This window comes from Metopolophium dirhodum, chromosome 4 (assembly GCF_019925205.1).
Source record: "Metopolophium dirhodum isolate CAU chromosome 4, ASM1992520v1, whole genome shotgun sequence".
In the NCBI taxonomy this organism is placed as follows: Eukaryota; Metazoa; Arthropoda; class Insecta; order Hemiptera; family Aphididae; genus Metopolophium; species Metopolophium dirhodum.
In genome coordinates this window covers 16,293,501-16,365,589 of record NC_083563.1, presented here as the reverse complement: position 1 = coordinate 16,365,589, position 72,089 = coordinate 16,293,501, and the positions used below count along the sequence as shown (strand labels likewise).

At 27.7% G+C, this 72,089-nt stretch overlaps 4 protein-coding genes across 14 annotated transcripts in view; 2 read left to right on the top strand and 2 right to left on the bottom strand.

The window, feature by feature from the left end:
• The window catches only part of LOC132942451 (epidermal growth factor receptor substrate 15-like 1), a 15,489-nt gene extending 5,663 nt beyond the window's left edge, over nt 1-9,826 (top strand). The window contains exons 10-20 of one of the 2 annotated variants that reach the window (XM_061010847.1): nt 2,101-2,259; nt 2,722-2,811; nt 3,057-3,119; nt 4,492-4,689; nt 4,749-4,919; nt 5,001-5,091; nt 5,158-5,201; nt 5,267-5,318; nt 5,418-5,470; nt 5,567-5,812; nt 7,759-9,826. In XM_061010847.1, coding sequence (XP_060866830.1) covers nt 2,101-2,259; nt 2,722-2,811; nt 3,057-3,119; nt 4,492-4,689; nt 4,749-4,919; nt 5,001-5,091; nt 5,158-5,201; nt 5,267-5,318; nt 5,418-5,470; nt 5,567-5,812; nt 7,759-8,100 — 1,509 coding nt within the window. In that variant the 3' untranslated portion in view covers nt 8,101-9,826. The remainder of the gene's footprint in view (nt 1-2,100; nt 2,260-2,721; nt 2,812-3,056; nt 3,120-4,491; nt 4,690-4,748; nt 4,920-5,000; nt 5,092-5,157; nt 5,202-5,266; nt 5,319-5,417; nt 5,471-5,566; nt 5,813-7,758) is intronic. The other variant, XM_061010848.1, reaches the window with a different exon arrangement.
• A 3,987-nt stretch (nt 9,827-13,813) lies between these two features.
• On the top strand, nt 13,814-44,191 carry LOC132942464 (voltage-dependent calcium channel subunit alpha-2/delta-3). 7 transcript variants are annotated; one of them, XM_061010865.1, is made up of 31 exons: nt 13,814-14,025; nt 14,184-14,363; nt 16,108-16,189; nt 19,435-19,542; nt 19,696-19,909; nt 20,078-20,209; nt 22,302-22,570; nt 22,921-23,034; nt 23,128-23,332; nt 23,464-23,600; nt 23,661-23,801; nt 23,861-23,953; nt 25,914-25,970; nt 26,716-26,796; nt 26,864-26,938; nt 28,832-28,936; nt 33,810-33,881; nt 34,351-34,492; nt 34,559-34,613; nt 34,946-35,097; nt 35,292-35,339; nt 37,492-37,585; nt 38,042-38,074; nt 38,142-38,273; nt 38,349-38,461; nt 38,813-38,958; nt 39,038-39,304; nt 39,995-40,109; nt 40,187-40,382; nt 43,084-43,294; nt 43,845-44,191. In XM_061010865.1, the coding sequence occupies exons 2-31, from the start codon at nt 14,263-14,265 to the stop codon at nt 43,935-43,937; spliced, it is 3,783 nt and encodes a 1,260-aa protein (XP_060866848.1). In that variant the 5' UTR covers nt 13,814-14,025; nt 14,184-14,262; the 3' UTR covers nt 43,938-44,191. The 7 variants fall into 7 exon arrangements, with proteins under 7 accessions (XP_060866848.1, XP_060866847.1, XP_060866850.1 ...); XM_061010864.1 differs by having other exon boundaries at nt 13,814-14,363; XM_061010867.1 differs by lacking the exon at nt 35,292-35,339 and having other exon boundaries at nt 13,814-14,363.
• Nucleotides 28,609-33,576, bottom strand: LOC132942467 (uncharacterized). 2 transcript variants are annotated; one of them, XM_061010875.1, is made up of 2 exons: nt 33,503-33,576; nt 28,609-29,506 (listed from the first exon to the last, which is right to left on the bottom strand). In XM_061010875.1, exons 1-2 carry the CDS (start codon nt 33,515-33,517, stop codon nt 29,039-29,041), a joined length of 483 nt encoding a protein of 160 aa, XP_060866858.1. In that variant the 5' UTR covers nt 33,518-33,576; the 3' UTR covers nt 28,609-29,038. The 2 variants fall into 2 exon arrangements, with proteins under 2 accessions (XP_060866858.1, XP_060866860.1); XM_061010877.1 differs by lacking the exon at nt 33,503-33,576 and adding an exon at nt 31,256-32,010.
• Nucleotides 44,192-45,041: 850 nt separating the features above from the next.
• LOC132942466 (peptide chain release factor 1-like, mitochondrial) lies at nt 45,042-48,353 on the bottom strand. 3 transcript variants are annotated; one of them, XM_061010874.1, is made up of 8 exons: nt 48,214-48,341; nt 47,876-48,135; nt 47,696-47,781; nt 47,431-47,614; nt 46,014-46,177; nt 45,689-45,806; nt 45,471-45,607; nt 45,042-45,362 (listed from the first exon to the last, which is right to left on the bottom strand). In XM_061010874.1, exons 2-8 carry the CDS (start codon nt 47,958-47,960, stop codon nt 45,153-45,155), a joined length of 984 nt encoding a protein of 327 aa, XP_060866857.1. In that variant the 5' UTR covers nt 47,961-48,135; nt 48,214-48,341; the 3' UTR covers nt 45,042-45,152. The 3 variants fall into 3 exon arrangements, with proteins under 3 accessions (XP_060866857.1, XP_060866856.1, XP_060866855.1); XM_061010873.1 differs by having other exon boundaries at nt 45,424-45,607; nt 47,876-48,353; XM_061010872.1 differs by having other exon boundaries at nt 47,876-48,353.
• Nucleotides 48,354-72,089: the final 23,736 nt, after the last annotated feature.

Here is a 72,089-nt window from a genome sequence, read left to right as displayed (position 1 = left end):
ATCACATTTGCTACATAATGACCATTGAGTCCATTGATTCCAAATTTTCAAATTTACATCCTCTATACTTGTGTTTCCACTTGTTGTATAATTAAAAAAGTTAGTATTGTTCAACTAAAATTATTTTATACATTTATATTTATTTTATTTAATAATGAATTTATTTTTTATCTACTTACATCAATTATTAGCTCTTTATCATCATTAATAAGTTCAATAAAATAAGGCCCCGCTTCACTATTAGATATTTTACATTGATAGAAACCACTTTTAGATTCATCCATATTTATTATAGTTAAAGACAAGTCTAATGGTGAAACTTGAAAATAATCATTTTCTTTTATTAAGCTTAAATTATTTGAATTTCCTATCCATGAGTAATACCATACATTTTTGTGATATACATCATTAGGCGAAATACATAGTTCACATTCTAAGCTATTAATAGTAAGGAAATTATTTGCAATTATATATATTATGCATATTATGTTAGTTAAAATCTGACAAACCTCACTACCTCAGAATTTCCTGTCAAAACACGAACTGTGGTACTTGCAAAATGTCATATTTTGACTTCTGCCCGAGAAAACCTAGTTATGACCAACATAATTTTGAGAAAAACCGTAGCAATTAAACGTTTGAATATTTCACAGTAGGTACAATGTTTTTTTTTAAATTACATATAAATAATCATAACATAAATACTATAATTTATATTATACCATAGTATTGGTAGTATTGTAGTGTTAATTTTAAAAATAAAAATAAATAATTAAAGAATTCACAATTTAAAAATGATTATAATATAATATATTAGATTTACAATAATAGTACATTAAAATAATATAATTTAGGACTCCTCCTGCTGTAGTATGATTCCAATTAGATCAAGTGTGTACTGTGTACACCAATAGTATAAAGATAAGATTAATCGTTGTTCAATTGATTTTACAACACAATCAATATGATAAAAAATAGTTTTTTATAATTGTAATAAAATCCAATTATTATCATAATAATTGTTTCTCACAACGGTTTTTCCATTGCCAAACTATGTTGAATACAATTACCTGTTATTGTCTAGGCTAAAGAAAAAATATGACTGCTCAAGTAATGTGGGTAGTTAGTGTTTTGTCTGGGTGTTTCTGAGGTTAACTCGCTTTTGTAACATATATATATTATTATACTATGTGTTGTAACATTTATTAAGAATTAAATTACAATTAAATGTATTACCTTAAAGATGAGCTTCTAAATGTAGTTATTACTTTTGCTTGGAAAATATTATTTTTGTTAATACTTTTAAGAAGCTCTTCTAAGCACTTATAATACAAATCCCACAATTGTTTATTTTTATTGATTTTTATAATATCGTTTCCTGGATAGTCAAGATAAGAACCTGGTTTTGGTCCTACCTGTGAAATTCCACGCGTTTTATTCCAACTTTCTTCTAGAATATTTTTTGTTTTTTTCCGTAAATTCTTCCATTTTGATTTTAAATCAATAGATATTATATTTTCTGAAAATATTAAAATAAGTATTGCTGTAGAAATTATCTGTAAATATATCATTTTAAGTTAATATCTTTCTTGATTTATTGTGTTATGATGTTTAATCAAAATAATTTAATTTGTTTAATTAAACAATTTTAAAATTAATTCTAGTAACCAAAGCTAGTAAATAATATTGTTTATTTCTTACTGATGGCTGTTAGGAAAAGATACAACACTCAACACCATTTACAGTTTTTTCCACAGAGCAGTGTAGTATTCTTCATATGAGATAAATCAGTGGTCCTTAATTCTCAACCTTGCTTTCCTAATTGGACTCGCGGAGGTTTTTATAATAAGCCGTAAATGCATAATTCACTTGATATTATTATTTCGGCATGATTTATATGAATATTTTAAATAATTGTATACCTGTGTATATAATTTAAAATGTTGTTCATATTTTTTATTATTTTAAGGGTTGCGAAAAGTTAAATTTAAAATTTTAGTTTTGGTACAATGAGGTACAGTATAGTGGATTTTTAAAATATAAATTATATTGTGCAAATAAAATTGGTTGTATTTTGAATAATGATTATATTTTCTTAAGATTCTAGAAAAGCCTCCTCCAATGTATTCAAATCCGGAGTTGGATATGATTCAAAAAGATATTGATGAACTAGTCAAAGAAAGACTTATTCTGGAAACAGAAATTGCTCAAAAAGAAGCTGATTTGAAAATACGTTCTGGCGAAGTCAAAAGTTTACAGGTAAATGATTTTCTTTTTTCGCATTTGTTCATTTAAATTACCTTATTGGTCTCTGTCAATGGCTTTTCACTTGGGAGGGATAGAGTATGTCTAGCACACTAGTCCCCTTCTCTAAGAAGACAATTTTCACGTCACTTCAGTGTGGCATGGTAGAGCAATCAGGTTCGAATCAATGACTGCACGCATCATGGCCAGCTGTATGAAAATGATTTCTGATTTAAAAATTTGAAAGTAATACTGTTAAAGAGTATTTTTAATACTGAGTAGATAATTGAGAAAATATGAAAAACATTATAAAATCAATACACTCATAAGTATGTTATTAAAATATTATACATTTTTATTTAGTTGTAAATAAAGTTATGTATATTTTTCATTTGTAATCTTTATGCTTATCATCTTATATAATATATAGTTTTGTTTTAATTTGTATTGTATTAATTAATACAAATGTATTTTTAGGGAGAACTAGACACCTTGTCTGCTACTCTAAAACAATTAGAAAATCAAAAAGGCGAAGCTCAAAAACGACTGAATGATCTTAGAAACCAGGTAACTTAGATTTATACATGAAACCAAAATATAACAATTGAAAACTAAATAACTGATTAGCATTATATATTATTTTTTATTATTTGATTAACACAAAGAATGCGTATTTACTAATTCATAGTCTTAACATTTTGAATTTGTTTTGCATTCTAGTCATGTACACTGATTTTACTGATTGTCTGCTTATTAATTTATTATTTTTATTCCTCCTTTTAACTTGCATGTGCATATGTTCACAATTTTAGACTCTGTTGGTAGAATATGAAATAATCAACATCAATCAGAAAATTAAGGCTGAACAAGTACAGGTATTTTATCCTAAGCCTTAGCTTTTTTCATCCATCTTATTTTTATACTTAACTGCATGTTTTTTAATACACTTAAAGTTAAAATTTAACAAGATTACTTAGAAGTTCTATGATACAAGATAAAATTAATTATAGGGTAAATTGTGGTTTCCTGTTTTTTCTATTATTAATACTGAAAAATAAAACCATGGTGGCCAACACTGTTTTCATTTTTAATTATTATTAATTTATATAATTAGGTTCAACTTGTATGGTAAAATTTAACCTATTTACAATAACTATTATAAATAAAAAGAAATATAAAATTATGTTGCAACTATTGACCTGATCATCAATTTTTGGTTGTTTCATAGTTCTCATAATATTTAAATCAGATTAGTACGTGCTTATTAGTTGTTAATTTCTTCTTATTTTTTTTTATTAAACATTAGATGGACAATCTAGTTATAATTTATGTTATGATATATTTTTAGTTTTTTAAGGACTTATTTGTATGATAGAAAACTACCAACAATAATATCTTATGGCATATGGGTATTCCTACCATTATATCTGTTATGTGGCAATTAATTTTTTAGTGAATCAACACTAGGGTTAGACTGTACCAGTCTCGAATATAGCGTCCTGTTGTTCCGATAAAGTATTTCGGGACGGCTAATTGTCCCAGAATCAAACTTCAATAATTTATTTTAACATATTGCCCCTTACTAAACATTTCTACTAGAAAAACAATAATGTATTAATAAAAGATAAAAGTTAATTATTTGATTGTTTGACAAAATCTATTTAAAAATTATTTTCTGGCTTCTTGACGACAATTATTGATGATTATAAGTATTTGTTGTTTTTATGTTCTCTCACGACATTTTTTGTTATTACTTATCACTAATTGATAATTTTGTTAGTTACTCATTCCAATTTGTAACGTTGAGCTAGTTTTTGCCTTATAAACGTATGACATAGAGTGCTGACCATTGTCTGTGGTATTCTAGTAAAAAAAAAGTAATGAAAATGTTGGTTGACCGTGGAGAAGTGTAGGTATGATTTTCCAATACAAATTCAAAATAAATGTTTGCCCTGGTTAAGTAAAATAAAATATAGCAACCCAAATCAAAACTAAATTCTATGCTGTGAAGATTTCAGTATGACATCTGTAATCTCAGTAAAACGCATATGAACTGGAATAAAACCACTCTTTGAATCTCTTGTTCTGTAGTCCAATTAAATAAGCTCAACCTAAGCTATTGCCTATTACTAATTGTATTTTCATTTGGTCTGAATTCATTTTTAGGAGTTGGGAGCCACTTTTTATCCTTATTAACTATTATTTATAGTAAATTAATAAAATATATTATTACATTTTATTCAATAGGTAGACAATCTTCGCAGACAAGCTGATGAACAAGAACTTACCTTAAAAGTGCAAGAAGCAGATCTTTCTTCTAAAAAACAAGAACTTGAAGAGCTTAAGACTCTAGAACATAAACTTGAAAAAGACCAGGCTGAAATGGGCAAAAGATTAGATGAGCTGAATAACATGTTGCAAAATTCACAACTACAAATAAGTCAGGTAATATTAATTATAGTAAAAATGTTTAGTACATTTTTTAATGTCATAAGTTTTATTAGTTTAAGAACAAAGTTAATCAATTGGAGGAGAATAAGCGTCAAATGGAAGATACAATTGAGTCAACAGAAAAAGCGTTGGCTGAAGGAAATGTTTATGCCATCCCAGATTCTTTATTAACATTTAATTTAGAATTCCGGGATCTTGAATGTAGTAGACTTCTAGGCAAAATTGTAAGTTACTTTTAGTAAAGAACATTGTCTTAATGTTAGTATTTATTTTTAGTATTATCTTATTCCTTACCTATTTTATAGGTTGATAATAAAAATTCTTTTGAAAATGTAAATGGTTTTACTCCAACAAACGGAACAAGTGGATCACGTGACGAAAACTCATTTAAAACAGGTAATTAACACAATTAAGTTTTTTTTGTATCTTAGAGTTATTTAATTGCTTAAAATTTGTTCATAGATTTCTTCACAAATAATGATGCGTTTTCCACAAACAATAAAGCGGTACATACAATTATATAATTATAATATTATGATACAATTCTTGACCTATTTTTATTATGCTATAGGGGACTTTTTCAAATGATCCATTCACTTCATTTGATGATTCTAGAACTAGAAGTAAGTTTAGTATTTTTACAAAATATATCACTGAATTATAATGTACAATATAGTATTAATTTATTGTCATATTATTTATCACAATACATTTATTTTTAGGTCAAAGTACAGATCCATTTGGGGGTGAGACAAATGTATCCAAATTGTCTGATGTAAGTTACTTATTCTTTATATAATCTAACAAATTAATTAATTCAATAAATAACTATATTGATCACATTAAATTAATACTTGTTTTAAATTTAAAGAGACATGAAGATAAAGATGAGTTTGGTTGTGATCCTTTTGCAATACTACATGCCCCAACAAGACCAAGTTCAGCACCACCTCCACAACGGCCTGAAAGCCCCACTCCAGCACTTCCACCTAAGAAAGGAAAACAACCACCACCAAGACCTGCTCCACCAAGGCCCGCACCATATCATGCACCAACATCTCACAACAGTTCTTCAACAAGTTCAGAGTTTGCCGATTTTGCAAATTTTAGCAGCAAGGTAATTTATTATAGCAATTTACACCTGGTACACATATTTTCAATTCCTTTCTTAATTTCTTAGGTACTGGTTTGTTATTGCTTCACACAAATGTGTGAACATTTTATTGTTCAGCCACTCAATAATATTCAATATATTGTGTTAATAATCTAATCATTTTATGGTTTTCAAGATAAACATACTATTATTATAGGTATTATAGGCAGGGCCGGCTCAAGTGAAAATAGTGAACTAGACAAAACAAATTTTACCGCCCCCAACAATATAATTTTATTTAGTATTTTGAAAATGCCGCCCTCTTACTAAAGTGCTGCTTAAGTGCCGCCCTAGACGTGGGCCTATGTTGCCTACCCTTTGAGCCGGGCCTAATTGTAGCCAGTGGTGGCATGATGCAGAATTTTTGGATAAACTGTCCCATCTATAAACTGGTGGGTGATATATCACCCAAATCACACCCCGTAAATACGCCACTGCCTAGAGGTGTTTTGGGGCACAGCTTCAAATGTTTTTTTCTAATAAAAATGTGTGGGTGGATATCAAACAAACACGTTGCTAACCCATTTATAAAAATAATTCACACCGCCACTGATTGAAGGTATATTTTATAACATGGGTTGATTAAAAACCAATAATCAATCCGACACATCAAACACTAAACACTTTAACAATAACCCACTTTGGATAACCATCCTTAATTTTAATTTTGTTAATATAATAATTATACCTACTTTTATAAAAGTATATTATTATTATTATTATTATATTTATAATTTTTGGAAGTATTTGATACATAGACGGCCACGTTTCTACCAAGTTAGTCAAGATAGGTGGTATTTTTCAGTTACTTAGTTACTTTGATACAGTACTAAATATATGTATATATATTTATACTAAACGGTAATCAATGTATTTGGTATAGGATGGGCCGGTCTATGGGAAAGTTCTTTTTTTCCCCCATGGTAGCATTGACGCTGCCGGAATTGCTTGTACATTGCTTTGACAGCACCACCATCATTTATAAATCAAAAAAAATTAATACATAACAATTTAACAATTTATATAATATTACAATATTCCTAGGAAGCCGGAGACTACTTTCCTTAGCGATTGCTAGCCTGTATATGTAGGCTCCGGGTTGAGTAATAGGTCTATGCTTACATACTATTAGTTATTATTATGGATGGCGGGGCGATAACAAACAAGTATCATTTCTTATTATAACTGTCCAAAGTTACTTTAAAACTTCCTTCATTGTGTTGATTGAATGTTCTTTTAGATTATGTGGTAATATGTATATTTTATACACTTTGAGTTTCTTTGAGGATTATAAAATTATTTTATCAGAATAAACAAAATCATTAGGGGAAAGTCAAATATTAAATCTTTTTTAAAATATTACCAACCCGGTTTTTCAAAATAATATGATTGGCATTGTTAAATTATTATACAATGGTAAATAATATATTCAATAGGTATAATGTAAAAGTGATTATTGTTACATTAGTAGCTAGTAAATGTGGCAATTAATTGATAAAGATATTGAATTTGGTTGTCTTCTTATAGATTATTTAAAAATTAATACATTTTAACTTAAATAATGATCAATATTATTCTATGTTAGAATTTTTCCCCTATTTTAAAAATCTGATACATATAATAACTAGAGCTCTGAAAACCAAATGGGTTAATGTTTTGTTACACATTAGAATATTTTAAATATTTAAAGAATTTACTCCATCCTAATTAATATTATATACATATTGATGATGTATAGTGATTATAAGAAAGTTACTAATACAAATGTTTTTATTTTTTCTATTTTTTTTTCTATTTTTTTTATTATTTTTAGAAATAGATATGATTTTATTTATTTTTATTTAGGTTTTTATTTTTTTTATTTTTATTTTTTTATTTTTATTATTTCTTTTTTTTCGTTCCATTCTTAGTTTTCACAGAGTATCAAGACAGAGCCTAAATCAGTTTCACAATCACATAGTTTTGAATTCACTGAAGATCCATTCAAAGACTACAGATATGAAGATCCATTTAAAATTGATCCTTTCTCGGATACAGGATTTGAAACAGATCCTTTTGGTGACGGTGCATTTTCTTCAGACGAATCCCAAAAAGTTAATGTTAGTGATGAACAACTCGCATGGGAAGCCCAAAACAAATTTAGAATGGAAGAAGAAAAAGCGCGTTTAGAGCAAGAAAAAGCAGATTTTGAACTGGCCCTAAGGCTTAGTAAAGCCACTCCTTCTGATAATAGGTCTAAAATTTTACTATAACAATAGAAGTGTGTAAAATGCAACTACCAAAAATTAAACTTTGTATTAAAATAATATATTAATTTATTAGTTATCTGAAACTGTAATAGGTACAATAATGTACCAATTTTATTTTTATTTATTATTTAAAACTGAAAATCTAACACCATTCTACTCAGCAAATTGTAGTATTATATTTTGTTACATACATTTTTAACAAATTTTAATTATTTTAACCTCATAGAAGTCATACATTTTTTTCAAGGTGATGTACAAATGATAATTTATTAGATAAATCTGCAGTTCTGTATCACTTTCTAACCTTAAAAACAAGCATTATGATATGTTAAATTTTAATTTCATATGGTTTTTTTCCTAAGCTTTCAAATGAAAGTTGGAACAAATACCTTGAAGTTAACTATGTCTAAAATTAAAAAAATTATAAAAATTATTATAGTATTTATATGCTAGCACAATATGGAAGTTAAGTTGTTAACATTTAGACTAATATTAGATTAATAATGAGTCCACATTTAAAGTACTTAATGTTGAGCACACTGCATATGAATACATAATCTAGAGTATTTCTAATGCTATTTATAAAATTATGTTGTTACCATTAACAAATGTAATTATTTATGGTTCTAGACGGTATATTAAATCTAATTAAAAAAAATCTTCTAAAAAGTAAGTTTAAAACTATAAATGATTAACGATTATAATAAATATTTACAGAATTGTAGTTCAAACACCACTGCCCCATATCCTTAATACATAATATTATGATGTTACTATAATAAGTAACAGTATAATATTATAATTTATAATAATTACTGTTAAATATTTACCTATTAATAATTATCATTATCCTATTATTTATTTGTATCTATGATATTTTACCTATATGGAAATTGTAGCCTATATTGTTACCATGTTAATTGATATTTTTATCTCTCTTAATTTGTTATGTATGCTGTAATGATATTATTACATCACAGAATTCTTAACATTTTTCTTAAAAACTATAATCATAATAAATAATAATGTAATTTGTCACAAAAAAACGAGTTTTAATCACAAGTATAATATTTACTTGCATAATAATTATTATGAATCAACGGCCATCAATTTTATGTTTTGTTATATTTTATACACTGTTGTTATTTTTAATTGTTGTTATGGAACATTTTTAGGGGCAAATTATGTAAAAGAATAATTTGTTTATTCTAAATACGAGCTTTTGAATGTATTTGTACATTTTTTTTTATATCTAGTAGGGAAGAGTATAAAAAAATTATATAATATATCAAACGTCTTCTATATCCTCCTAATAATTCTTTATTTAATATAAAAGTGAATAATAAATCATGATATTATAATCAATAACAAATGAAGTTAAAACGGCCATGCTTACCTCACATTTTCACATCTATATAAAATCCCAAGTAAAATTATTTTGTTTTATTTTCTTCTGTTGTCCTTTAATTTATATAGAATCGTATTATGTGACAATTATACAATAATGTTTAGCTGCTGTTTCGATACATTTTTTTATTTTCCTTGTCCTAAATAATATAAACTTTTATTTTTAAGATTTAGCTGGTAATTAATCGTTATTGGCTATAGTAGGATATTTTTTAGCATCATGACAATATGTTAATTGTTGGAAACTAATACTACTTTTCTGCATTCCATTCGTTGATAAATGTGTATAAAATCTAACAATAAAATGATTGATATTATTAATAATATTTGTTTTTTGTTATTGTGATAATAACCCGTTTCTAGGATTATCTATTTTTTATTTGTTAAAAGCTAATACATATTAGATTTTATTTACAGAATTAGTAAATGCGTCAACAATGTTTTGTATTAAAACTTTGAAACTATGAAATAAGATTTTGAAATGGGAGGGGGGAGCAAAGTAAAAAAACTGCAACCGTTCTATTACTTGATAAACGCAAAAAATAAGAATAAACAACATTAATATTGTCAATGTGAAACCAATTAAAAAGAACACCTATATGGCAATTTTTCAACAGTTGTATACCTACTGATTATTAGTGAAAATTAACGCCAAAACACGTTCAAAAATATATTTTTACATTGAAATTAGAGAATGATTGGGAACACAAGTAACACGTTTAGGACTTTAGGTACACATTTTTTCAGACACCATAAATGAATGCGTACTTCCTGTGGCGTATTTAATATTTTTTGTAGGGGGTGGATGACAAGAATTTTAGCTTACAGATTACGATGTAATAATTATAATATAATAATAGACATGTATTTAAAGAGCCAAGAATGATTTGTTCTCATATCCGCCCCCGTAAATACGCCCCTGGGTACATCATATTTTTTAAATAATACCATATATTTGAGCACCAATACGTTTAGGTATACCGTACACCTTCACATTATTTTCTTTTTTATTTTATAGATTCTATTAGCGTTACCCAGGAGACACCACAGGGAGGTTGGCTCATAATCGTTTCCCCAATTTTTTTTTTTTTTTAACGAATTTAAAAATATTTTTTGTTTTACATAATACTATATTAAATCGTTGGGTCATTACAAAAATACTACATTTACTTAACTCAAAAATCATATTTAATTTTATTTACTGATATCTTATTTATTATAAAATTTTATTTTTTTCCGATATAACGTGGACCGCGATGTCATAAATATTTCCTAATATTATTGTCAAGTTTAAATTCATTATTTTTTATTTAAATGTATTCATGTTATGTTACAATTACGTTTCGTTGGCACAACAAAAAAATGTTACTCTCGTATTTGTTTATTTTAAATTCACTACATTTAAAATTACCAATTTTAATGCACTTTTTACCATGACGGGTTTCAAAAACTTCAGTAATATTCAGTATTTCAGTTTATGTATTATGTTTACTCAAACGTTCTCTGAGTAGACTGATTTACCAGGTAAAATTATAAAATACCTTTAATTCTATGTTTTCAAACTGTGTCTATTTGTACCCAAACGTATTGGCTTTTAGGTCCATGTGCGATGTACCTAAACGACAATCACTCTAAATAATACGGCCAATGGGGGTGGAAGGGCATGCCCCCCCCTTGGCTACGCCACTGCATTAGAAGTTAAACAAAATAGCAAAATAGTGATTGAAATACTTTTATATTTTTATAAAATTAAAAGTATAAATATTATTATAAATAAAATGAAATTTATTTATATAATTCTATTGAAATAGGTAAATATAAATATATAATTGGAGCGATGCAAAAAATTGTTTGGTGATTTAATTGGTAAATGGTGGGTGGCCTGGATAAATTTGGGTACCTATGGCCGAATTGCACTTATTTTAGTCGAACTGCACTTAGGTTTAAAAATGGTAATGGTCGAACTGCACTTGGGTAAAAAGTAGGTAGTGATCGAACAGCACTTGGGCTCAAAAAAGGTATTCCGACAAAAATATCATGCATTTGAAGGGGTTAAACGTTTATAATACACTAATTTCCCTTCCCACTTACAAGTTACAGGCTTAGGACTGACAATGATTTTAATTATTGGTGTAGTTAAAAATGATTGTTTTATACATACCTACTAAAGCCCTGCAAGGGCCGGGCCAACCCGACCCAGTCCTTAAAAAGCCCGGCCCGTAGTGACATTGGACCTGGCCGGGCCTTTGAAATAAAATAAAGGGTTGGTCCGTGCTTTTTTAAGTCTTGAAATTTTATTCCGGGCCGGGCCTGGGTTTTTTTTTGTACAATTTTTCGGGCCGGGCTAGACTTCGAATAAGTCAAGGGTTGGACCGGGCTTTTTAAGGATTTTTCTTCGACAATAAATAATCACTATTTAAAATAATAAATATTAATGATAAAATCGACTTTGGTACAGATAGATACATATAGAGTATTAGAGTATATACTCTATGAATAGATACTAGATAATAGATACAATCACAATGAATATAATAATATATTGATTGGTGGGTATAATAAAGCTATTATATGCCATAATAATATATTTTTTTTCACAATATTTTTTGGACCAGGCCGGGCCGGGCTCGAGGATAAAATGTATGGACCGGACCGGGCTTTTTACGAGCTTAGCATTATTTTCGAACAGGGCCAGGGCCCGAAGATAAAATTGATGGACCAGACCGTGCCGAAAATTTACGGCCCTTGCAGGTCTATAATACCTACCATTGTTCATTATGTTATTATAATATTAATCATATTAAATCATCAAATATTATTATTGTCTTTATTATTACTTTTTTTTTTTTAACTAATTTTGATAATTTTTGTAGTAATAATATACATATAATTTTTTGTTGTTTTTTTATATCGTCAAATATTCATTTTTTTTAGTAATTCTTTTTTTAAATCGTCAAATATTAATATAATAATAAGAGTGCACGTTCATAGTGACCTGAAATTTAAACTCCTTTTTTTAATTGTTGGTTAAGGAATTATAATACAATATAGGTACAACATACCTAATATGCTCATTGCTGATAATATTATTATTATTATAAAGTATAAACTTATAGTTCAACTATGCACTTATTGTAGTATTGTACCAACCGGCAACAAATAGTAGTGGTTTTTAAACTGTTTCATATCTTAAAAATAAATTGAAATACTTTTATTAGTAATATCATTAAATGTTCAGAGATGCTCCAGCGCACAGTTGTCTGAAACGCTGTTTTAGCGGCTCAAAAGTCCCATTTCAAAAAAAATGTCAAACCTCTGTTAGCATTAGTTAAGTCAAATATAAAATTTCATAATCATACGTTTATTTTTAACTTACCTATTAAGCATTCCGTATTAACGTCAACTTATTTTAAACAATAGCAAGTGTATCGTTAATTATAATAATAATATGCCTTATAATATTAACCTACCGTATTATTTTTAATTCAAAGTTCCTACTATGGGAGGATTTATCGTATTTTCTTCTTTTTTTCACGCTTATGTATATATCATACAATCATCAGAACATTGCAACTTTTTATTTAATATTTATATTGAAGCATAATGAAAAAATTTAATTCAAAATTTAAAAATAAATTGACGTAGGTATTATATTTCTGAGTCTTTACACTAGCTGCATACAGTTTTATTCTTCTATTGAATAAAATAAAATAAATCATATGTGGTAGATTAGTCCCTACGTATATTTTTAGTATGCCTACACAGGTAACTAACCTATACTATAGTAACCTGCCAGCTGTAGACCGTATAGTCATTGTCTGTACTTACCATATGTTTATGAAATTGGTGTGTATAAATTTGATACATTTTCAACCTTTTTACCGTGGCCACTGGCCAATACATTTTTTTTAGGCAAATTTTGTTCTTTGGATTTGGATAATAATATTAATAATAAAGTGTACATATAACGAGACACTTTATCAGTCGATGATGCGTATAGAAAAATGAACACCTCTATATATACCTAATGGCTAATTGATGTTATTATTATCGACTACCTACCTATATTATATTATTATAACGTACCCACTTGGATTTCGTCACTGCGATCGTAAAACAATGACATATTATAATAGGTACACATGTCAAAAAAATAACAAAACGCAATCGATCGTCATTCACCGTACACGGACAGACGTCATGGCGTAAGCGACGCCGTCCGAAATCGGAGTCGTATGCGACGCGGCGGCCGTGCGTGCGCTGTACCCATGCGCCCCGCATTTTAGTCACCTCGGGGTCTCCGTATCGATCGGTTCCCGCGGCTGGCCGGCCAACAGTGCAATGCATAGTGTCATTAGTGTTCCAGCGACGGCGGAGAGAGACGGATATCGCGGATTACTAGGCCGAGGCTAATAAAAACAAACCCGATAACATAATTGTATTCAATAATATCATATTATTAAATTGTCGTTTATGTTAAATTCATGTACAGTCGCGCTCGTCCGGCTTAACAATATATCGGTTATTATTTACTTTAAATCTTCGGGCCCCTCTACAATTGTATAATAATATAATATTTTTATCACTGTTATTATCTTTAAACCCACGATTTATAAAAGTTTATTATATTAAATTAAATTATATTATAATATAATTATTGTATGTATAACATTGTTCAGATTGTCGTACGCGTAGGTGTGGCCAGTATATTATATTATAGTACCTACCAACCTATCCGTATTACAGAGAGGCGATAACATGAAATCCGCCAAAGTCTTGGTCGCCCTGTTCCTATACGGGTGTTGCATGGTCCGAGAATGCCTTCAACACGACAATCCTGAACCCGTCAAAACGGCCCTGTAAGTACCTTACTTAGGTAATAAATAATAATATTATAAAGGTACCCCAGCATGCCATAGATAATATAAATATATAATATGATGTACCCACCACCAGTGGCGTAGGGAGAGTATGGGCCATGCCCCCCCCCTATTAGCCGTACGGTGGCGGATATGAGGGAGGTGAAGGTGCGTTCGACCCCCCCTCGGGCTGTATTTTTAACATTATTTGTATTATAATATTTGGCTAAACAAAAAGACAAGGAATTTAATTTTTAAAAATTCGCCTTCCCCCTTGGGTGATTTCTGGATCCGCCACTGTAACCGTATCAAAACATTGAAACAACATTTTTTTTAAATATTTTTTTTCGACATAAAAATCTATACAAATTAGCACAATAAGTTTATATGATAAGAGTAGTTTTGAAATGAAAGGTATAATTAAAATAGCCACCCATTAGTGACTTTTGGTTAGTTGATTTGAAACAACATAAAAATAAATTATTATTGTTAATTGTTGAGTATTTTTTTTATACTTAGCTTTGTCCCCCCCCTCCTTATTTTTAAATCCTGCCTACCACTCACGTACTTACGACATATTGTAGTCGATAAAAGTAAGTTTTGAAATTATTCTCATAATTTGAAGCCATTATTGAATATGTGATGATATTTAATTGTAAAGGGTTTGTTTAGTCATAACTTCTAAGAACTATCTGAAAAAATAGAGGGTGACGTGTTAATAATATTTTATGCGGTATATACTATAGTCTATAATACCTAACTTTACCTACATTTGCAGTATTAGTTATTTACTTACTTAGTTATTGAAGTAGTAGGTACCTACAACCTACAAGATAATATTTTGTTAGCTTCCTAGTATAGTTGTATAATATTTTAAATAAAATTTTTTTTTTTTTTATGTACAAAGTCTCACAATACATAATAAAATATACAAATCCAGGTCTAAAATCAATATAATATAATTATAACACGTCCGTGGGGATCCGGGCGCATATCATGTATTTATGTATTTTTATTACATCGTGAAACATTGATAATAATTATAATATTATAGGTACTTTTCATTTCCCAAGCATAAAAAATCCAAAATTGGTTTCTCTTTTGATAAAAATAACGAGTCTATGTTATATATTATGTGTGCTTTAAGTCCAGTGCTGACAAAACTTTTAATAGGGAGGGGGGAGAATTTAGTAGTTTTGGCACAAAAACATGTTTTCATCCTATGGCCTATAACTTTGTCCAAGAGTACTAAGTACTAACGTTTTATTCTTGTTATATATTAAAACTTCTATAATATTTACATATAAAAAGGAATTAATCAAGTCCCGATGAGGGAGGGACGATCGCCCTTCTCACTTCTCAGACCATTAGTGCTAAATAAGTTTCCACTGAGGAAAACATTTTTAAATAAGTATTTAATTATATTGATATATATTTTTTTCGTATTTTGATTTAACTAGACAAAAACTCAATTCGAAAAAATTTTATAAATAGAGGTCTTATACAGTTATGGTCATAAATTAAAATAACATCATAATATTTTTTTAAATAATAAAATCTACCCTGATGGATTTAGAAAACCATAAGTTGATGCTAGATCTTTTAGTCTTATTACTTATTAGCGTCAAAAATAAAAATTATGATGTCAATACATGTATATTTTATAACAGGTATATAATATGTAATATGTATCTCTAATTGTGTTCATAACTCATGATTTCGTTTAAATACGATTTATCCACAGGCTGCAAACGTGGGCTGAAAAGTTATACTTTGAATTATGGAACTGCGGAGAATACATAACTAATCGAAAATCACTGCAAAGTGTAAGTATATTCATATATGTATAACTGCAACAGTGGCGTATTTACGGGGGGGGGGGGATCAAGGGGATCAATCTCTCCATAAAGGCTGTATATAATATGCAAAAGTTTTCGGAGTCCTAACTTAAGGCCTCTAATTTTAAATGCAGGGCTATTAAATATAAAATCATACCCCCGCACCCCCCCAAAAAAAAAGACAAAAACCTAAATACGCCACTGTATAACTATGATACACAATACACATATATGCCCATGATAGATATATATTTATAATTCAGGACATAATAATTATGATATAATAAAACTTGTATTTGATAGGAAGATGTAGGTAGGTACATAAATCGTTATTTATAGCTAGGTGTACTATTGGTAAATATTTTACAAGTTTTTAATTAAATGCAAAATATGTGTAATCATGCTAAATGTGAAATATATAGAGTTAAGTATAAGGCACATACGTAAATATTATTATTTTGCTATTTAAAATTTTTTTTTTAAATAAAGACATAGGTATAGGTATAGAGTATTAGATAATATTATAATAATATGTAACATATAATATATTTTTATTTTGTATCTTCAAATGGTTTGGAATTACGGTAAATTAAAAACATGATAAGGATTATGTAAAGTAGCTATAACTAGGTACCATAGACAAAAATTAAGTTTTCGATAACATATTTAGTTCTTATTGTCATTTTACAATAATAAATATTTAAATATAATTATATTTTATGCTTCGAAATGTTCTATTCTATTCAAATAAAAATCTTTGTTGGTATTCCTTGTAAAATTGTAATTAGTAAATATGTCCTTATATTATAAAATTACCAATAATACGATTTTACAATATACTTACTATAGTAAAATCTCGATAGCTCGAATCGGTCGGGACCAAAAAAAAAATTGAGTCATAAAAAATTCGAGTTATAGAAAAAATTGTATATATATATTGAAATTTTGGGGTCAAGTCATCAAAAATTCGACTTAAAGACGTTCGAGTTATAGAAGTTCCACTGTATACATTTAAAATTTCAGTTTTATCATTGCCATGTATCAAAAAGTTTTGAATAGTATAAATATTTCATTGTTTAAATTAACAATAAATTAAGTAATTAAAAACACGATGTCATAATATAGGGTATAAACAAATATTGTACCTATTTAATTCATGTCAACCATATCATTATTGTGTAACAACGTAACAATATTTTAATATTATAAAATGGTTATTTGAATAATTGAACGTAACTCAAAACCTTAAAATGTAAAATATTTTAATGTACCTACAGAAAAGTCACTCAACCGCACATACAAGGATTATTATAGATAAAATACATAATTGTACTCCATTCATATTATATCATTCAAACTAAACACTCCGTAAAGTATCTAAAGCATGTAGCTGTGATTAAAATATTAAATTAATCACTACGCACCATTGGCGGATATTTGGTTGAATGTATGGGGGACTTGAAATTTGTTTACGCATTATCAAAATTAAACAGATTCCAACCTTCAACTTACTATTTAAATGTTGACCTCAAACATGAACCTACCTATATTGTATTGGTATATAAATGTAAATAAATTCGGTAGGTATAATTATATGTTAAATAGACAGTAAATCTATCATTATTATTATTAAGTGTTGTAGATGGAATAAACCTTCTGAGGGCGGCTTGATAATATCCCGGAGGAATTAAGCCCCCCAAATTCTTCCTACCAATGTTAAACTATGCCACGAACATAAGTCACTCAACTAATCCCTTTAAATGAACCAACATATTATATCGCTCAAAAAAAACAATGACAAATTTAAATTAGGTAAAATTGTTCGTATTCTTGTAGTCAAAGCTCCTCGTTAAACACGTCTTTTACTATAGTAGGTATGTAAAATGAATACAAAAGGGATTATAAATGTTTTTTAGAGACTGATACAATGCGGCACTTTGCACCAGAATTTTTTATTCATTTTACAAGTTTTGAGTGCTTGGTGCATTTTGTCGTACAAACACTGGAATACAAATTTAAACAAACATTTGGCTGCTAATAACAGTAAAATTATCATTTGGGTTAATATGGGTTAGATATTAAATTACTATGTATCGAGCATCCTAGCATAGAGGAATAATAGGAATAATAGTGTCAAGTAGTTCAGGAAAAACTTAATAGGTAGGTATTTAATTTATAGAATATTATTTCAAATCATGAAATATTATAGTAATGATTTAACTTTAACTATATGATTATAAGTTATAGATATACCTATATGGTTGGTCTTTTACCTAATAGTTGGCTACACCAAAAACAGTTTTTTTTTAATTTTACAGTTAAAACACATTCTAAGTATGTTAATAATAATTATTATTATAATTTTTAACTACACAATCGAATCCACCACAAAAAAATCACATTTTGAATAAAATTCATTAGGATTATAATATGGGTTTTGGCCGATTCAGGTGTTTTAGGATTTTAAGGATTTTTAATAATATTACGGCACTAGTTGATTCAGGCGCAACGCCTTGATTGAATCAGGAAAGATAAACGCCGTGACACAAGACAGATACAGTTTTTACATTCAAATTATTACTTAAATTATTTATTTGTACAATTTTGATACCTTTTAAATATTCTTAAACTATTCGTTATACTTTCTATACTTTCAGTATGTGAAATACATATTAAAAGCATAATATGCAATAGTTTACTTAAATCTAATCAACAAACCCATTACAAACTGGTCCACAGGTGGCCAAGTGCCGCAGAGTTTTTTTTTACTCCTGATTCATTAAGAAATGATCAGTGTAATTGGTTAAAATTGATAAACTATAATATATTACTTAATAATAAAGTGGTACATACTTATATATACTTAACACGAATTGTAGAACTTAAATAACATGCTTTGAAATAATAGGTTGGTACCTATACCATTTTATTTAAATACTGTTTCGTAAACATAGATTAAATCAGATAATAGATTATCATCCAATATAGGTACCTAATTTATATCTAAATAGACTATTAACTAAATTGTAGATACTCATTAGGTTAGGAGTTTAGGTTAGATAATACAAAAATCGAAATAACACATTTTAAAAAAATGATATTTTTCCCCAACATGACAAAAAAACATTTCATAACATTTATTCAATGCGATAAACGTGTACCTATATACTATTTTATTATAAAAAAATATTTGAATATCTAGTTGATTAATTTTGATTTATTACTATTCATAGAAATACAACAAAGAAGCCAAATTAGAAGGAAGGAATGGACAAGTTTTGGTAGCAAACATTTCGAGTGTCATTAAATCAATGATGGATAAAAAACAACAATCTTTAAAAGTTAGTAACAGTATTTATTTTTGATAATCAAGTTATGTAAATTAATTTTACATGATGTAATATAGGTATACAATATACATACACAATATTTAATAAACAATATTAACTATTTCTCATATTATAATTTATATTATAATATTACCTATTTTGTAGAGAATTTTAGAAAGCGTTGAACAAGTTGCAGTTTCAGCCCACGACGATGCACCACCGGGTGATGAATATAAGGTCCGAAATGCAAAACCAAATAAAGCTACTCCACATACAAACATATTATTAAATGATCTAAAAGAAAATTCTCATTTTTACCATACTCCTGTAAACGCCACATATAGTTCTGTACACATACCAACTTATGTTTATGACCGGGGTAAGTCAAACACTGAACTACAATTAGGTATATAGTATTTATATTCCTACACTGCAGTACCTATATACGTATAATAATGTTCCAGAATAAATAAATATTAATATAATTTAAATATCTTTTTATGTAATCATTATTAATAATTTTCAAATATTTATTACATTAATTTAGCATCTGATGTAATTAAGGCTCTCAAATGGTCAGAAAACTTGGATGTAGCATTTAGAAAAAACTACGAAATAGATCCTAGATTGTCATGGCAGTATTTTGGAAGTACAACTGGTTTCATGAGACAATTTCCAGGTACCTATATTCTACCAATATATTTTCATCGTAATACCCATTCGGTAAATAATTAATTCATATCGGTCATTATTATAACTGACAATTTATACCAACTTTGGAAATGCTTTCGATTGATCACTAAAAAAATAACCCGAATTGAAATAAAAACCTAAAAAATGGCACAAAAACCCCCAAATATTTTGAAAATTATGTGGCTAATATTATGACTAAATAAATATGAATATTCGGTAAAAATGTCAAGCTTCTACGGACATTTTTTTTTTCATTACAACAAAAAAATAAAATCAATTTTGGTTTTGCGTAAAAATTATCGTTATCCTAATTTGTTTGTTTGTTTGATTACTTAACTTATTTTAATAATTCTTAGAATTAAATTTTTGTTTTCTTTAAAAGTACCATCTATTTCCAATTTGGTATCAGAAACAATTCTCAAAATTGATGATCAAAGTATTTTTTTACTATAAACCGTGCACATTAAAATGAAAAAAAATCAAGAAAAAAACATACACATCATTCCGTTTAGAATCTAAAATAGTATTATTGAAGAAATATTTTATTCTGGAAAAATACTATTAGAGAAATATTATATTTGGAAAAAGGGCTCAAGGATAAACCCCCTTGGTATTTTTTTTACTATATGTGTAAGATATAGATGTATACAAATTAATAAAATTAAAAAAACATTTTGATATATATTTGTATATTAAAGTTATGTTATAAATTGGTTGTTCAATCGGTCATTTTAAAATAAATACATTCCTAGTGCGTTCTCTTTAAAATTTAAATATATATAAAATTACATTCTCTCTTTGAAAAATTCCGAATACACCAAATTGCTTGGTATATAGACATATAGTAGGTATATAAGAATATATATACTAAGAAATAAAATATCTAATCCAGATACCGATATTTTTCCTGAACATTTAATTAAATTTATTTAAAAAGACAACGTAGTATTCCTTTTATTTTAAGAGGACTCGCTGTGTTGTCTCCGTCTTACAAGTGCATAACCATAGCAAACTTTACGCTCAGCAGATCACGTTTAGCTCCGTCAGTTTAAAAATTAGAGTGAATCGAACTATTATACAATTTAAAGGTAAAATTATTAACTAGGCAATCTCATAGGTGTTATTATTATATTTTAATTTTAAAACGTCTTATGTGTATTTTAAAATTATAAATTGTTTGTACATCTTAAAATACTCATAACTCGTTTTAAAATAAACATATAAAAAGCCCAGGTTGTCTAGGTAATAATCTTACCTTTAAATGCTATAGGAGGTCAATTCGCTCTAATTTTTAAACTAACGGAGCTAAACGTGATCTGCTGAATATAAAATTCGCTATGTCACGTGCATGTAAGACGGATACAACACATGCGGGATATATATACAGTGTGATTCCTTTTAAAGGTAACACTAAATAATTCTGTCCAGTGACATCGGATTAATATGCGGTTTTCGGGAGGGGATAGGGAATACATAAATACACATTTCTTGATGATTTTTACATTTTTAGATCTTTCCGTGTGCTACGAAAACAAAAAAAATACTTAAAATTTTATAATAATTCAAAAAATTCTAGTATGATTGTTGAAAAATTCAATAATTTTAATCGAAACTTTGACTGGTTGCCATTTGGTCAATTTTGATTTTAGAGGTATGGTAAAAAGGACCAAATTGACTTAAAAAAATTCGGTCTATCCGAATTTGGTATTCAAAACACCTGTTGCTATTTAAAAAAATGCAAGTTGTATTGCGCATGCGCACACGGAAAGATCTAAAAATGTAAAAATCATCAAGAAATGTGTATTTATGTATTCCCTATCCCCTCCCGAAAACCGCATATTAATCCGTCACTGGACAGAATTATTTAGTGTTACCTTTAAAAGGAATCACACTGTATAATATAATAGGGCTTGTAAGAAATTTGAAATTAACATACCCATCCGTATTAAATAAATACTCGACTTACAAATGTTTTGGACTACTTGAAATACTCTCAAATGTCTCAATTTATTTTTAATTTATTAATTTAACTAAATAATTATTGATAATTACTATAACTCGTCTAATTTTATTTGTAGCAATGGAATGGCCAGATAAACCAGATAGTACAGAAGATTTGTACGACTGTCGAATGCGTCCTTGGTACGTAGAAGCAGCTGCAAGTCCTAAAGATATTCTTATATTAGTCGATAATTCTGGGTCAATGATGGGACAAAGTAAAATTATTGCCAGGCATGTGATAAATACATTATTGGATACATTATCAGTGAACGACTACGTGAATGTACTTGTATTTAGTAATGTAACGAATGAAGTTGTCCCGTGCTTCAAAAATTTACTCGTACAAGTATGCATTAATTATTTAACATTGAAAATTAAAAATATATATATTTATGTGGATTTTATTTACAATTGTAAGTCAAAATTATTTATTAAATATTAAATTTATATAACAATGAATTAATTATACTGATTTCATCATTTGATAATACACTATAGATAGGTGTATACTTAGGTAAACATTACAAAAAAAAACAATTTTATCTTGAGATATTGTAGTATTATAAAGATAATCAAGTATAATTACATATTATTAACTAACTTATCATGTGATAATTTATTAATATCCGATAAAAATATTCTTTTACACTATTTTAATTAAGAAACCTTAATAAGGATATTTTATTTCTTATTCAGGCTACACTTTCAAACATCCGAGAGCTAAAATTAGGTGTGGAAAATATTGCCGATCCAAATAATATTTCAGATTTTAGTATAGCCTTAACTATGGCGTTCGAGACACTTGAAATGGTACTTAATATTTACAATAAATCAATACTTTTATTTATTATTATTTTGGTAAACATACATTTGATAAAATTAAAAATACAATTTAATTTTTAGTACCGTGAACGAAATATGGGTGCTATGTGTAACCAGGCCATCATGTTGGTCACTGATGGTGTACCAGAAAACTTCTATGAACTATTTAAATCACATAATTGGAAGAATGGTACAATGGGTATGCCAGTAAGAGTATTTACGTATCTAATTGGTCGAGAATTGCCTGAAATAAGAGACATGAAATGGATGGCTTGTGCAAATCATGGTAAATATATTACATTTCAATTATCGAAAATTTTGAATTGAATTGATAAAAAATTGTATTATGTAAGTAGGTATTTAATTTAAAACTATAAACAAATAGATAATGCGAACGACAAATTTTTTTTAATTTAGGGTATTTTGTTCATTTAAGTACGGTAGAAGAAGTTCGAGAACAAGTGGTACACTATTTACCGGTAATGGCTAGGCCCTTGGTATTGCACCAATCCCATCATCCGGTTATTTGGACGCCGTTATACGCTGATGTCACTGTAATCATAATTTACTGTTTTTTACTAGTTCAAATATAAATTTATGGTATTTTTTTTTAGGATCCAAAAATGACTGATTATCTATGGGAAAAAGAAGAATGTCAACAACAGTTGCATGATACGATTAGTTATAAAGAAACAAAAGACAAATTTTTCTATCCTAAGAATAGAGCAAAACGAGAACGAGATCGAAGAAAAAAAGTACATATTTATATATTTTTTTAACTAAATACTATATATATTATCTTATAATGTTTTAGGAGTTGAATCAAAATTTAAACGTGAATAGACAAAAAAAACACAATTTAATAACGTCTCTTGCGATGCCGGCATTTGACAAAAAAACTGAAATGGTAAGTTTATAATAAATAGTTTTTGAAGTCACATCAACATTCAATAATCATCTATTGCAATCATCAGTTCATTTAATTTCGTTTATAAATTCATTTTAGAAGGATAAAAATTGTACCTACATTATTTTGGAACACTTTCAAAATATTAATATTTTGTATTCCAAAGCAACATTGGATTATTGATCTTACACAATTAAAATTATTTGAACACATACCACATTAAAATATTATAATTTATATTTATACATAAATATATGCATAGTCAGTTGTAGTTACAGTGCCGTAGTAAGACGGAGCGCGTGTTTTTCCATCTCTTACTGAACTTTTTTTATAGGTAATTGTATACATAGCCAAAGTATTCAATTAAATTATTTGAATTATAATGGATTATTATTTATTATTGAGACAAATTATCGGTAAAAATAATTCATCATTATTAACTAACTACTAATTTATTTTTAAATAAAAATCCGGTTTACCCTGTCAATTAAATGATCTAAATCAACTTTATCGAAACTTCTGTTTTCTTTTCTAATGCTGTGCATACTATAGGAAGATAACAATTGTGGAGTCGTTTCGATGAGTTGTTAGGAACGTGTTTGGTAATTTCGAATAGTTTTTTCCTAATTTATATGGTATTTGGAATGAAGTTGGAACGGTTTTGACGAGGTAATCTTTAAATGTTTAAGTCTAAAAATGCAATTATTAAAAATGATTTATATAATTTGTTATTTGTTAATAACTTAATAAGTAAGTACGGTAAAAAAATATTGATTTTGGTGAAATACAGTTACCCTTAAAAAAAGTTCTGGCTACGGCACATCATAAAGTGTCATACTGTCATAGTGAACTGCATCTTAAGTAACTTACTAGATTAAAGAATATAACTAGTTTTTATGATACTGTTGAATACTGTAAAACACGATGTTCTTAGATACCTACTATAAAATCACTATAAACAATAAGCACTAAGAAAAATAATTTGTCTACATACCTACCACATTTTGTCATTACACATAGATAAAATATCAACACCAAAAATACTTGACTAGGGTGTATATCTTATGTTTTCTAAAAATTTTAGGAATGGATCCAATGTGTGATCTTGACTATTTTTACTATTTTATATTATTTTGTATCCATGAAATGTTCACTATGATTTACAGATTTGAGTGACGAGAGTATTTTATTCCTCACCACTGATCACTGTGGATATTTTTACCTCCATATCTATAATTTATAAGAGTGTTTGTCGACGACTCTTTTCGACTATGAAAAATTGACGTTGTTATTAAATTATTAAAGTATTATAAAATTTAAAACGATTAAACAAATCAAAAAACAATTATTTTTAATTATCGGTTGTCATGTTTTACCTGCAACGGCTGCATCCCAGTTTTATCGTAGATCGCCGTTTTTCGGTAAATCACACATTGGTCTGGACTATAGATTTTTAATTATTGTTGATTCAAAAGTGAGTGCGTGTCAGGCTTTTGATTTAACCATAACATTATAGATAAATAAATATTATATAAGTAATAAATAAAATACAACTTTTAGGTTTTTACTATTATAAATTATTTATTTACCAGTAAGTTAATTAATCTCAATATCTAAATTATAGGTACCTACATATTACTTTAGTTGTAATACGTATACCTAATATATCTTATACAATAATAGTTTCATTAAAAATTACATTGAATTGAATTAAAACCAGTAAAATTTATAGGTTTTAAACTTTATATTAGGTAGTAATAATTATATTCTTATGTGTATAGGTTTTAGGTTCTGTAACACCTACTCACCAAAAAGTAAAAACATATTAAATATATTATCGTATGCAGTATGCGTATTTGTACAAATAATTTAATACCTGCAGATTGTTAAAAAGATATTTTATATATTTTATAAAAAAAAGAACTCATACTAAACATGTTTAATAATTATTTCCCAACAGAATATCACAGTAAGAAGGCTAATAAATGATAACTACTGGGTTTGGGAAACAAGAGAGGTATTTAAAAATTCAACAGGTAGTCTGCCATAATTTTTTTGGTCATCCTTAGAAAATTCTTAATATTTTTATAGTAATCATATTTTATTATAATAGTACGTACATTTCTTTATATTGTGAAACTTATTCTTCTATGAGACAAATCTGTATCTATTATCAACTATATTATACATTGTATTATTAGTAATTAAAATTAAGTGTCGTCAAATATTGGTACCTACCTATCGCATTGGATAGATAAAATGTAAAAATTTAGAACGCCTAGAGTTCTAAGCTTAGCATTAATATTTTCTTAGATAGAATTTCTAAATAATGGTGATGGTATAGGGATCTAATACGTTTTAATTATATTTATTTAGGTACCTACCTAGTTAGAAATAATAGTTAGAACTAATATTTGGTTTCAAATAGATATTTGGCCTGATTGAAACCCAATTCAAATTTGAAAAGGCGTTTTATATATTTTAATCAGAGACTAGCGCGTAGAGATTCAATAGTAATTTGAATTTTAAGTACATTGTAGATATAAACATGAACCTTAAATTGATTTAATTTAAGCATAATAGAGTAGACCAATTTAATGTTATGTTGTTAGTTTTATTTAATTTTTTTGTTGAAAAATATAACTAGCTGGTGTGCGGTTTTTAAAAGAGTTACTTACTTTAATTGTCGCACATTTATTATTAATAAATTATTTTTGTCAACATATTATAAGTACCTACCTAAACAAGTTTAATGTTTGCAGACAAAAGTGGCCCATTTACTTGGCGTTGTCGGAACTGATGTTCCCGAAGCAGACTTACGAGAAGCCATGTCACCTCACATAGTTAGTGAAATGTGTCTTTATAATATTAATAATATTTATACTATACCTATTTATTTGTGTTTTTCAGTTGGGTGTGAATAACTATGCATTTATTGTTACTAACAACGGTTTCATTGTCACACATCCAGATCTCAGACCAGTAGTAAGTAAATTAAAATTTAGATGAATTATTGAATATAAATTACAACACATATTATTATTATTATGTGGTTATTGCAAGTTTAAATTTGTGTTAAAAAATTAAAAGGATAGAATAAAAGATAAAATAATTTAAAGACTCCATTCTTTTGTTCCTCTTTTATTTTTTTGATTAAAAAAAGAATGAACGCTCGCTATTCATGACAACATGATAACGAAAATTCAGACATTTTTTGACACTATTTCTCCAACATTTTTCAAGCACTTCTCAACATTACTATACATATATTATCATCAAATCGTGTAGAAAAATATTATCAGTTATATTACCCACGCGTTATACGAAGATGAAGATCTGAATTGTATAAATTCGTTCCCATTAAAAGAATGTCATGGCTACTGGTGACAGTGATTGTCACGGCCGGAGTTGTTTAGGGGCTTATATCGATTCCGTCGATTTTTTTTATTGACTGACCGCTAATGTTCACTATAACTACCTATCGATTTCTCCGAGACTTAAATTTAATATATAATATATATCTTTCCACTTTTTAAATATATGGATTTTACTAAATATTTCCAATATCTTAAAACTTACTTATTTAGGTATCTATTTATAGTTCATGAAAGATCTGTACTAAATGTATCACATGTCACGTGTGTATTAATTTCAATATTTTTTATAATGTTTTGTGAATGAAATAAAGACTTCAAATTGTGACGTAAATGGCTTTTAATTGATAGTGTATAAATAGAAAGTGTAGTAAAAATTAAAGTAGGTACCTACATATAATTTTAATCACATTATATAATAATTATATTTATATATATATAATATATATGTACATAAATTGTTAAATTTAATATTATGATTTGTGTTATAAATGTATTACTTGAATAAGCAATTTAGTACATTTTTAATACTTAATAGTTTAGGTTGGATCCTACATTTTTTTATAAATTTAAGATCGGTGAAATTGATATATAAATAAAATTATGTATGAACAGTAGTCAGGATCTGGCGGAATCAATATTCAATAAACATAATATACCATTTTTAAAAACACGATGATATTATATTATCCCTTGCGGCCACTACCGAAAAAAAAGCAATCAACTATTTTTGATTAAATGCTAAATTTCGATTATCACATTTCCCTGCGTAGTAGACATTTTCAATTATAATCTGAATACCAAAATCCAATAAATATTTTAGCGATCCTACATCCTAATTATCATTTTTCTCGAACATTTGAGAAAAACTTATTCTAAATCATATAACCAAGGTTTATTATAAAAGAAATAATTGATTGCCTCATAATCAGTTTGGTTTTCGGGAACGACAATTGACTATTCATCAAATTCATCGACTTATTGACTTAAGATCACTTAGTTTGGAGAAAAACTTGCACAACAGTTTTTTATACGTTTCTCAAGTATTTGATCATGTCACTGTGTCAGATATATTGCAAACCTTGCAACACCTTTCCACCATCAAATATATTTTAATTTTTAAACCTCTACTATCGGGTTTTCTCCACTTTTCAACGAACTCGACTTTCATACGTCTGTATTGATAAATAAAAATAAACACATATTAAACTTACTGTCTAAAATGAATGTATATCGATTGTATATTTCTAAAAAAATATATATATAATATTATCACACAAGTCTTATGAAATCCTCATCATTTTTATAACACAATTTTTTATTTATTTTATATCTGATATATGAGTTATTGATTTTGATGTAAACATTTGTAGTTTTTTGTTTAATGCTTATAAAACATAAATAATCTGATAATTAATACGTTAATATATTTCAAAATAAAATGTATTTATTAGATTAGATATACCTAAGTGAAATTCGCTTTTACAAAAATGAATATTTTTAGTTTGGAGATATTTTGAAGCCAAATTACAATAGCATCGATGTGACTGAAGTGGAACTTGTCGATTCCGACAACATCGCAAGAGTGTTTGATCGAAGTATACTCACGGTTAGTACAAGAATAAACTCTACATGATAGGTGTTTATAGTAAAGTTATTAATTTTATTTTTAAATATAATAGTATACCGTTGTTTTTATAATCATTAATCACTATCCAAAGAATGGATATCCCTGGTATCCTGGGTACGTATACGGAAAGTATCTGGGATAGTATGTGTTCATCATAGGAAACGGATACACCATTAAAGGACTTTGGTAGTATGATTGGTCGGCATTCATGTCGTCCACCATGGTGGAACCAGACGTCTCTAGAACGTCTACCGGCACTTGACGGGTCTTAGGTTTCCGATCAGTTCTTAAATGATCGTGTTCGACAACAGCTGATTCATTTTTCTGGACGGTGGAGGACGTGACGTTTTTTTGGAATTCCATTGTCTTATTCTGTGGTGTAATAACTTTGCCATCATTGGTAATCGCTGGATTGTCAGTCTCGAGAACATGTGTTGTTTCGTTTTGTGACGAAAGGATGTTTTCGATGACATTATCCTGACCCTCGGATTTATGAATAACGGTTTTGCAATCGAAACGAGAAAAAGTAGCTACAGCTATACAAATCACCTATTAATATACGAAGAAAAATAATTAACATAGGTACCTAGAGTATTAAAGTTATTATAAATAAATAATAATGGCAGTCGATTATGTTTTAACTCAAATTAGTTGTTGAAAATAACTATTTTGACCCAATTTGTAATTTTGAATGTACCTATAAGATAAGTTAAATTAACTTAAATAACCTTCAAAATTAAAATCATAATAATTAAATGTTACTATTTATTAAATAATACGACGAAGATAGAAATATCAACAACATTTAAAAAGGTGGGGAAATGTGGGAACTGATATTTTAGAACGCACTAATCAGGTTATGGACTTGGAATTCATATTATATACCCCGTCATTATCGTTCGGTGCCCACATTGATTAAATATCAAGCAAAGCTCTGCGAATACTTAGCTTTGTGAGGCGGGATGCAGGGTCAGTTATGTCTGGTAAATGTATTTTAGGCTTATATTACTCGTATTATTTCTATCTGTATAATGGAATATGGATCGATAGCGTGGTCCCCAGAAACAGCCCAGCCACAGGATAAATTACGTATTGAACGTGTCCAGATCGCTGCCTTGGAATGATTACTTGATATATGAATATAAAAAAATGGCCGCGTGGCTACCAACCCTTCCTGTCCGCACTTAGAATTTTAACATTAGAAATTCGTAGGGATGATGCTGGTGTTAAGTTTTTAAATAATATAGTTTCTGGATCCATTGAGGCTCCAACGCTACTAGCTAGAATTGGATTTCGAGTACCGGTAGTGGGTTACAAGAATCCGGTAGAGGTATCATGTATCTATGGTCAGAACTAACTACTAGACTCTAGAGTCTAGAAGATGATCCTCTAGAGGAAAGCAATGTTATTTAAACTTTACAATTATTTTATATTGCCTATGATAAATATGGTAGGTACCTAAATATCATTAGCTGTATGCCTGTATTTGTTTTAAGGAAACGATTTATGTCGATATATTGGTAAGATTATTATACATAATTTTAATGAATATGCACCTGAACTAAAGTATAGATTATAGAGACAGTGAATTGAAGAATAAAAATCCCCGATCCTAGGAAAAATAAACCCCAGACTACAATGTAACTGACAACTAAGTACATGAAATTGATTGATCAATTATTTTTTAAAAGCTAATTAGTGTAATTATCACATTATTAATATTTAATTACCATCATATTATACTTACTAGTAGACAGTATATACCTACTTTCCATTAAAAAAATTAAAATATAATAAATAATTTTTAAAAATGAACAATAATGTTATTCGGTTTTATATCACGATTTTAAAGTCTTTTTAAAAGATTAGGCACCTACTGACTACTACCTACATTCATTGATAATTTATTTTATAATCTTTTAAATTTTGTAGGAAACTTTTAAAATCGACTTCTAATAATAATAATAATTATTATTATAATTATTTACATTTTGGCTATCGTCAAAATATTATTAGGAAATGTAATATTTTATTTTGGGGATATAATATAAAAAAAAATATTATTGTTATAATGTCTGAAAATTATAATATAAATATTTAGAAATAAGTTAAAGTTTAACTGTTGTTCTCTATGGTTCTCAATCTTTTTTGTACCTCGATCCAAATTTCCCCCGAAAAATCTTTCACTGCCCACGTGGTTTAACTTTTCAAAAAGTAGTTATAAAAACAAAATTTGGTTATTACTTTTATTAGGTATTTATCTAATATATAAAATTCTCGTGTCACAATGTTAGTAACCATACTCCTCTGAAACGGCTTGACCGACTTTTATGAAATTTTATATGCATATTCAGTAGGTCTGAGAATCAGCTACTATCTATTTTTCATACCCCTAAGTGATAAGGGTTGTCTAGAAAAAAATAAAAATAAAAATAATAATAGTGTATTATATATTGGTTGCTATTAGTTAATAGGGTATGTTTGTTGATTTGTATTGTTATTTTTTGTCAAAATATATACATAAAAAAGAATGTTTGTGTGTAGATTAGACCTCTGGGAAGAAGATAGGCTAATTTAAAAAGGATTAAATTTGGTTTTTTTTTATTCATCGGATTTTAGTACGGTTAGGTTAGGTTAGGATTTTGTATTAATTGATTATATTAATCCACCGTAGGTAGAATTAAGTAAAAACGAAAAACTTGGTATAACTTTGATACATTATAGTTAAATCATACACTTATGTACAAACAGCACGGGGTCCGCGATCTACCGCAGGTAGATTGCCTACCTGATAATATACTGCTGCGAATCAGAATTTTTATTCCGGGTAACAGAAAAGTTAGGATAAATCTAGAACATCATACACCGAATATTAAATAACGCATTGAACAAAGTTTGAGTCATATACAGTTTGTACATTTAACGGGTATAACGAAGTGCACGGGATCAGCTAGTTATTTTATAGGTTTATAATCAATATATTTTTACAAAATAATGTACTTTTAATAATGAGGCGTAACCCGTCGTAATAAATAAATATACGACAAATTATTATTTACTACCCACGTAATTTTTGGTACTATATTACTATAATAATATAAGTATATTTAATATTAATTTAACATAAATTTCTCGGAATCTATATAATTCAAAAAAAATTTCACGACCCACAGTTTGAGAAATGTAACTGTTAAACTGTATTCAATATAGGTATAACCTACCTACCTATATATTTAAACTTTGAACACATTTAATTTTTCTTTAATCTCTACTTGATTTTTAATTTTTTCAATGATATATAATATGTATAGTGTATACCTATACTATAAGTATATATTTGTAATTAAATATTAATAATGTGATATTTACACTAATTATAGCGTTTAAAAAATATTTACTCAATAATTTTTATGAGTTTGTGAGTAATATAAACTAATATTGTAGTCCGGGGATTTTTATTTTGATTACCACAGGCATAGTATACTATTATTGTGAAAAATGAAATTTGAGTAAATAAATATATATATTTTTTATTTTTATGTAAATATATATGGGGGTGTGGAGGCATTGTCCCCACGGGTTACTTTTCATAAAATATCAGGTGGGGGCTACATCCCCCCCTCAACATTTTATCCCTAGTTGAGCCACTGGTGTAGGTACTTAAATTTTAAAAGTTTAAGTAGGTACTATACAATATTACAGCGTTTCTTAAACTGTGTTCCGCGGAACCCCAGGGTTCCGCAAAACTCTCATTAAAATTAAAACTTAAAAGTCCTGTTTGTCTGTTATTTAAAATCATTTTGAATTAAATACAGTATATTATTGCACATTATTATTATTTTTATTTTTATTTAACATTATTTTGGATTAAATAAAGTATACACATTATTAATATATTAAATTATCATAATTTGTATTACAAATAATCTTTATACATAAAATGACGCTAGGAATGAATATTGAAACAAAGTAGGGGTTGTAATTGTCGAGCTGTAATAACTTATTGTTGAAAGTTAAATAAAAATATATAAAAATATAAAAAAAAAAGTAGGGTTTTCACGATAAAAGTGGACATAAAAAAGGGTTCCACGGATAGAAAGTTTAAGAAACACTGCAATAGTATATAATATAATATGTATTATAGATTTTAAATAAGGCATATAGAGCTTCCATATTATAATTTGATAATTATTAAAATAAAATACAATATTGGTAAATTTGTAAAAAAAAAATTATTTTCTGTATGAACTGTATGCTATTTAATTTTTGAGTTTATAACAAACACTACTACAAACACTACATAACAAACCCTACAAAACAAATAGTTTTATTTTATAAAAATATTGTTTTATACCCTTTAACGGAAATATCTTTAAATAAAAATGTATGAGAGTATAATTGCAGTTATGATTGCGATACGCCGTTCGTTATATGAAGTTCAACAATTCGATTTGTTTATACAATATAGTTTATTTCATAGTTAAATCTATACCTACACGATCTATTGTTTAAAAAAATATATATTTATGAATACCATTTACTTACAAAGCTTCGAATCATTGTTCAATTCTAGATGGTTATTTCGAATAGGTACGTAAATTATAGTTGACGAAACAAACATAAATGGCGTCTTCTGAAATTATTATATTGTCTTATATAATATTGTGATCTCGGAAATATTTCCAGTTCATAAAAATCATGGTCACTGGGTATAATCGAATGTCAATTGAACTATAGCTTAACCAATCAATTCGATATTTTCCGCTAAATTTAATGTTTTATTTTAAACCATATTAATCGCATTGTGTTCACGCATCCAAAACTAAATGTTTGTCTTTTGTACATTTTACAGCTTCGTGATTATATCATCAATCAAACAACTGGTGATCGAGAAATTACCGTGAAGTATCATTACGACAATATGGTAAATCATTTATATTTATTAAAAAATAAAATAATTAATCAAATGTTTATGTGGGTACTTATAATAATTTTATATTAGGAAAATAAATTTTATTTTTTTGTTCACAATTTGGTTTTTCTATGGGATGCATCTACATATTTAATTAGTTATCCGGAGTATTATTAAAAATTGTATCTAGATTAAATTCAAAATATAGTTTTATATATAATTATTAATGTATAATACTGATATCCAATTAAACTTGAATACTAATTAAATCATTAAATAATAAATAATAATGAATATATTTTTTTTCATTGTAAATTGTATTTATTTTTCTTAATAATTTGACAATCAATTGTTATCATAACAACTTAATTATGAATTATGAAAAAGTTAATACATATAATAAAAAGCAAATATGATGTAATCTGTAGAATTAAAAAAATGCTAATTAAAACGAATAATATGTATTATTTATGTTTAAAAGAGACGTGCGACAACAGCAGAGAGACATTATTATTATTCAATTGTTGAAGGAACGCCGTTTACAGTTGTGGTTGCTTTACAAGAAAAGCACTTCGGATACAGAGTCAAAATACCAGACAGATTTCAAAATCTTAATACAACAAGTAATTCTTGATAAAAATAAACTGATCGGTAAAATTTAATTTAATAATGTAATATATTCTACATAGGATCATCCCTTTTGGACTATTTCAAAGACGACGAATGGAGAATTCATCCTGATTGGTAAATTATATTTCATTATCACTCTACAAAATCAACAGACTAATAATATGAACACATTTAATAGATTTTAATAAATAGGTACCATTTAATTTCAATATCAACGTATTTAAACTAATTTTATTTTTACTAAAAAATTTTAGTATTCTATTATTAAATTTTTTTCACCATACCATATGGTACACATTATTAGTTTATACTTTTTTACTTGGAAATTTCAAATTATTAGGCTAAAAATATTTATATACCTATAGCAAATCGTATTGATGATGATAATACTATTAATACTATATTAATTCAAAGTGTGGTGCATATTTTCTATTATTTTTTTTCAGGCTTTATTGTCGATATGCTTACGATGATGGAGATGATACGTCATTTAAAACCCCTGAAGATGAACTTCGGCATTTTTTAAAGCGAATCGCCAAAACCGATAATACTTGGAATAAATGGCCTCCTCCAAGATTTTACAGTGAATCATACGACTGTAAGTATACCTACCTCCTGATTCAAATAACCTGCTACCTATAGCTATACCTACCTTACTTCTTTAAAAATTAACATTAAACATGTGCACACACTAATAACAACACCTTAAAATATATTATGTATTAGCTTTATAAATAATGATATAATATATTCTTAACGAGCTATAGGATTAGTAATTATTTGTTTTCGCAGCAAAAGGGGCAACATTGCCCGAAGAAAAATTCGATGGCAAATGTTATTGTGAGTTGAGTGTTAATATTTTTGCATGATCAAGCTTGATCGCAGTGTTTTGTGCAAGTTTAAAATTGTGAAGTATAACATTTATTTTATTTTTTTAATCGGTACCTATGTTTGATTTTTATAATTCTGGACACGCAAACTCAAACATTTTTTTACCACTGAGAGGGCGCCTCGTAAATGCATTTATGGAGTTCTATAAATTAGGAAATTCTATGATAAATTTAAATAAAATAATAACAAATATTTCAATACATGTTCAACATATATGACGAGTAGAGTTGTAGTTGATATAATTTATTTTATCCGTAATATTAACAAATATTGAAATGTTCTCATGAGAATATTAAAAACCATGTTTTAATTTTAGATTTTGATCGAAGCGATGAATGTATTGGTTTTGCGGTGATTTGTGTTTTTTTAAACCAATTTTTTTTATGTCTGTCGTCATGTTTTGCAATGAAACTGCTTTAACTTTCAACTTTGTGGGTGGTTTCTGGTAGCTATTTGGATATTGATGGTATTTTTTTTTTGTGTAGTTGGAAGGTTTAAAGTAAATACCAAGTACTTTTAAATATAAATGGAAAAAACAAATTATATACATATAGTAATATTAGATAAGTAATAACTAATAACTAATAGTCTCATATAATATTATGTATTATATGATGAATATTATAAGTTGTAGTTAAAAAATATCAATAATCATTATAATATTATAAATCAAAAGAGAATAATAATAAAAAAAAAGTTCTAAATAGTTAGGTAATACCATTGATTATAAATAATTAGAATTTATAATCAATGGTAATACTATTAACTACATTTTCAAATATTTAGCTTAGGTATTCATACCAAAATAGATAAACTATTAATTATTGGTACTATCAGTAGATCATCTCATCAATAATAAAAAAAAATCATTAGATCATAATTTTTATATTTCATTATAATATCTGTTTTATTAATTTTTTATTTAATATTGAACATATTAATGTAAAATTGTATGTATTTTTAATGGTTACAGTGTATGTATTGATTTATTATATATTTTATTTTCATTTAAATATGAAGTTATGTGAGTTGATGATTTTAAAAGTAGACCTAACCTTTATAATACCTACTTGTGTTTGAGAATTCCTAAATTTACGGAAAAATATAATTCTCATTTCTCACAATAAAATATAAATAACAGGTTAGGTTAGGTAAACAAATAATAACCGTAAGATTTATAAATTACAATATCGTGTTTGGGAAGTAATATTTATCATAACCTATTTCATTTTTAATTATCGTGCATACATTTTTTTTATTTTTTATTTTATTGAGCTTAAGCCCGGCAACTATGGTCAATGGTCATTAGCCGTTTTTTTTGTTTGTAGGGGGAGGAACGGTTGGTTGAAACACATTTGTATGTGTGGCAAGTTTGTATGTGTAGCTATAAATCCCGGGCGGTCACCCATCTGGGACCTATCAACACCGGCCGATACGTACACTCAGTGCATTTCCGCAGTTGAGTGTACGGACCGCGCAACACCAAGCCACTGTGCATAAATTATATTATTTCTTGATTAAATTTTGTCCATGAACAATATAATGTACTTTTTTTTTGGTACCCATAAGTTATTTACCTATATTTATATATAATAAAAATTAAAAGTACACTCCGACAACCTTCTTCTAAATGTTTTTTTTTTTCCTAAAAATTCTATATTATGCCATCTGTTTCAATTAGAACAATAAGCTTAAGTTATATAAAAACAATAAATAATGACATAGAAAAAGATAGATAGAGAAGAGGCCTCCCAGCGGAGGTACTGCAACGTTATCAAATGTTAATAAATTTGAATTTTTTTCTGTGATTTATATAAATTATACAAACGTGTTACATGTTAGTTATAAAAAAATGCACTTTGATTTTAAAAATGTACACGATTTTTTTTTTGTGTTCTATTATAATTTGGCTTTGATATTATTCGCTTGCAATATTTAACGAACATAAAGCAAATATAAAGATTTAAAAATTGTAAATCAAATATAGAAATTAAAGAATTTCAAAATTAAAATTATCCAAACAGCATGGCTTACAATAAATAACAACGAATTATGATGCATGCATTTTTAGTAACAAGTACTTAAAGTTTATTGTTTTCAGGTGATAAAGATCTTATGCTTAGTTTGATATACGACGCCAATATGACTAAAGGTATTTTCACAGAAGCTAAAAATGATACAGAAAAGAAAAAAAAGTAAGTTATTTTATTGGCTTGATTAATTTTAGCTTGATGTTGAAATTCACGAATCAAACTGCACAATATATAATATATAGTTAATAAAAATAAAAATTATAAAAAAATATTTGTGCAATAACGTTTTATTGGAATCCCTTAATTCAGCATAAGCTACTACAGTTTGTCCTTACGCTTGTTTTGATATTTATGACTTGATGTATATATTATATATACGCATACAATTTATTAAACATTTCTATCCTATATTTTCATTGATTTGATTTTATCAAAATTTATGAAATCAATAAACTTATTAGTACGTAACCAAAAGAACGTTATAATATTATGAGCTTATTTATTAGTTTTGAGCAAAATTAAAAACCACATTATATGCACTACTCACGCGCTTTTATATATTATACTCACATTGATATTTTTCACGTTAACACATCGCACTATTTTGTCTTAATGAAGTCCAGCAGCGGTCTTGATGAGTTTATTACCAAGGTAAAGTAATTGTATAGGTCAGTTGAACAAATTTGATTAAGATCTATTGCTATTTATGTGTTTTTAGAACTGAATTTGAAAAGAGATTTGGAGTGACATTGGCTTTTGTTGCTACCCATAGTGGTCTTACCCGATGGATGGATTATGAAGACAAAACCAAGACGCCACTTGATTCTGATAACCATGAAAATCAACAACCGTAAAATTAAATATTCAATAATCTAACATTCATTAAAAGTGATCATATATTACATACATTTTACTCAATTTATAGACATTTCATTGACGAGAACGTTTACTCTATCGAAGAAGTATGGTATAGAAGGGCGGTTGAGTATAACATGGTAAACGATGAAAGCTATGTATATTCTGTACCATTTGATAATGGTAAGCAATCGTTACACTTCAAGAGTTATATTTAATAAACTTGTAGTGTACTGTGTACAATTATAACAACCATCATTAAATAAAGTAGGAATCCATGTTTGTGACTGTCTTTAATATAACTTGACGTTTTTACATTACCACAATAAGGTACATAAACCATTGCAGTAAAAAAATTGTTGATTGTTTTCGAGTATTTTGCTTTCATCAAATTCAAATTACTTAATATAGTTACGTCTTGCGTTTATTTACTACCGAAATAAATTTAATTTACTACCAAAATAAATTTAATTTAATTTTAAAAAAAATTTAATATTTTAGACTATTTTTACCAGTTTTTTTAAAAATATTTAGAAAATATTAAATCAACATTGGTAACAGCAAGTCAAGCGGTTTTCGTTACGAGTAAAGAAAATAAAAAGAAAGGTGCTGCTGCAGTTGTCGGTTATCAATTCAGACACTCGGCTCTTCAAGAATTGTTTTCAAACATTACAAAACAGGTAGATTTTGATGATGATATTATTTAACTATTGAAGATGGTTTGAATAAAAGCTAATATTTTTATAACAATAATTATAGTGTTACTCAGAAACTGGTTGTACTCCGGCAAAGGACACTTGTCAATCCGCAGACCGAGATTGTTACATACTTGACAACAATGGTTATATTATTGCATCGGAAAATGCAATGGATACTGGACTGTTCTTCGGTAACGTCAAAGGACCAATTATGAATATGATGGTAAAAGAAAAGATATACAACAACATAACAATATTTGACTATCAAGGAGTATGTTTTAAGCGAGAAAATGAAGACGATTCGAATAGTGCATCGTTTTTGTATACTGTAAGTATTTTATTATATTAGGTAATTTTTATAATTTTTAAAGTACACTTTTCCCAGATTTCTCTTTGCCGAATTTGTTTTTACTTATATTTTCTTTTTAACTGAACTTCTTCTTGAAGTAAAAAAAAACGAGTTTCCACTTTCCGACCGCTCTTCTTTGAAATATACCTTAGGATACCTTAGTCATCATAAACTTTAAAGTTATAACAATAACTTCTCAATTTAAATTGTCTACTGTAATTTTTCTCTAATTTTACTGATTTATATTTTCTGTATACGCCTGTGTAATTAATGAGCCACAATCATTAAAGTGAATATAAAGCTAATCAGTAATTAATTAATCTTCATTAAAAATAGGTATATTTTTAATCACACGGCGTTATAGATATGCTATTTAGCTACACAAATGTACTGTGTCCATTTTTCAGGAGTATTTGGCCAATAAACACGTTAAAAAATATATATATTTAAACATTTTTATTGTGGTTTAGATTTTTTGGGATGCTAGATGCTAATTTTGAACTCTAGTATGCTTCTACTAGTGTAAACTTACTAATAATATTCCACTTCCTAGTTCCATTAAAACTGAATGTTATCTAATAAAAGCTGTCAGTAAACAATGAAAGAATAATTATTCATATATTATATTCGATTTCTTCGATTTTCTATTAATACAATTTTTTTTGATAGCCGATACATCATTTAAAGCAATTAATTGGATGGCTAATAGGGCGTGTGTTATGGTTGGCTGCTCATTCCAATTTCCAATGGATGGTATCTCAGGCTCAAGCTATATTCGAAGATGGTTAGTATAGTTATTTTTACGGTTTAATCATTATGATTCTTACTTTCATTTGATGGTATTGTGATTGTGGTTTTCAGTTCCAGACTACCAAGAAGATGAAGAAAGTATCTATTCTGCCGATACTTTAGCCAATTTTAAGATTGAAGGTGAAAAAGCATTAAAATACGTTAGAATAAATCGAACTCGACCGAAATCTTGCGATCGTGTCGTCAATTTGTACACACTAACTTCGAAGATTCCAGAAAAGGTTGAACATAAATCTATGTGTGCCAGGTAATATATCAAATACATTTTTATCTAAAATTGGAAATATTTGTTGTGAGGTTTTGATATCAAAGCATTCAAAGCTCCTCCTCTATCGATTAACCTAGTGGTATTTCCCGTACCTATAAACTATGTCGTATTGACAACGTCACAATCAAATTATTGTACATCATAGTCGGTGTGCGTTCAATTTAAAAGCTCTAATTAATAAACCATATAATTTATATAACTACATAATATTATCTTCGTCCTGATTAAATGAAATAAATAATTATATTTGGTTTAGGAGTAAGATTTTTTTAAATACCTAATGTTTTGTAATAATTAATGAATAAAAAGGTGGGAAAGTGGACAAGTGGGTCACTGTAATAATGGATGGTGTTAAATTTGATAAATGAAATATCATTGTATAAGAAAAACTGAGCGAAGACTGTCAGTCGGGCTGAGCCAGCCTATGATATGACTAAGTATATTTGATGATATTATTGTGAAAGCAATACGCTATGACAACCATATTTATAAAACCAACAACATTATAACAGTCTTTATTTTAATTGAAGTTAGCCACCATCATAATATACACAGGTGCAACCTGCAGACAATGTTTACAAGTTATACCTATTCATTGTGTCCCAGGGTGAAATATTGAATTGACCATATAATGTCGTATGGATATACCTTATTTTATTAATAACTCTTTTATTATTTTAGATTTTGAGCGGAACGATGAATGTATTGATTTTACAAAGATGTGTTTTTTTTTATTTTTTTTTTTTGTGTCTGTCATCACCTTTTTGGACAGTAAAAGTGCTTGGATTTTCTTCAACAGTAACTTTTCTGATAGGAAAGTGAATCTAGTTGGTACTTTGGGGGGAAGGGGGGGGGGGGGTCAAAAGTAAAAATTTCCCAGTAGTTTGCAAAAGCGCCGTGAAAAGAAAAATTAAGGAAAAAAGAGAATTTTTACGCATTTTATTTTTGAGAAAATCGATTTTGGTTTTTGGTGCAACTCTAAAACAAATGACCGTAGGTACATGATATTTTGACTGAATTTTTATATTAGCACTTTCTATATACCCTAGCATTTTCCAAATATTTTGACTTATTTTGAGTTGTTTACGAAATTTTCAGTTTCTATTTTTTTAGTTTTTTTTTTTTCTATAAATATCAATAAAATTTTATTTGTTGGCTAAAAAAGCTTGAAAATTTAATAGAAGGCTCCTAGTATATTGTTTCAAAGGCAGATGGAAAAAATTAAAAATCCAGTCACAATTTTTTTTTATAAGCATCTAAAGTTCAAATATTGAAAAAATACGTAAAAATGACGACAATTTGCAAATAATTTTGAGTGAGTTAGAAATTCATAAAAAATTTTCTTTTTAAATCTAAGATTTTAAAATGTAATACAAGAATCATCATAAGTTTATCTACCTTTATCAAAAAAAAAATATGTCTAGAAGAAATTCAAATGAAATTTTGTTGTAATTAAAAAACTAATGACTGTAGATACTTGAAAATTTCACTGAATGTTTATATTAACATTTCCTATACACCATGCAATTTTTAAAATAATTTGACTCTTTTTGAGCACTTTACGGACATTGTCAGTTCTCAATTTTTTAATTAAAAATACATAGGCACAATTTTTTTTTTATAACCATTTAAAGTTCGAATTTTAACAAAATATATCAAATTTAAAATTTAATAATTATTTTGTAGTTAAAAATGTATAAAATAATCAACTTTTATAGCTAAGGATTGAAAATTTAAAACAAGGTTCCACCTAAATAGGTTATAATATATAAATTTAAAATTACTTTATTCAAAATAATAATATAATATCATAAAATATACTTAGTAATATCATAGGCTGACTAACCGTTTTCGTTCAGAATCGTTTTTTTTGTACAATTCAAATTTAGCACCATCCATTAAAGTTACCCACTTGTAAACTACTGTACAGCAGAGCGACACCCGCTTGCCCACTTTTTATTACTTATTATACCTAAATTATATCTATTAGTTTCAAAAATGCTAATTGTTGACAATTTTTTTAATTTATACATTTATGGTTTAATTGTGTATTTTAGTTGATAGCACACTATATTATAATATAACACAAATTATTTTATAAATAACTTTAAAATTTAAAAAAAAAAATCAAAAATCAGCAAATGTGTGGTAGGTTGAGTTTTGTTTAAAACAATTTAAATTGTCCATAACTATAAAAATAAGAGTTACCCCCTTCCTTCAAAGGTTTTTTTTCTCAGGTATTTTAAGGTATTATACCATCATGTGACGCCGACCGGTCCTCCTCCGAGACACATTGTTTGACCATTGACCACTATTATAAATATCTATCTATTATAGTAAATAATAAATATTGTCTGCTTGGCAAAAGGCATTTTACTTCAATGATAAGAATAAGACATTAAGACGACTATCTATTTTTGTATATTTATAGTAAATAAATATATCCCCTGGTAATAACAATATAACCCCTACTAATAACGAAAACATTATAGACAAAATTGTAATTAAATGTTACAAGAGAGAGAGAGAGAGAGAGAGAGAGAGAGTTACGTTTAATTTAAAATAATTTGTATTTAAACCCATGTCTTAACTTTTAAATATCTAATCCTACATAATATGATATCTGTCATATTATACCTATCTAAATGACTAAATGTTACATAATATTTGTTTTTAACAGGCCTTATGAATTGCGAAAAATAATGAACACCAACCTTATCTTACTGGTCGTTAATGGACGATGTCCAGAATCAACGAAAGCCGACAATTTCGATACCGAGCCAAAAGAAGTTGAATATGAAGAGTTCAATAATTCGTTGAATTGTCACAAAGCGTTTTATAGTTTACCACGGCGTAGACCTAAAACCGCTTGCATTAGGACACATCCAGACGTAAGTATATTCTTATATAACTATCATTGCAAGCCATTAAACAAATATAAATATCATTGTAAGCCATTAAACAGATATAACTATATAAATATTAAACTGTTTAAAATTCACCTTTTTATGTAAGCACTTATAATCTATATCATGTGTATGCCACTGTATGCAGGGATAATATATTTGTACATAGATTGGTACCTACCTAATATAGGTAAATCGATGACGTCAGTACATAAAGTACGGAAAAAATTACTACAATAATATCATATTATACACTAGGTTACAGTAGCGTATCTAATATTTTTTCAAGGGGGGGGGGGATATGCAATTTTGAATAGACATTTAGTATCCACATATTATATTCATATTTGCATACACATGTTGTATAATAAAATTGTATACAAAATGTATTCTCCGGGGGATATGTCCCTCGTAGATACGTCACTGACTAGGTATAATGTTTATCTAATATTATAATTTATTTTAACTATGGTCAATGATGGGTAGTGAGTACTGTAATGAACTAAATAATATAATCAACATTTTTTTTTTTTAGGAGCACGAAATTTACGACAAAATGTGTGGCAAGGGTACAATAACTACAGTTACGCCAATAACTTTATCAGTAGTTTTTTTTTTCTATGTTTAATTTTATAAGGTTTTTATAATTTTTTAATTCTTAATCAAAAATTTAAATTCTCTTACTTATGTATCGATAAATATTGTTCATGAAGTTTTCTTTGGTGTTAAATATTTTGTCTATTGCGTCTATTACAATTTAATATACGTTAAATCTTGCTATTATAATTTTATGATATTATTATATTTTGATGTTGGTAAGTGTAGAATGTTTAACATTTTCTACCAATGAGTATTATAAATATAGTATTTAGTATTATCGACTACTCAATATTCCATACATATATATACGAGGGTATGTAGGTACGTTTAATACAATATTTTGTGTCCGAGTTTCATATAATATTAAGTGTCATATAATATTATTATAACCTTAATTTATCATAATAATATCCAAAAAACCAAACCTACCTATATGTATAGTATGAAGTAATTTATTTAACAATCTTGGATGTTTTCATCAATAATTATGATTACTACTATACTATGGCTATAGCTTGATTTGGATTTATTCTATAACAATAATACTAATTAGTATTTTAGTGCCTATGAACAATTCTTGATATAAAGGAGTAAAATAACTTATACTGTGTCCAATGAAAGAATACACTGCGGTCCAACAAAAATCGGTTCTTCTACAAGACTACCAGTCTCGATGCGTGTTATGTGAGGTTGTGAAGAATTCTTTTGCTGGATAAAGTATAAATCCAGCCTTGCTTATAGCCAATAGGCAATTAAAATACATTATTACTTACTATTTTAATTTAAACAAAGATAAGTCAGAAGGAAAGTAGTAATCATAAGATTATAAATAACACAACGAATAAACACATACTTATAGTTCATGGACCACAGTTTATATTAGCTAAGATTATGTTCAGAATTTTATATTTTGTTGTTTTACTAAATTTAACATTTTATTTTTGATGTTAAAAAAACGCATCACTGTAAAACCAAAACATTCCTCGTTCTGTTAAAATAATAAAATATATTAAATTTCTATGAAAAAATAAGTAATAAATAATTAATTTTTTAGTAGGTATAATATCTATGAATCTTAATAAATAAATAATTTATTTATAGCATAATATAAAGAGGAAAATCAATAACTATATAATTGTTTTAATATTTATATTACACCAAAAATATTGTTTACAATTATACTTCAAACTTAACCAAATATTTTGAAAATCTACGCAAGTTTAAGAACAATTACATTTTTAGTTTAATTTTGTCCAGAAATACTTTCAATAAATTCATTAAAGAGTATTTTTTTTGCTCTTTCTTGTAACTCAATGACTACCTTATCCAAATACTCTCTGCCTTCTAAAAACCCAACTAAGTTATGGAAACTTTTAGTCAGACGATGATCGGTGATTCGATCTTGATTAAAATTATATGTTCTAATTTTTTCTGATCTTGCACTAGAACCAACCTGAAAACATTATGTTATTATATGTTATTGAATAGTAATTAAAATTCAAAATAATAATCACTGGTTGATTAAACTATTATGTTTGAAGAATTGTTTTTGAAGAATTACTTGTTGTTTTCTAGCAGATCTAGTCAACGATTGTTGTTGCTCGAGTTGTTGTTTATAAATGATCGCTCTTAATTTTTGTAATGCTATTTTTCTGTTTTTAATTTGTGATCTGTCTGTTTGACACTCGACTATAACACCTGATAATGGTAAAGAAAAATTGTAAGAGACAATATAGTCAAGTAACAAGAACTCAAAACATTATTTAGACATTTTTTTACCGGTTGGTTTATGGTGCATTCTTATAGCACTGTCAGTTTTGTTGACATGTTGGCCCCCTGCACCAGATGCTCGCTTAGTTTCTATTACTAAATCTCTGTCATTAATCACCACATCTAACTAAAATAAAAATTTAAATAATTTGAATAAAAACTAATTTATTAGGTAGAACATTATTTAATATAGTTTTTGTAACTTTAAGTATAGTTAAATACATATTAATGTTTTTTATAAATTTATAATTATTATAACAAAACGAATAATATGAATGCGGTTGTTGGTAACTTGATTGGTTTTACTATTTTTATATTATAAATACTTAATTACTTCGGTTGGCTGAGGTAATATGGCTACTGTTACAGTACTAGTATGAATTCGTCCAGACTTTTCTGTTTTTGGGACGCGTTGAACTCGATGTACCCCACCTTCATGCTGCAGCAAACTGTAACAATCATTGCCCGACAGCATCAGACATGCATGACGTATACCTCCTGTTAAACCATGTACATACAAAATATAAGATATTTTTTTTTTAAATTAAATTTTATATGTACATATGAGTGGGCCTGAGAGAACTGAGAAAACTTGCGTGGGGACCCAGGAGCTCAAAAATATAGTTACATTAAAATTACAGGTAATTATATAAAAAAAAGAAAAAGTTGTACATTTTTAAAAATATGCAATCATCATACTATCTAAAACTTTTAAACTAAAATTCACTAAAATTGTATTACACTATATTGACAAATGCTGTAACTTAATTATATAATTAATTCAACATGAGACTCTAATAGCCATTGCAAAATTCTTTTTTTTTAATAAATTAACTTGAACAATTATTATTATGGATGGTATTTTGTTACATAATTTTGTATCAATTACTTCAAAATGAGTACTACCTAGATGTGGTTTTCTTAGTTTTTTTAATTAAAGTTTTTTTTTGAGTATCTAGTGTTGACTCCGTGCGGCCTGCATTATAGGTTGTAATAAATTATGACTTTTTAAAAATATAGCCGTTATTTTTAAATATGGTTTCCTAATAGGAAGAACATTTAATTCTGAATATAATTTTTTTTTGGGGTATGTATGTTATTTATTGAGTAGTAATCTAATAATTTGATTTTGACAAATTTGTGGCTGAGATAATGTATTTTCAAAAATGCAAAACTTATAAATAAAAACTTACTTAACTTTATTACATAATCCTAATTTATTTAACTTGAGTAATAGTATGTTGTGATCAACAGTATCAAAAGCTTTCGAAAGATCTAAATAGACTGTTGCACATTTTTTATTATCATCTAAAGATTTGTAAATAAATTATGTCACTTCCGTGATGGCTTGATCAGTGCCTTTACCTTATTGGAAACCATACTGGGATTGATGGATAATATTGTTAGTTATAGAAATGTTACCAGTCTATTCTTTATAACTTTTGTATATGTTGTTTAATGTATACTATTAATAAAACATTTTGTAGAGTAATTTACATCAGTGTGTGCTAATAAAATACTCCACAATTGATTTGATATGAAATTTGATACTATAGAATAGTCCATTTTAGTAATTGTGAGAGGGTTTGGCACGTATTTTATATTGCTTATTAGATTCCCAATGCTAAGAAGTATTGGATGATGATCAGTTATTGTTATTGGACTGACTATTTGTTTAACATATTTAATTGTATAACAGATATGTTAAAATAATATGCAATTTCTGTTTCTGAGTTTATCTAAATATTTACCCATCTCAGTATGACAATAATCAGCTACTTCGCTTTTCCATCCTCTATAGTGTGCAAAAGAATTATACATTTCAAAAAGTTCTTGTGTGAATATCATTGCTTCTTGACCTCCAACTCCAGCCGTTATTTCCAACATGACGTCTTCACAATCAAAATCCTCATTGGGCACTAATGAATTTAGAAGCTGATACATATTTTAAGATTATAAATATTGTATATTTTCAATGGTATAAGTATCAAATTGAATAAGTATTGTAACACATACTTCTAGTTCTAGTTTTGTCAATTGCTCTTCATGAGACTTTTTTTCTTTTTGTAATTGTTCACCAAATTCTTTGTCTTTTTCTTTTTCTTGATTAACAAACACAATACTATAAGTCATAAATATTTAATATTTGAATACATGATATATTTTGTTTGAGAAAATATATAATATTATGCTAACCTATTTCAAATTCATTAAGTGATTGTAAATCAACTTTTAAAGAACGTATAGCAGATATTAAGGCAGACACGTTAGGTTTGGACATGCTCTCCGAGTAATCTTCGGATATAAGTTTGTTCAAAAATGACCGTACTCCTGAATTGCTTAACAGCTCACTAGATATTCCATTGGTTGTCGTAGCCAAAGAAGAATATGAATGGCATACTAAGAACTGATGACTTGAAAGCGATGATCGAACATTTTTAATCGGCCACAAGGTTCTGTTAAACAACCCAAATATATATCTGCTATTGAAGAACTTCATGTTTGACAAAGATACAACTAAATAAACGACATACTCGATTTAAAACTAACAATGAAATTACTTAATTACGTAAATAGTTAAAATGTCATTGTTGTAACTTGCAATTCATATTTTAATTAACAATAAAGTGAACAGAGTCAACACTCAACACTCAAGTACTCAACAGACAAAATATTTACCATAATATGTGTTATCAAAATATATTTTAAATTGAAATCATTTTTTGATAACAACATGATAAACGAGTTTGGTTAGGTTAGGTTATTATATTTATTATATATGACCCCAACTCCGTCATCGGGCATCATGTACTCATGTCCGTGGTCATGTTTACACTTTATTTGATTCATAATTTTCTGGAAAATTTTCGTCAAGGATCAAATAAATTCAGGAAAATGTTTTCAGGTATGCTTTTGTGATAGGAATTAGGAATTTATATTAACTGGAAATCACTTCTTAGTAAAATTAAATTTCGGAAAAGTTATACTTTATGGAAATATTTTTGAGGAAAATTATTCTTAGGAATTGAAAATTAATGAAAATATAAATCAGGAAAATAATATTTGGGAAAATAATACATAAGAATTTGAAATCAAGAAACTATTTACATAGGAAAATATTCCACAGGAAAATATTACCCAAGAAAATAAACGACGGGAATTTAAATATTAGGAAATATTTACACGGGAAAGTAATATTCAGGAATAATGCTTTCCTATGTAGAATATTTTCCCTGTTTTGAAATTCCCGTTTTTATTTCCCTGGTTTTTAGGGTTCCGTACGGTAAAACGGGACCCTATATTACTAAGGCTCCGCTGTCCGTCCGTCCGTTTTTGGTTTTTTGTATTCTATAAAATAAGTCGATAACAAAATAATATTATGTCCCTATCTATACAAAATTGAAAATAAACGTTTCGCAAGGTCAAAAACGTTGAAAATTTAAAAGAAGAACCTTCTGTGTTTCATACCGGAACCAACAAATCTGAAATATATATAGTTAAACTTAATTTTTATTAGACTTAAATTTAGTTCAATAAAACGAAGAATTGTAGTTATTTTGTTATAATTAAAAATTATTTTTGTTAGGATTTGAAATTCTTACGTACCTTTTTATTATATTTTATAAACCTACTCAAGGACACATTTTTCAATTAATGTAGATTAATTCTGGACCTTGGGTCAAGAAGGGCCATCTCACTTTTTGGGGAAAATGAGATACAGGGCTTAACATAAACAATTTATGTATATTTTCTTGTGCTAGAAGGCCGTATCTCGACATTGGCCTCATTGGACATTTACTGATCAAGATACGCCCCTCTAGCACAATAATACATATATACATAATTTGAATATGTTTAACCCTTTATATTAGGCCCTTTTATTTTACCAAAAAGTGAGATTGTCCCTTCTTGACCCAAGGTCCAGAATTATTTTATGTTATTGATTATAAGTTATTAATACCGTTTACTTTTTAGCTAATACCACTTGGTTCCTGCATTTCAATATGTACAATCATTAATTATAAATACTAGTATTTATAATCAATGGTACAATGTACATTCATTTTTTCTATAGGTAACTCAAATTTTAGATAACTTGAATTTTTTTTTGTCGCCGTCAGATTTGAGTTACCGAGGTTTCACTGCATTAAGGTTTCGCTGTATTACAAATTACCATAATAATTATTAACAATAATAATAATTAACACCGATAAATTAGTTTGATAATCGGCTGACAAACCACCGTCTCCAATTATTACACTGTACTGGTGAAACCTATTTATTTTTTCTTACACATTTTCTTCGCAACTTTTCTTCTTTGATGGCTTTAGAAATGGATTTTTGGTACCAGGGTATATGCAATAAGAATGCCCGTTTAGAGGATGAATAATATATTAATATCCATACTGTTGCCTATCTAAAAAGCCTTGTGATCAATTATTGTATACAATTAATAATATAATATTGAACTAGCTGAACCCGTGTACTTCGTTGCCCGTTAAAAGGTTATTGTCCGAGATGCGGTCGCAATAGACGAATTTCGGTCTTAATAATATTGAAGGTAAGATTAACGTCTTAATTGCGATCAGTATCCGGTTATCGATTATCCGATGAGCTCTTATCCAATTTTCGATAATATGCGATGTTGCCAAAATTTTGTAATTTATTATTTTCAAGGTCCATTTCAATGCCCCCCCCCCACTTTCGAAATTTGAACTTCTGACCACGCCAAACGTTTGTGCATCGTTTGTGTAGAAATGTGCACCAAGTCCAATCGTTTGTGCATAAAAACTGAAAGCTCTATCCCTAAAACAAAATGGGGGGGGCCATTGAAACGGTAGCCCCCCTACATTGAATATTTGGATTTTTGAATGTGCCAAACGTTTGTGCATCGTTTGTGAAGAAATGTGCACCAGGTCCAATCGTTTGTACACAAAAACTGAAAGCTCTATCCCTAAAACAAAATGGGGGGGGCATTGAAACGGTAACCCCCCCACATTGAATATTTGGATTTTTGAATGTGCCAAACGTTTGTGCATCGTTTGTGCAGAAATGTGCACCAGGTCCCGACGTTTGTGCACAAAAACTCCCAGCGCTATCCAAAAAATAAAGTGGGGGGGCCATTGAAACGAGACACCCTCTTTTTGGAAAATTGAAATTTTTAAGGTGCCAAACGTTTGTGCAGAAATGTGCACCAGGTCCCGACGTTTTTGCACAAAAACTCCCAGCGCTATCCAAAAAACAAAGTGAGGGGTATTAACACGAGGGTCCCCCTTTTTTGAAATTTTAAATATTTGTCATATTAATAAATGTTGTTTACGTACCTAATAGGTTAAATAGAATTTTACTATTGCCATGTATACGTATGACAAATAAAATCTTCAAATATTTTTAATTTATCTGCAAGAAAGCATTATCTTGTTCTAATGTATTTGATTTCAAAATTGTATGAATAAATACAGTTTTTTCTTTATGCATTTCTTTACTTTATATTTTATATTATATTTTGCTGATGAAAATGTGTTTATAACTTTATGGACAGGTACCTCAACTCGACGTTGCTGTATGTCCCGTCCAATAATGTAAGTTATAAGTAATTGTGTATATTTTAATACAATAAAAGCATAGTAAAAAAATAATTAATAGACTATATTAATATAGTACTTACTTAATTAATTGAATATACCTAACCGTACCTATATACATATAAAAATATTATAACAATATATTATTTATGTTTGAATTCATTAGAACAATGGCGTATCAGACGTCGCTCCCAAACCGGTCGACATCCATCTGCATAACTGTGAGTTGAAAACGTCTATATTTAAAAATTGTTATAGTATAATATTTATCTAATAAATTAATTTTCTTTAGCATTCCGCAAGAATGAGCGGCATGGTTTGAAAACTTACCAAAGTTATCTGGTCGATGTCGATACGTTGGTGAGCAGCCGTCGCACATAGGTCTGATGTACCTATGGAAAGTTATTATTGGATCGGTCATAATATTACGTTGAGAAGTTATCTGTCCATAAACTTATTTTCAGATTTGTAGGCCAATTCCGTTGCCATTTTTTAATCATTCTTTTTATTAAGGTTGAGGTGTAACAGCATTTTAGGGGCTATTGTAATTCCCACTTCCAGGACTTTATCATACATACAGCCGACAGCCCGATGACCTACATTTTTGTGTATTCTGGTCTACCCTATGATGGCCGCGAATTAACGATCACGTCACCGTTTATCAGATTGCCCAGTTTGAGTCTCCAACAATTTCATCGGATAGGTACGCCATAAACCGTGGCATAGCGCTGGGCCAGCATCATTTTGTCCGGATCAATATCTACAAAAATGACGTCCCAATTATTAGAAGCTAATAATATAGGTACTTAATATTTATTGTAATATAATATAATATTAAACTCATTATACCCAGTTATTACGATTAAGTGGAAATAATATTTTTCAAATAATATTACACTGTCTTTGTCGAATAGTCAGCTGTACGAAGTTTCCGCTGTGCCACAAAACGGGTCGACGCCGGTCGCTGAACATGGGAAGTCCTCAAGTCCACCCAGCATCGTATTGATGAATCAACAATACATCTTACATCTTACATCTAACATCTTACATCTATCATTGCAATCTTATAATTATTCACCTGAATGCATGTAATCCTGAATGTACAGTTAATGTATTACTACCCATCTACAAAGTCAACACTGTATTAATAAAAGTATTTATTGTTAAAATAAAATTGAGTTCTATATTATCTGTAGGTACTTAAAAATTATTTGGGTATAAAGGAAACATATTTTAATCATACAAAATTAGATAAACTAAAAGACAAAAATAATAAGTAAATACGTCGTGTTAAAAATAGTTTTTAATTAATATAGGTAGAACAGGAATTAAATAAAAAGGGAGGTCAATTAAAAAAAGGTGGGTAAGTGGATGTCGCTCTGCTGTACAGTAGGTTACAAGTAGGTCACTGTAATGGATGGTGTTAAATTTGAATTCAATGATATAATAATAATTGTATAAGAAAAACGATTCTGAGCGAAAACGGTCAGTCAGCCTATGATATAACCAAGTATATTTGATGATATTATAGTGAATAAAGTAATTTATATATAACCTATTTACGTGGAACCTTGTTTTAAATTTTTAATCCTCAGCTACAAAAGTCGAACATTTTATAAATTTTTAACTACAAAATAATTATTAAATTATAAATTTGATAAATGTTGTCAACATTTGAACTTTAAATGCTTATAAATAAAAATTGAGACTATGTATTTTTAATATTTTTTAACTGCTATTAGAACGATATATCAGCAGCCTTATATTAAATTTTCACGCTTTTTTACCCAACAAATAAAATTTTATTGATATTTATAGAAAAAAAAACTAAAATAATTGAACACTGATTATGTCCGTAAACAGCTCAAAAAGAATCAAAATATTTTCAAACTTTTATGGTGTATAGAAAATGCTAATATAAACATTCAGTGAAATTTTCAAGTATCTACAGTCATAAGTTTTTTAATTACAACAAAAAAGAAAATCATTACATGAGAAATCGAGTGAATATCAAATGTTGTAAAAATATGAATTTCAAACGTTCATAAAAATTTAATTTGACTTTCTTGTAGACATTTTTTTTTGATAAAAGTAGACAAACTTATGAGTTATGAGTAATCTTATATTACATTTTCAAATCTTAGATTCAAAAAAAAAATTTTTTTTGAATTCTCAACTCAAAATAATTTGCTAATTTTCGTGATTTTTCAGTATTTTGTCAAAATTTGAACTTTAAATGCTTATAAATAAAAACTGTGACTGAGGATTTTTAATTTTTTTCATCTGCCTTTGAAACAATAACTTAGGAGCCTTCTATTAAATTTTCAAGCTTTTTTACTCAACAGATAACATTTTATTGATATTTACAGAAAAAAAAACTAAAAAAATTGAAAACTGACAATGTCCGTAAACAGTTCAAAATAGTCAAAATATTTGGAAAATGTTATGGTGTATAGAAAATTCTAATATAAGCATTCAGTCAAAATTTAATGTACCTACGGTCATTTGTTTTAGAGTTGCACCAAAAACCAAAATCGATTTTCTCGAAAACCTAACCTTGCGTAAAAAATTCCCGTTTTTCTTTTGTTTTTCACGTCGCTTTTGAAAACTACTGGGAAAATTTTACTTTTGACCCCCCATAGTACCAACTAGATTCACTTTCCTATCAGAAAAGTTACTGTTAAAGAAAATTCAAGCACTTTTACTGTCCTAAAAGGTAATGACAGACACAAAAATAAAATAAAAAAAAACACACATCATTGTAAAATCAATACATTCATCGCTTCCCTCAGGATCTAAAAAAAAAAATTGGAAGTGACTCTGCTGAACAGTAGGTTACAAGTGGGTTATTGTTATGGATAGTGTTAAATTTGAATTCAATGATATAATATCATAGTATACGAAAAACGATTTTAACTGGAGACGATTTGTTAGCCTAGGATATTGTATACTATATTTATATTGATATTATTAAATATTATTAATACCGTAGCCGGTTAAGTTGAATTATTATTATTTGTTTATTTTCGTATTTGTATATGATAATATATTTTAGACGTTTCAATTACCCACGAATAATATTTTTAAAATAGGCATATGTATATATTACAAGTAACAACGAATTAAGAACGATATTGCAAAAAATAATTGCCGGAAATCATTAGTTTTTAACTGAAAACGACAGGGAAGTCTGAACTTGGCGGTCAGTCTTATTTTTAAGTTATATGTATTATAACTAATTGAAATTTTTGGTATTTTCATATGTACCCGGCATACCACACTGCGCTTGCTCGAATAATTAAAATCAAAAACATCCCTCGACTTGTTATGTAAAACCACCATGGGTGGGTGTCAGAATTATTTTTGCATCATCAATTTTAAAACGTTGATTTACCTAGATTAAAAAAAAAATAATTTGTAATACTTAAGCTCGGTAAACTTTAAGCGTTGTACGGGTGCGTAAAACACCGAAAATCGTGAACTTCGTAAGGATTACCATAAAAACCAATGATTTGCAGGTAGTCGAGTTTTGGACAAGTACCTACATAGGTAATTTATAATAATTCATATTGTAAATTAATTAGGTACCAAAAAAATATAACTTCTCAAACACTTTGTCAATTGGCACTGGTGGGAGAATGTATTAGAATGTCTATAAACTTGCGGACCAGTTTGTATAGTTAAATTTGGCATGCGAACTATAATTGAAATAGAAAACCAGAGTAGGTGCATTGCAGATCACAAAGATTTCTATAAAAGAATATACGATTTATAAATATACCGTATAGGTTTACTGAGTACTTATATAATAATATATAAGTTCTTTGGATTTATCATAGTAAATAATATATTTTATGATATCTATGGCAATCGTCAATTGTCGAAATTCGTCGGCGACGGTTAACAATTCTAATAATTTCAGCAATACTATTGTATTATAAATATAATATATTATATATTTTGATTTCAGTGAACAAAAAAAATAATAGGCCACAAATATAAACGGACAGTTCGTTAAACCGGATAAGTTGTAACACAAACTCGCAAATTTCGTTTGATCAGGTTATTTTCATAAAATATTTCGATACTTTCAAGTTTCAGCTCATCGGAGTGAGATGATTATATAAAGATGGATGAAGATAGCTGTTTCTTCGGCGATGGCGGCACTCTAGCTACGTTTCACCGGAAGAGTAGATGTTTACGAGTAAGTTTGTTTTCATATTATTACCTACTATTTTACATTTACTTTTTAGACTTAAATTAAATATTTATTGCCACGGACAATCTGTTAACTACGTGACGTAGAAGCATTTATAAGTTTAATCCCAATAGCGCAATGTATAAAATACGCGAGACCGTCTTCGTTTCACCACACCAAGTTTAATACGCACCTTTTTGCATGTTATACTATACGCCGGGTATCACCTTAGGTTTGCGCGAAGTATTTAAAACAATATAATGTTATTAATCTTTATATTTTATATTTTTATATACATAAATACATTATACACCTCATATATTTTATTAGCATACTTACACCTTTTTTAGTGTAGTTTATAGTTTATACCCTAGATGGCTATAGATATAGGTATTAAAAGTCTTGCAATTATATATTTTACTATAATTATTAATTTCATTATAATATAATATAACAATACACTCTAAATTAAATTAGTTGTTATCAAGACTTAAAACAAACTCTTTTCTGGACGTTTTCAAAACGTATTATGCTTAAAAAAAATTGCACAGTTGTCGTAGCAGTCAGTTGCTAGATCAACCCGTGTGACATCAAATAGGAATTATTCTTGTTTTATTAAATAGTTTTTTCGAAAAATATATGTAACATGTATAGCTCATACAATTATGAATTTATAGTTAATGGAAATGCGGATGTTTATACTTCATAGATATTTTTTTAGTTAATAATCGTGTAAATAATTTGATTAAACAATAAGGTACTTACCTACTCATCACTAGTATCAATTTTATTATATTACGTGTAAAATCACCAACACAAGGTGCAGACTGCGTTTAAAAAATTAAAAACATAAAATAAAATATAAATTAATGTTGTAGTAGAAGCTGGAAACTGTAGTTTATTTTAATTTATAATCCAATTAATGTAACCGAGAATGTAACTATTAAATTCATCATTGAATGATTATTCAGAGATCACTTTGGGATAAATGTAAATTAAATTAAAAATAATTTAAAAACATTTTGTGAAAGGAACAAGATTACTGCTAATATTTAAGTCTTAATTATTATTAACAAATAAATACAAATAATAGATTTTTTAATAGCTTTTTACTATTAACATTCAGTGTAAATATAGTTTCTGATCGACTTACCAATATGTAATAAACCTATATGTAATAAAATAATTATTCATATCAAATAATCCTAACAATTTAATGCAAGGATTCTCATAAATTGATCTTACAGCAGCCTTAAAACACCAAAAATACATTTGTACATCATTTACAAAATTTTAGTTCTCTATTATGGTGTAGGTATTAATACAAACAATAAATTGCTATTCGAAAACACAATTTTGTATACCTATTATTATTTACTAAATACCAACAATTAAATTAAACTAAAAATAAATATATGATTACATACTGAGTGCCTATAATATCATATTATATATGAAAATTGAATCTTTATTACGAATACTTATTGTTTACACAGACCATAAGAAAAAATAATTAAAAATATTAAAAAAAAAAAACACACATCATTGTAAAAATATAGTTGGTATTATAGTATTTGATGAATTTACTGTATACGTTTATGGCTTTATGTTAACTCTAAAATCCAGTAATCACATTTTTATTTAATAATTCATAAAATACAATATGCTCTTATAGAAATATTCTTGTGCTTCTGATATCTATTCACCACCACCTTAATCAATAATTAAATTGATAAACGAAAATAATAATTTAAATAATACCTTTATCATATTGTTATAATTCAAATTCAAAATAATAAACTATTTTGGTTTATTGTCATATCAAATTTCAATGAACAAATTGTTCCTTAACACAGAACTCTTTGATATAAAAAGTTGCATTATATTATATCCGTGGATTCATCATATTGACGTACCTAGTATGATATCTATCATTTATTTATTTAATCTATGGCAAATCTCAAAGTCGTTGCAGAAGACACAGTCGATTAAAAATTCTAAAATTTCAATAAGCAAAGAAGATATGAGCAAAAAACTTACTGCGTTTCGTATAATTTTATTTTTCATAAATCACAATATTCTAAGTTCTGGCTGTACTCTGGAGCGTTTCCTCATGGGCGTCGCAGTTCACACACGTCATGGATTCCGTCGAAGGAGTCGATAATTAAAGTAAGTTTGTTTTTATATTCTTTTGGGGCTTAAATTTACTTTTAAGACTTAAAACAAATATTTAATGTCACGAAAAATGTGCTATCCAAGTGTTGTAGGCGCATATTTTAGTTCCGGACTAGAAATGTATAAAATACTCGAGATATAAACGCCGTCGTCGTTTTTCCAGTCCCTGTTTGTAGAATAATTATAATTAATAAGTGCATACCTATACAGGGTACTTAATATAAATATATAAATATTTTGGTTTAATTTATAGAAATATATGTTATGACTTATAACTGATAATAGTCATAAGATACAATTTTAATTAATAACTGGTAATTTTTTTTCCAAATACAACGTTATAAGTTATAGGTAACTAACTATTAATTTAGTGTCACATACTTATCTTCTATTGTTCACATAATATCTATATTCTATATCATAGGGATTAGGGATGTATAACCATGTACACATAAAAGTATATTCACGGAATGGTCAACTGCCTATCCTGACGTTTGCGCACTTATGAATAATGTATCTACTTATATACTCGTATAGGTATATAAATATACCTATATATAAATAGTGTAATACTACATACACGAATGTGTTACCTTTTATGTTCCTAAAAGTTCAAAAGTTATATTTACAGTTACAGTTACTATTAGGCATTAGTACCTACAATATAGTAGGTTAAAGTCATTTTTGCCCAAAAAATTACATTTGAAAGTGTCATCGTGTATATAAATTATAATAATATACTCTAAAAGTTTCATAAATCCGCGAATACCTACTATTTTTAAATTACAACAAAATAATTATAATCGTTCTTCTTGGTTTTAATATGTAATTTCGTCCAAATTTTAACTTATAATATCGGTAAAAAGTAACTGTGTTTATAATAGATTATTTAGATTTAACGGTTACAATATGAACCAGGGGCGGACTGAGCCGGCGGGATACTGGGAACTTTCAGGTGGGCCGCTATTCAAAAATGATTTGTTATTGCTATATATTTATAATTATTATTAATATAGAAGATCGGCATAAATCGGTATAAATATGAATTATAAATATTTTTTATTTTCATACCATGACGCGTGTGTGAAAAATTGTTTATATTAAGTGTTTAAGATGTTAGATTTCGGTACGGCTGATTGTCCACCCCCCTCACTCTTCAGCATCAATGCATCAGAAATTATTATTTATAATTAGGCCACGGATTTAAATATAAACTGCATTTTCTGAATTTTCTATGACATTGCTTTCCAAGCAAAGAATTCGTTTCATATATTATCAACGAATTGAAAAATGAAATTAGAACATTTATATGGGTTGAAGTCAAATATTTTAAGGCATTTTTCTTGTTTTTAATGCATTTAAATCTACGTCCTATTTATAACTTAACGTTTTAGGTTGATAACTATTATGTAGGTAGGTACCGTTTTGTATGTTCAATGTAACGTTCTTAATTCAAAAAGTAGCTAAATGAGTCAAATGATTTTGTCAAGGGAGGGGGAGGAGGATATGGCTGATTTTTTAACATGCACAATTTCAAGTGTTCATAACCTCCTATGCTACTCTAAGGAGAAGTGACACAATTTCGTAAGAGAGGAGGCGTGAAAATGTTTAAAAAAAAAACACGAATTTATTTAGTTATTTTGTTATTTAGGTAATACATATTAATTAATAGGTATTTCTTAAAATCTTTTTATTATTTTATTTGAAACATTATTTTTAAGTATTGGGATCAATAAAACTATTTTTATTTAATTACTATTTTATATCAATTAGAATTTGTTAATAAACCAAGTAATAAATAAATGGTTACCAAGTAAAAAAACCGTTATCTATATTGTAAATTTGAATTCAATTTACAGCATAGAAACTAATAAATGTTTTTTTGAAGATAATGTAAAAATATCCATCATCCATCGGTTAGGACCATATATATATTTTCTATGATTAGGACGGTTAGGTTATAATTATAAATAATCTATGGCAAATGACAATCGTCTGAGACGAACAGCGATTCCAATACGTACTCACATATTTCGTTCCATTCTGGTCATGAGCTAGGTGCCTATTTTTTTAAATGTCATTAATCTCAATACTTCCAGACTGAACTTTTGGATCGAAGATATGCATTTTCCTTGGCGGAGATGCACAGCTCTGACACTAGACAATATTATACACTCGAAGGGAACGCGTTTCGCCGGAAGAATAAATAATTACGTAAGTTTTGTCCTTCTACTCTGTTGACGCGGTAGACTTAATGTAAATATTTATTGTCAGACAAACTTATATACTCGCTAGGCGTAGAGTAGTTTTTAAAATCCAGTTGTTATAGGTGTACAAAAATAAGGATATTATGAAAAATACCTTAAATTATAATACTTTGCCTACAACTGTTAACTTATTGTTATAGTAGAATAATTTTTAAAATTTTAAATCAATGATTAGGTAATGCTTTTATAAGTAGGAAGATAGGTTTTTATACCTACCGAACAAAATAAGAAAATACATATTGATTAATGTTATTTAATATGATTTGTAAGTACATAGCAGATTATACCTATCACTTGGTGACGATTATTTTTGTTTTATACGTTCTTCGTAATTCAGTTCCGTCACGATAGTTTTAGTTTTCGTTAAATGTGAAACATACATTTTCTGCGCATACGGGATACGGGTATTAAACATTTGGGTTTTAAGAGAACACCTCAAACGTACGTTTTATTTTGGGGGTTTTACGGGATATACCTATAGGAAATTTTCTTCAAATTTTCACATTTCACTATTTGATATTATGATATTATTTGTACCTAGGTTAAGTTTCTGTTTTAGAATCGATCGATATGTTACCTAGGTATATCACATTCTTTAATTTAAATTCTGGTATTCGAGTATTGGACAAGTACCTAGTCCGAACAATCCAAACGCTGTCTTACTCGTAGTCGAGTTCTAGTTGATAACTGACTTGTGAATAAATGTAATTTTTGTTAGGTATAAAAATAAAACTAATAAATCCTTGAATACAACATTTAAAAATACAAACTCTGTGACCTGTGTAATAAAAATTTTCAAACTGGGAATAATATTATATCATAAGCAGATTGAAATGTGTGAACGTTTCAGTGCTTCGAAGACTAAGTTTCGTAGCAGATTTTGATTCCGTCACGGGGTATGTATTTTCTTATTTCTCAGTAGGTTTTTTTTTTATTATTGTTAATTGATCAAAGGATGTATTGCCCGAAATTTTTCAATATTTGTATTGTAATTATACTGGTATAACACTATTCCGGCTATCAATAAAGTCGTGTTAAAAATTAGAAAATTGGGAGGTATGATATTTTTTTAAGTAATTCTTTCGAGTAGGGAATTCGCTCAATGATATTTAAATATTTTCACCGATAATCAAGTACGATTACTTGTAGGTATTTAGAGACTGGGTGAATAGGAATTAGGTAGTGTGTAATATGGCGAAGATAAGGAAATGGGTCAACAGGATTTCAGAATGTTTGGTGTATGAAAGGGAAAGATGAAAAAGAAATGTAAGGTTATGGTAGGTAAGTGGAGTGAGGGTAGCAGATATGAGAATAATAAGTTAGGTGTTAAGGTACAAAAGAGGATAGAATAAGAAATTAATTAATTAAGGGTAGTGTAGGTTGTAGTGAAAACAAGAGAGAATAGGTTTAGGTGGTTCGGTCACTGCATGATAAGAGATAGTGAGAGTGGCTATAGAAGTTAGTTAATTTAGGTGGGAAATGAGGGGCGAGAAGACTGAAGAAGAGATGGATAGACAGAATACCGATCATATGGAGGTGTGGAATGAGAGTGGCTGAACCTGTATATAGCTGTGAGAGACGGGGGAAGAAAAAGTGTAAAGGTAGAATAGTTATGTTAACAATGCCGAATACGTAGGAAAAGATCTTGAATTGCAAAGGCCACTAGCTTCAACTAACCATAGGTTTACCTAACTAACGTTCTTATGACTCATTAGGACACTTTTCAGAATAAAAAGATCCTGAGTTGCTGCAGCTAGGTTGCCGAACTTAAGTGTTTGATTATCAAGTTGATCCTCTGATTGTTGACACCATGGATAGTCCACGCCTATGTTAAATACATTTGAGGCCGCGTTCCCGGAGGGGAAGGCAATTGAGGCTCCTTTATATTGATAGTCGATACTCGATATGAGTATACTTTATTTGGCCTCAATTGTTCCCCTCGAAGGACGAAGACCGCTGATATTATGTCCTATCCATATCTTTATTATCTATGATGGAGCCATACCCAGCTCACTCGTGTAAACCTGTTGCTGGTTGGGATGTCAGCGCACTATTTGTTTTCCATCTTTGACCCACGCGTAGCATACCAAATGTACGATTAAGAAAACACTAAAATGATTGTGCGTGGGTCGGAGAGAGAAATAAATGGTGCGCTAAAAATCTGACATCCTAACCTAACCGAAAATATAAAAACATTTTAAGAAAATAAGCATAAATACGAAGAAATCATGAAAACATGCAATTATATTATAACTAACCAGAAAAAAACGCATATTGGTAACGGTGTTGTAATAATAGGGATCTCCCCAAAAAAATACGTACTAATAGTTCAAACAAATCATAAAAACCAACTGTAATAAATATTAATTTATGAAAAAGTATATTAAAAAGCATTATTATTATAAATGAAACAAAACTATCAACTATGGACCGTCACATAATATAGGTATTTCTATATTTTTAGCTCCATAATTTCTGTTAAAATATTAGGAAAATGTATTAAGTACCGTAAAAGTGCTAAATTTGAGTTATTACTTAAAATATTATATTCATAACAAATTATAATAGAAGGTTAGGTACTGTTATTCCACATACCTATATTATAGTTTAATTTAACTACAACATTCTAGTAGAGTCTGATAAAATTTGGTTCCACGACTTTGATCACACAAACTTTAAATACTAAACTATGGGTCTGAAATTTAGTTTATATAGATCTAAATAATCCAAAACATATAATATTGCTTCAAAATATAAAAATAAAGTGTCTTGTATTGTAGTAGGTAGGTAACTATCAAAAAAAAAACTAAAAAAAATCATACTTGAAATCTATGTATAATATACGTATATTGTAATAAACGTTCAAATGTTTACTATAGTACATTATAAAAAATTAACTTAAGTTCAATATAATACATTATAACAGGTGTTCAAATAAACATTTCATACCACAAATTTTGTTAACTCACACAGTCTCTCTTCAATTATAAATTTTTCTTCAAATTATCTACAAAACATAAATGTTTAGTAAATTGGAAGACTTGATTAAGTATTTAATCATTTATCTAAAAGAGATGTGCCGGGTCGCCACATTACTATATCGAGGGGCCATGGTGCAAGTGTCATCCATAAATATCATAACATATATTATATTAGAAATACAAACTTAATATTTCACCAACAGTAAATATTATAAAAAAATATTACGAAATGTACTATACTCATATTATATTATGATTGTATTAGTTACAAACTCTTGAATTAAGAGTTATGTTTTAGGATTTAATTAATTTCCTAAAAGGAAACGCCTCAAGGTTGCCTCAGTAGGTTAGGTTTACTAATTATTACTAATTATACAAAATACTGAAAATTAATGAAATCACAAATATTAGTACAATAGAGAGACTGTGCATTGATTTACAAATTTGTCTTAAATTTACTTTTTGCATAGAGAATATGAAGGTGGGCTGGGCTCTTAATATCAGAGTATGGGGGACAGGTCTGGGATTTCATATTATCATTAATAGAGACTCGTTAATTGCTTTTATGTCCCACACAGCACATCAATATTTAATAAATATTTATTCATCATTATAAATAAATTGAGATAATTAAATAATATTTTATTTTAATTGATAGTAAGTTTTTAAATATTTATTCAATGTATAGCGATCATTGAATGAACCCTTTTGCATTTTGAAATCAATATTTAATGGACAATATTTAATAAAAAACAATAATTAATATTTAATTAAATATTTGAAAGACAATATTTAATAAAAAACAATAATTAATATTTAATTAAATATTTGAAAGACAGTATTTAATAAATAATAACGCAGATGTTTATTAAATGTTAGTATATTTTTAATTATCAATCAAATAATTTTAATAAATGTATTATAATATTGCAGAGCCACTGCATTTATGATTGAATGAAAAAAATAAAAGTATACTTATTGAATAAAGGGATTAATATTAAAACAATAAAAATTTTTAAAAAAAATTTACTTTTTGTAAAGTATATAATGAAAAAAAAAAAAATCGATCAAATAATATTAATACATTTATCATAATATTGCAGAGCCACTGCATTTATGATTGAATGGAAAAAACAAAATTATACTTTTCGCATAAAGGAATTAATATTGAAACAATAAAAATTTTTAAAAAAATTTACTTTTTGTACAGTATATAATAAAAAATCCAAAAAAAAAAAAATCAATCAAATAATATTAATAAATGTATTATAATATTGCAGAGCCACTGCATTTATTATTGCACAGAAAAAATAAAAGTATACTTTTTGCATAAAGGGACTAATATTGATAAACAATAAAAATGTTAAAATTAATAATTTACACTTTTTGTATAGTATATAATGAAAAAAAAAAAAATCAATCAAATAATATTAATAAATGTATTATAATATTGCAGAGCCACTGCATTTATGATTACACAGTAAAAATAAAAGTATACTTTTTGCATAAAGGGATTAATATTGATAAACAATAAAAATGTTAAAATTAATAATTTACACTTTTTGTATAGTATAATGAAAAAAAATCAATCAAATAATATTAATACATTTATCATAATATTGCAGAGCTTCAAATTGTTTACACGAGTGAGCTGGGTATGGCTCCATCATAGATAATATAGATATAACATAATGGATAGGACATAATAGTATATGGTAATAGTCTTACCAGCGGTCTTCGAGGGGAACTAAGGTGTCAACAATCTAAGGATCAACTTGATAATCAATCACTTATAAGTTTGGCAACCTGCAACTCAGGAACTTTTTATTCAAAGTGTCCTAATGTAATTAGTCATAAGAAGCTAGTTTGGGAAACCTAAGGTTAGTTGAAGCTATGGTAATGATAGACGACTACAATCACTGGTCGTGAGCTTTGCGATGATCTTTTCCTACTAACTATAAAGGTATTCGATATTGTAAACATAACAATGAAAGAAAATATTTAAATATTATTAATTTAGTTATGTTAGGTTAGGTTAGGATAGGACAGTAAATTAGACGTTAACTAATTATTATAGTTTTTAACACGGTCTTAAAGACTGTCAGCTAGAGTTGTACCAGTATAGTTATTAAAAACTTAAATACAGCCAACATTAAATAATGATTTTTTTAACACAACAAATTATAAAATGTATTTTAAAATATAACAAAATATAATTTTGTTAGGATTTTATAAGGTTTTCAATACTTATGAGGTTTTGTAAATAGAAAATGTATAAAATCAATAGTTTTAATTTAATATATAGTATTGTGTTTTATTATCCTACTGTCAAAGAATTCTCAGGGTTTTCTTTCCACGTTTTTTTACATTGTACTAAATCTAATTTTTTTCCGCACAAATTTTTTTTTGTTTTCTTAAAATCTATTTGCCTGCGGGCGCCAACACCTCCCTTCAATTTTTTTTTTTAGTAGTGTAACTCTAGTTGAATATTTTGTATTGACTTGAAAATTGATAACTTAGAGCCCCATGAAAAATCATTCTTTAATGAACTAAATATTTTGATAGTTTCTTCTGTTTAAGTTTCGGGACATTTTAGTTTGAACTTTGTTATGTGTATTCATACTGTCAAATTTTTTCCAAATTTTTTTTTGTTTTCTAAAATCTATTTGCCTGCGGGCGCCAACACCTCCCTTCAATTTTTTTTTTTATGATTTTAACTCTAGTTAATTTTTTTAAACATTGTCAATCTGGTGCCCCATGAATAATCATTCTTTAATGAACTAAATATTTTAAATAGTTTTTTCTGTTTATGTTTCGGGACATTTTAGTTTGAATTTCGTTATGTGTGTTGCTACTGTAAACTTTTTTCCAAATTTCTTTTTTGTTTTCTAAAATCAATTTGCCTGCGGGCGCCAACACCTCCCTTCAATTTTTTTTTTTAGTACTGTAACTCTAGTTGAATATTTTGTATTGACTTGAAAATTGAAAACTTGGTGCCCCATGAATAATCATTCTTTTATGAACTTAATATTTTGAATAGTTTTTTCTAAATTTTTTTCCAAATTTTTTTTTTGTTTTCTAAAATCTATTTGCCTGCGGGCGCCAACACCTCCCTTCAATTTTTTTTTTTAGTACTGTAACTCTAGTTGAATATTTTGTATTGACTTGAAAATTGATAACTTGGTGCCCCATGAATTCTTTAATGAACTAAATATTTTGAATAGTTTTTTCTGTTTATGTTTCGGAACATTTTAGTTTGAACTTCGTTATGTGTGTTGCTACTGTAAACTTTTTTCCAAATTTCTTTTTTGTTTTCTAAAATATATTTGCCTGCGGGCGCCAATACCTCCCTTCAATTTTTTTTTTAGTACTGTAACTCTAGTTGAATATTTTGTATTGACTTGAAAATTGATAACTTGGTGCCCCATAAATAATCATTCTTTAACGAATTAAATATTTTGAATAGTTTTATTCTAAATTTTTTTCCAAATTTGTTTTTTGTTTTCTAAAATCTATTTGCCTGCGGGCGCCAACACCTCCCTCCAATTTTTTTTTTTTAGTACTGTAACTAGTTGAATATTTTTTATTGACTTGAAAATTGATAACTTGGAGCCCCATGAATAATCATTCTTTAATGAACTAAATATTTTGATAGTTTCTTCTGTTTAAGTTTCGGGACATTTTAGTTTGAACTTTGTAATGTGTATTCATACTGTCAAATTTTTTCCAAATTTTTTTTTGTTTTCTAAAATCTATTTGCCTGCGGGCGCCAACACTTCCCTTCAATTTTTTTTTTTTAGTACTGTAACTATAGTTGAATATTTTGTATTGACTTGAAAATTCATATATTGGTGCCCCATGAATAATCATTCTTTAATGAACTAAATATTTTGAATAGTTTTTTCTAAATTTTTTTGAAAATTTTTTTTTTGTTTTCTAAAATCTTTTTGCCTGCAGGCGCCAACCCCTCCCTTTTTTTGTATTCTTAATTGCATTTGCCGGTGGGCACCAACACCTTCCTTCAATTTTTTTTTATAATTTAACTTTAGCTGAATATTTTAAACATTGATAACCATACAATTCTTCTTTAATGAATTAAATATTTTGAATAGTTTTTTCTAAATTTTTTTCCAAATTTTTTTTTTTGTTTTTTAAAATCTATTTGCCTGCGGGCGCCAACACTTCCCTTCAATTTTTTTTTTTTAGTACTGTAACTAGTTGAATATTTTGTATTGACTTGAAAATTGATAACTTGGTGCCCCCTGAATAATCATTCTTTAATGAACTAAATATTTTGAATAGTTTTTTCTAAATTTTTTCCAAATTTTTTTTTTTTTTTTCTAAAATCTATTTGCCTGCGGGTGCCAACACTTCCCTTCAATTTTTTTTTTTATGTTTTTAACTCTAGTTGAATATTTTGTATTCACTTGAAAATTCATACCTTGGTGCCCCATGAATAATCATTCTTTTATGAACTTAATATTTTGAATAGTTTTTTCTAAATTTTTTTTTTGTTTTTTAAAATCTATTTGCCTGCGGGCGCCAACCCCTCCCTTCAATTTTTTTTTTTAGTACTGTAACTCTAGTTGAATATTTTGTATTGACTTGAAAATTGAAAACTTGGTGCCCCATGAATAATCATTCTTTTATGAACTTAATATTTTGAATAGTTTTTTCTAAATTTTTTTCCAAATTTTTTTTTTGTTTTCTAAAATCTATTTGCCTGCGGGCGCCAACACCTCCCTTCAATTTTTTTTTTTAGTACTGTAACTCTAGTTGAATATTTTGTATTGACTTGAAAATTGAAAACTTGGTGCCCCATGAATAATCATTCTTTTATGAACTTAATATTTTGAATAGTTTTTTCTAAATTTTTTTCCAAATTTTTTTTTTGTTTTCTAAAATCTATTTGCCTGCGGGCGCCAACACCTCCCTTCAATTTTTTTTTTTATGATTTTAACTCTAGCCAATTTTTTTAAACATTGTCAATCTGGTGCCCCATGAATAATCATTCTTTAATGAACTAAATATTTTAAATAGTTTTTTCTGTTTATGTTTCGGGACATTTTAGTTTGAACTTCGTTATGTGTGTTGCTACTGTAAACTTTTTTCCAAATTTCTTTTTTGTTTTCTAAAATCAATTTGCCTGCGGGCGCCAACACCTCCCTTCAATTTTTTTTTTTAGTACTGTAACTCTAGTTGAATATTTTGTATTGACTTGAAAATTGATAACTTGGTGCCCCATGAATTCTTTAATGAACTAAATATTTTGAATAGTTTTTTCTGTTTATGTTTCGGAACATTTTAGTTTGAACTTCGTTATGTGTGTTGCTACTGTAAACTTTTTTCCAAATTTCTTTTTTGTTTTCTAAAATATATTTGCCTGCGGGCGCCAATACCTCCCTTCAATTTTTTTTTTAGTACTGTAACTCTAGTTGAATATTTTGTATTGACTTGAAAATTGATAACTTGGTGCCCCATAAATAATCATTCTTTAACGAATTAAATATTTTGAATAGTTTTATTCTAAATTTTTTTCCAAATTTGTTTTTTGTTTTCTAAAATCTATTTGCCTGCGGGCGCCAACACCTCCCTCCAATTTTTTTTTTTTAGTACTGTAACTAGTTGAATATTTTTTATTGACTTGAAAATTGATAACTTGGAGCCCCATGAATAATCATTCTTTAATGAACTAAATATTTTGATAGTTTCTTCTGTTTAAGTTTCGGGACATTTTAGTTTGAACTTTGTAATGTGTATTCATACTGTCAAATTTTTTCCAAATTTTTTTTTGTTTTCTAAAATCTATTTGCCTGCGGGCGCCAACACTTCCCTTCAATTTTTTTTTTTTAGTACTGTAACTATAGTTGAATATTTTGTATTGACATGAAAATTCATATATTGGTGCCCCATGAATAATCATTCTTTAATGAACTAAATATTTTGAATAGTTTTTTCTAAATTTTTTTGAAAATTTTTTTTTTGTTTTCTAAAATCTTTTTGCCTGCAGGCGCCAACCCCTCCCTTTTTTTGTATTCTTAATTGCATTTGCCGGTGGGCACCAACACCTTCCTTCAATTTTTTTTTATAATTTAACTTTAGCTGAATATTTTAAACATTGATAACCATACAATTCTTCTTTAATGAATTAAATATTTTGAATAGTTTTTTCTAAATTTTTTTCCAAATTTTTTTTTTTGTTTTTTAAAATCTATTTGCCTGCGGGCGCCAACACTTCCCTTCAATTTTTTTTTTTTAGTACTGTAACTAGTTGAATATTTTGTATTGACTTGAAAATTGATAACTTGGTGCCCCCTGAATAATCATTCTTTAATGAACTAAATATTTTGAATAGTTTTTTCTAAATTTTTTCCAAATTTTTTTTTTTTTTTTCTAAAATCTATTTGCCTGCGGGTGCCAACACTTCCCTTCAATTTTTTTTTTTATGTTTTTAACTCTAGCCAAATTTTTTAAACATTGACAATCTGGTGCCCATGAATAATCATTCTTTAATGAACTAAATATTTAAAATAGTTATTTCTGTTTCAGTTTCGGGACATTTTTGTTTGAACTTTGTAATGTGTATCATACAGTCAAATTTTTTCCAAATTTTTTTTTTGTTTTCTAAGATCTATTTGCCTGCGGGCGCCAACACCTCCCTTCAATTTTTTTTTTTTAGTACTGTAACACTAGTTGAATATTTTTTATTGACTTGAAAATTGATAACTTGGTGCCCCATGAATAATCCTTCTTTAATAAACTAAATATTTTTAATAATTTTTTCTGTTTATGATTTTGGAGATTTTAGTTTTTTGTTTGTAATGTGTATTCCCACAATATAATTTATATAATTTTTTTTTGTATTCTAAAATGCATTTGCCGGCGGGCGCCAATACCTCCCTTCAATTTATTTTTATAATTTAACTTTAGCCGAATATTTTAAACATTGATAACCTGGTACCATACTATGCTTCTTTTATGAACTAAATATTTTGAATAGTTTTTTCTGTTTATGTTTCGGGACATTTTAGTTTGAACTTCGTTATGTGTGTTGCTACTGTAAACTTTTTTCCAAATTTCTTTTTTGTTTTCTAAAATCAATTTGCCTGCGGGCGCCAACACCTCCCTTCAATTTTTTTTTTTAGTACTGTAACTCTAGTTGAATATTTTGTATTCACTTGAAAATTCATACCTTGGTGCCCCATGAATAATCATTCTTTTATGAACTTAATATTTTGTATAGTTTTTTCTAAATTTTTTTTTTTGTTTTTTAAAATCTATTTGCCTGCGGGCGCCAACCCCTCCCTTCAATTTTTTTTTTTAGTACTGTAACTCTAGTTGAATATTTTGTATTGACTTGAAAATTGATAACTTGGTGCCCCATGAATAATCATTCTTTTATGAACTTAATATTTTGAATAGTTTTTTCTAAATTTTTTTCCAAATTTTTTTTTTGTTTTCTAAAATCTATTTGCCTGCGGGCGCCAACACCTCCCTTCAATTTTTTTTTTTATGATTTTAACTCTAGCCAATTTTTTTAAACATTGTCAATCTGGTGCCCCATGAATAATCATTCTTTAATGAACTAAATAATTTAAATAGTTTTTTCTGTTTATGTTTCGGGACATTTTAGTTTGAACTTCGTTATGTGTTGCTACTGTAAACTTTTTTCCAAATTTATTTTTTGTTTTTTAAAATCTATTTGCCTGCGGGCGCCACCACCTCCCTTCAATTTTTTTTTTTATGATTTTAACTCTAGCCAATTTTTTTAAACATTGTCAATCTGGTGCCCCATGTATAATCATTCTTTAATGAACTAAATATTTTGAATAGTTTTTTCTGTTTATGTTTCGGAACATTTTAGTTTGAACTTCGTTATGTGTGTTGCTACTGTAAACTTTTTTCCAAATTTCTTTTTTGTTTTCTAAAATATATTTGCCTGCGGGCGCCAATACCTCCCTTCAATTTTTTTTTTAGTACTGTAACTCTAGTTGAATATTTTGTATTGACTTGAAAATTGATAACTTGGTGCCCCATAAATAATCATTCTTTAACGAATTAAATATTTTGAATAGTTTTATTCTAAATTTTTTTCCAAATTTGTTTTTTGTTTTCTAAAATCTATTTGCCTGCGGGCGCCAATACCTCCCTTCAATTTTTTTTTTAGTACTGTAACTCTAGTTGAATATTTTTTATTGACTTGAAAATTGATAACTTGGAGCCCCATGAATAATCATTCTTTAATGAACTAAATATTTTGATAGTTTCTTCTGTTTAAGTTTCGGGACATTTTAGTTTGAACTTTGTAATGTGTATTCATACTGTCAAATTTTTTCCAAATTTTTTTTTGTTTTCTAAAATCTATTTGCCTGCGGGCGCCAACACTTCCCTTCAATTTTTTTTTTTTAGTACTGTAACTATAGTTGAATATTTTGTATTGACTTGAAAATTCATATATTGGTGCCCCATGAATAATCATTCTTTATTGTACTAAATATTTTGAATAGTTTTTTCTAAATTTTTTTGAAAATTTTTTTTTTGTTTTCTAAAATCTTTTTGCCTGCAGGCGCCAACCCCTCCCTTTTTTTGTATTCTTAATTGCATTTGCCGGTGGGCACCAACACCTTCCTTCAATTTTTTTTTATAATTTAACTTTAGCTGAATATTTTAAACATTGATAACCATACAATTCTTCTTTAATGAATTAAATATTTTGAATAGTTTTTTCTAAATTTTTTTCCAAATTTTTTTTTTTGTTTTTTAAAATCTATTTGCCTGCGGGCGCCAACACCTCCCTTCAATTTTTTTTTTTAGTACTGTAACTCTAGTTGAATATTTTGTATTCACTTGAAAATTCATATCTTGGTGCCCCATGAATAATCATTCTTTTATGAACTTAATATTTTGAATAGTTTTTTCTAAATTTTTTTCCAAATTTTTTTTTTGTTTTCTAAAATCTATTTTCCTGCGGGCGCCAACACCTCCCTTCAATTTTTTTTTTTATGATTTTAACTCTAGCCAATTTTTTTAAACATTGTCAATCTGGTGCCCCATGAATAATCATTCTTTAATGAACTAAATATTTTAAATAGTTTTTTCTGTTTATGTTTCGGGACATTTTAGTTTGAACTTCGTTATGTGTTGCTACTGTAAACTTTTTTCCAAATTTCTTTTTTGTTTTCTAAAATCAATTTGCCTGCGGGC

Coding starts and splice junctions, on each gene's coding strand:
- LOC132942464 (XM_061010865.1), top strand. CDS start 14,263: ATGAAATCCGCCAAAGTCTTGGTCGCCCTGTTCCTATACGGGTGTTGC. Junction 33,882..34,350: donor AGTATCATTACGACAATATG/GTAAATCATTTA, acceptor TATGTTTAAAAG/AGACGTGCGACAACAGCAGA. Junction 38,462..38,812: donor TTCTGTACCATTTGATAATG/GTAAGCAATCGT, acceptor AAAAATATTTAG/AAAATATTAAATCAACATTG.
- LOC132942466 (XM_061010872.1), bottom strand. CDS start 48,179: ATGAAGTTCTTCAATAGCAGATATATATTTGGGTTGTTTAACAGAACC. Junction 47,615..47,695: donor TGACAAAACTAGAACTAGAA/GTATGTGTTACA, acceptor AATATGTATCAG/CTTCTAAATTCATTAGTGCC. Junction 46,178..47,430: donor TTATTGTCATACTGAGATGG/GTAAATATTTAG, acceptor ATGGTTTAACAG/GAGGTATACGTCATGCATGT.